The following is a 72,089-nucleotide window of genomic DNA, read 5'->3' on the forward strand; positions in this document are numbered from 1 at the left end:
GAATGGAAGCTTGCACTATGAGCACCAGTGTTATAATTTTTTAAAGCTACCCTGTAGAATTTGTCACAGTGTGACAGATTTTCATGATGGAGTGGGCAATAAATAGTATCAATAGGGAAAGATAAGGAACATCAGAAGTCACAAAACAGTTGCCTGAGTTTTGGATATTATCTTCCACTTGTAGAGCATTTTATGTGCAAAATGCTCCTACATAAAAATCTTCATTTTGTTCATCCTTCAAGGAGTTGTGTATAGCATTTTGAGCATCTCAATTAAACTGAGCAAGTTCTAAAAACCGCAACTGAGAGGATGCTTGCAAGTCATGGGTCGTGCTGTTTAAACCAGGACTATTTTCAATTTTTACTTTCTGTTCTTTATTTTGAATCATCTTCCCATAAACTAGATGATGTAACAATAAGAAAATATTATGAGATTTTAGGTAAGCGAACATCACCATCTGTGTCAGAGTGTCTACAAGCTGCTGGATATTATTCAGTGTGCTGAGGTGCGGTAGACAGCATACTAAAGAGAATCTACAACATTCCTTGAATGATATCTGGCACATGACAACTGAAATGGATGAATGGGTGGGTGAATGGATTGATATTCTTGTTTTGGTTTGATGTTCAGATTTTCATCATGTGGCTTGCCTCTACATTATTTATTGTTTCCTAGGACATTAGGATGAACCTTTTAGATCAAGGAACTGCCTGAGATGCTGCTGAGAATTTCTTTTCTCTGTTGCCATCTGTTTATTAGTTAAGATCCTTTGCTCTCAAGCTCAGCTCAGCATTTACTGTATCATTACTGAATACAGACACAGAATCTTGCTTCTGTTTTTCTGAGAAACACATTTGATAACCTCTTAATACAATGACTCTAGTATACAGAAGAAAGAATAAAGTGCCAAGCTGGAGGAAGGGCAAGAATGGAAGTCTAATGCTCTTTGGAGAAGGTGGATAGAGAAATACAGGATGAAATCAGAAAGCTAGAAATGTAAGCAATGGGGAAGGAGAATTTGGAATACATCTGGGGAAGTACAAGATCACTAGCAGAAGCACAAAACATCGGGAAAGAGCTGTCAGCAAGAAATTTGGAGAAAGGGTGTTTGACACAGAAGTTAGTCAGAAACATGTACAAAAGTAAAGAAGTAAGGTGTGGGCAAGATCCATAGGATCAAATGCTGTCTTTTATCTGAGCATGAGTTGGGTGCAGTTTCCTGGTATTTAGTTTCTAACTAAATTGAGTATAGCTTTCTCATCTATTTAGAAAGCACATTAGAAAATTTAACTTTTCTATTTCCAGATGAAATGTGAAGTCCCCCTTAGAGTAAGTTAACTTCAATTCAGCCTTGCACTGGTATTATTTTTCTTAGAGGAAGTACAAATAGCACAAGCACATCTCGTAGAAGATTACAGTACATACATGTGTTAGACAACAGCAAGGTCTCTTATTTTATTTTTAAATTTTTTATTTAAATTTTTTATTTTTTCAAGTCTTTTCTTTTAAAGAGTTCTCCTATCACTTAGGAAAGGTTTTAAGTGAAATGATGTAAAGGTCTACACAGGAAATGTTTTGATTTCAATAAAATGAAAATGACTCTAAGACAATCTGCTATTTCTTTAAGAACCACTGAATATCCTACTGAGAGGCATCACCATGATACTGTACCTGAGATGGCTCCTACCTCTTCATTTTGGGACAGATTCTCCAATATTCTAATATTGTCTAATGTTTTTGAATGTGACGTGAAAGTTGACTAGAATTTCCTTTCATTCATTCTCCTTTATTCTTCTCTTGTGGGTCAAAACTCCATTCTTGTTGAAAGTAACTCCTGTTTAATTCAGTCAGAATTGTGTTTTTAATTAGTCTGCCTTTCTTCAATTTTGATATTGCAGCTTGGTGCTTTATTAGTCTGTATACTTTACAGAGGGTACTGTGAATGAGAAGTATGCAAATGGTGCTGTAAATGAAGCTATTTGCACATTTATTCCGTGCTCTCTATGGAATCACATGCTATAATGAAAAGATGGCTGGCTTTGGATTCAGAATTATCTAGAATTGAGTCTTTGCTGTAACTGATTTGAGGTAAATATTTTATCTGCTTTGAGCCTTTGTTTCTGATATGCATGAAGGCCAGGTATGCATGGGCTTTTAGAAACCACAGCGCTGCAGGCTGGGGATATAGCTCAGCAGCCCAAGTGCCTGCCTGGCAAGCGCAAGGTCCCGGGTTCGATTCCCGGTACCAAAAAAAAAAAAAAAAAAAAAAGAAGTCACAGTGCCTTATCTAAATCCCAACTCATACAACTATGAACCGTGCCACTTGGATCAAATAATCTGTGCCTCAATTCTCTGCTATAAACTGAACATTACAGTAGCGCTGTCCTTTACAGGAATTGTGAGTCTGAAATAAAATACCATATGTTAAAACACAGAACATTTCTTTTTATATTTTTTTATTTGTTTATTTATTTTTCAACATTTCCAGTACTGATGATGATCACCATTACCTGTGAAGCCAGAATATCTAATAGCTAATGTTTAAGAGTTTAGCCTGAGAAAGTGTGGTAGGTTATCCAAACCCCAAAGTTGAAATGCTCCCTTTTAAACTTCTCCCTCCTGGTGCCCAACACACACCCAGAATTCACCTTTCTCTCTCTCTTGTTCTCTATTTCATTTTTTTAAGCTGCAAAGCAACACAATTGATACAGTAGTGTGTTCTATTTCCACAGCAGAGTTCTATTATGAAATAGCATATGAACGTAGCCATTGCTTACTTTATTTTTTCTCACTATAAAAACATGTCTCCTGCGGTTAGTGTGTACATGCAGAAATCTGTGGCAGGAAGTTCTATTTTCAGTATATAGTCATATTTTTCTCTTTTCGCCCACATCCTCCATATACAAGCATACATCCCACAGTTTCAGTCACACCAGTTTTATCATTACCTTCCTGGATTTCCTAAACTGGTACTGGTTGTTCAGGAGGAACCCTCTTGACAGATACTCTAATCCTCCTGCTACTGAGAACTGTTCCCTTGGTAGCAGGAAAGTCCTCCTATGATCAAACTTCTCATTGTTCAGAAGCTGAAAATTTCACTCGTAGAGATATGATAAAAACCCAACCTTTCTGATCTGTTTGAGGGGACTGCAGAATTTTCCCAGATGGGAATGGAAGAGAGAAAGGCTCTTACTGGTCAAGTGGTGGCTGCCCATTTTTGCTTTGTGTAGCAGGGAAACCAGCAAGAGCTACTCAGCTTAAATGTTTACCATTATAATTCAAGGACAATACTCTAAACATTTATTACGGTTGCTGGAGACACTTCAGTAACACTGAAAATGAATATTATTGTGTTGCCCCCAAAACTATAAAAGCAATGTCTGTAGCACTACAATATTGAAAAACTTCTGGAAGTACAAAATTCAAACTGTCCTTTAACAAAACATGTAAAAATTGGATTTGTAAACTTTTTAATTGCCTTTAAAACAATGGTCTCAGAAAGTATTACAATATTTCCTCTCAGGAGTGTATCAGATAACTGAGGTGGAGTCTAGCACACGTCAAGGACTTGCAGTCAAATTGCTCATGTAATTCCACAAGAGTTTGTTGACTCTGCCAAAGTATGGCCTGCTTATTACACACATGACACATATAGTTACTGACTATGTAGGAAATAACAAGTCTCAAGGCTATAAATCTTTATGTGCTACTTACTTTAGCTGAGACCAGGGTTTTAGTTAATAGACTTAGCTAAGTTGATAATTGCAGCAGAAGGAGAATGTTATTAATTAAAAAATCACCATAACATAGACATTAATAATTTGTTAACTGTAGATTTTAGTGTTAGACAATTCAGTGATCAAGATTTCCATTGCTGTGTTATCTTGTACCATTACTCAGCTGGTCTGAGATTTCAATTTTTGCACTTATAAACAAAGAATTATAATACGTTTGCATGGGATTGTTGCAAAGTTTAAGTGATGTTATGAGGTAAATGCTTAGTAAATGTTCATTGCTGTTTGTATTAACTGTCGTCAAATTGAAAGCTGTGCAACCTCTGTTTCACTAAAATTGTAGGAAGAAACTATACCACAGAAAGTGTGTTTAAAAAAGTAAGCTAGGTCTCAATTCTGGTACTTCCAGAAATAGTTAGAATTTAGATTTCTCAACAGAAAAGGGAAATGTACATTTGATAAAGGAGGTTAAATTATGAATCTATTTTGGAAGTATCAGAATGAATATGCATGTGTTCTTGCTACATTTTATACTTGAGAGGACATATTTCTTAATGTAGTCCACTGAACAGATTTTAGAGACAGTTATCACCTCAGTAGAAATGAGCGACTCCAACAGACATAATGAGCCACCAAATATCCTATGGCAGTAAAGGGAGTGTCTTGGTTACTTTTCTCCCATTGCTGAGACATTCCTGACTCCCAGCATTAAGGAAGGGAAGGTTTATTTAGGTCACAGTTTGTGGAGGTTTCAGTCCATACTCAGCTGGATCCAAGGCAGACTAGCACATGGCAGAGGCCAACAGTTGATAGCATAGGAAGATAGCAAAAGCAACAAGATCACAAGAGGAGGAAGCGGGTAAGCAATCTCTTTCCCTCCCTTACGTTGTATGCAAACTACCCACCCCAGGGCAGTGTAGCACTCATACCCATAATTGCAGCATTGGTCCAGGGATCAATCATAAACTCTAGAAGTCTGCCCCAAGACTGCATGAGGCTTTGGGGGGACATGCAGACACAAACTATAACAAAGAGTCAGGGAGCCAAGAACGCTTGGAAGTGTGGTGCAAAAAACGTGCAAGATGAGCCTGGACTATTTTGTGATGGCCAGAATGCAGATAGAATATGATAGGCTGCTATTTTTACTTACGAGCGGTTGGGAGGCTGCCATTGGTCAACCATGGGACAAAGGGGTCACAGAAAAGTAAAATAAGCCTAAAAATAAAACACACCAAGTACATTAGGATTTATGAGATTCTAATGATAGCAAGATGGGAAAAGGAGTTACTTAATGATGATTTCATTTATAGCTTTAAATTGATATAATATCAGACCTTTCCCTGATTTTTCCAAGCATGCTTCACAGCAAAACAAAATGAGATTTTCGCTTTTTTTTTTTTTTTTTTTTGCAATTCTAATGAATGGATGGATTTCGGTATTTATCAACACTTCCTGATAAGAAAAAAGGGAAATAACCAGACATGTATACCTTCTGATAATGAGAAAAGGCATAAAATATCTTTGCCAAAAAATGAAAAAATTAATAAGTAAAACTTGTTTATGATGAATCTTCTAGATCCAATTTAAATTTAAAGGATATTTGTTTATCTGAGTATCCAAACTGACAATATCAATATGTACTACAACAACCATAGTTCACGTCCTGTCACCTTGTCTGAAATTCTGTATTGCTTGTGTTGTTTTTGTGTTATTTTGTAAATTTATGTGTGTTTGTTAATATGTTTTTGTTCTTTTATCTTTAAAATAAAAAAAGAAATAAATTTAAAGGAAATGCAGACAATAGAGCTGATGTTCAAAACACAACAGAATTTAATAAGCATAACCTAGAATACAGAAAGCTGTGTATATTAATTTGGTTTTTTTCACAAATAAATATGAAGGCAAGAGAGGGAGAAAGCAGCCATAAGGAGAGGAGGGAGTGAGGAGCAGGAGGCAGAAGGGGGAGATAGAGGGAGGAAGAGGCAGGAGAAGGAGACAGGATGGCTGCAGGGAGAGAGAAGCTACAGACTGAAGATGTGATAGTTCATCAGCGAAAACATCAAATGTCTTCCTTCTAGATAGTACAAGCTGTACCAGTTCTTTTTTTTTTGAAAAGTTCTCCAGTAGAAAATGAAAACAAACATAGAGGATCTACAATAAGAAACACAATTTTTCAGCTATGTGGTTGAAGCTTAAGGATGCTTACTTTCATGGTGCACATTTTTTTTAATTTTAAAGATAAAAGAACAAAAACATATTAACAAACACACAAAATCTGAAAGGTACAATAGATATTGTGAAAGGGGAAAAATGCTCAAAAGGAAAGAACAACTGGGATGAGGGAAAAGAGAAAAGAAAGAAAAAAGGGAAATCTATGCATACACACACACACACACACACACACACACACACACACACAGGATAGCTAAGATAGTTGTACTACTGATTTCTACTGCTTTAGTGATGTGCATTTTTAAAGAACTTTGTGTGTTGTTTTTTAATCTCAAGCAGCAGGAGAGGTGGATGGCATTTTTTGTTTTACTGGGGAGGAAATAGGGTGTGGGTGGTGATGATAACAGACTTATAAAGCTCAGCCCAAACACAGTGAAATGGGATTCAGAGTGGACTACCTGACTCTATTTCCCATGTATGCTGCTTCCTATGATAGTGAACTATGTTGATCAGAAACTCATAAAGAAAGGTCAGATTCCTACTCTCACTGCATGGTGAGCTGAATTCTTCACGCCAACTTAGAAATCTGGGCATGGAAAAGAACCATGGAGGGTTCTATCCATGCATTTTTCTATCCCCAAAGCAGATGGCATTGATTCCCCATTTGTAGCCATTATAGTCATGGTAGACCATGATATTGACTTTTCTGAAAATCACAAATGCAAACAGGATTAGAAAAATATGTATACAGCCACAAAATGTGGACATATTCTTCCCTAAGGTCAATTTCATCATGAATAAATTGGAATTACCATTTCTCCAAGAGGCTTATATTTGAAAGCTTATGTTTTTACAAATATCTGACCTACTCATAGCAGAATTAATATTGTATTTGAGCACAGTTCTCCAACGAATCATCCTACCCTTTGTTAATTTAACATCTGCTTAGTCTTTACTTTCGAAGAATTTTGAAATGTATTTATTAAATTCGTCAGTACTTTCTATATGGCAGATAAAACAGCTTGTGATTTTATTGTCCTAAGGCAATGTTGATTGTTATGAAGATGTCTTTATGTCAAGTTCCTTTCATCCTAGATAGAGATAGCTTTATCCTATATCTAAAGGTTTTATCTACACTTATTTTTGTTCTTTGTCCGTATCTCTATGGTGCCATTAGGAAATGCAATATGATTACAGTGTTTGCCCCATTTTGATGTGCTACACAAAGAAATATCTTACTTTCTTTTTAGCGTGTACTTAACAGTAACATTGTCAATTGTTGAATGTCTCAGCTTGAGCAGGAAAATATAGTTCATAGTGCAATAAAAGCAACATTCTTAATTTAAATCTGGGGTCCCTAGGGCTATGTGTTATTGTTCTCAATTCTGGATAAAACTTTAAATGCTAGATATTTTTAAGAGCGTTGCTCCTCTGCTATATATCCAAAGATTTGATCTCTAGAACAAAGCAATCCCACATCATGGCTCAAATAAGATAATTCATGCTGGGAAAAGTTTCATGATGAATAACTTGTAATCTCAAGCATTTGGTGTGTCCTTAGAAAAGCCTCTGTAAATCAACCTGTGGTTTGAACTGTGGCTCTTGCAGAATTGTAAAAAATGCCATCGGGCTGTCAAAGAAAATGATGCTCAAAAGACAGAGCAAAACAAGCCAGACATAAGCGTTACTTAATTTTAAGTAACAGTTGACTAAAAGGGTTAAGTACTTAATAGCATGGAAGTTTGACTTCAATTAAAAATGTGATTATCTGCATAACTTGACACCTCTTAAAAGTAAATGTCTTTTTTCACAGAGATGATATATCCCATTACTGTACCATATAGACAAGGTGACATCAGAGCAATTCCAGCTTCTGGGAGGATTTCTCTAATAATTCTGGTAACCTGGGTCACTTGGAAGATTAAGCTGTTATAACAGTACCTACATTTCGGAGCTCACAAAAATTTGGTGTTAAAAAGCATTCCCAGAATTCTTTGTATTACCAGTTTTCACTTGTGCGGCAAAGCAGGTCTTTTATTTAAATTCCTTATACCAGAATTTCTCTTAGGGAGAGAACTGTTTGTGATTAGGGATCTCTGTGACCAGTCTTTGTAATGGTGAAAACAAAAGCACCAAAATCAAGGCAGGGAAGAGGGCAGAAATGTAAGAGATGATTGAAAACAACTCTGCACAGAGGACTTCTCATGGTCTGTGTTTGTCCTGTCTTGCTTCTCCAATTTAAGGGGTTCCTCAGTCTTTCAGGATCTCAACACATCTGAAGAGTTAGATAGCTGTTTATAGAACTCCTTTTCACTCAGGTTTGGTCTATTTTCTTCAGTATAAGTTCCAGAAGTGCATTGTTAGGAACAATATAAGAGCAGCTAAGTTATGTATTTAGTCATTCTGGCAGTAGGTGCGTGACGTTTGTATATCTCATTATTACTGCTGACTTTACTTGGTCAGGCGGTGTTTAGTAGATTTCCTATAAGGTAACTACTTTTTCCATTTATAACTGATAAGTGTATGGGGATATAATTTGCAATTATTCAGAAATCGCTTTTCACAGCACATTTCTTCTCACCAACCGTAGCACCACTTATGATTCTGGGCTCTTCTTCTTAGGTATATTCTGAAGTTAGATTGAAGTATGTTTCTGATAGATTAGATGAAGGCTGTGAGTGACGGGGATTGAAGATCACCTCACGATTTGTGTTTTGAAAAATCAGAAGTCTTGACCTATCCAAAAGTGAGCTAAGAAAACAAAATAAAGCAGGCTGAAGGGTGCAGCTTATGAATAGCATCTGGCTCCATTAGCTTTAAGAAAACTGCTAGATATGCAAGTGGAGATATAAGAGATGCATTGGCTAAATGATCCCAGAGTTTAGAAAGAGAAATAAGATAAAGCTATAAATTTGGAAGCACATGTATGTAGATGACATTTAAACTATTGAGACTGCATAAAAGGAGTAAAAGTACTCCTATCAAAGGAGTACAAATAAAAGTACTCCTATCAAAGGAGTACAAATAAAAAGACAGAAAATCTAAGGACAGAGCCAAGGAGTAGCTCAAAGTTAAAAGATCAAGAACTCTGGAAAATCCGAAAGTCAAAATAAGAAATGGTCGCAAGAATTTCAGAGTCTCGGAGAAAGAAAGCTTGATAAGAGCATTGGAATTCAAGAAAAAGAGGCTGGAAGGTTTAAGTCAAATCTCATAGACAGGTAACCTTATCTGATCTTCTAGCCCTGTGAGGATATGTGAATTCATTGCTAGAGTTTCCTTCTGAACTAACCATTTGAATTCAATACCAGTGGGATGAACATAAATTGTTTGTGTTCGTAATCCTGCCCGAAGGCAGGGTTATATGTATGTGTCAAAGTCAGCTGTGGTAAAATCCTCAAGTGACAGAAAAATGTTGATTTCCTAGAACTTAGATTTTATTTTCGTTTTCATCAGATGAGCCAAAAATATAATTTACTCAAAAATCAGACAATATACCCTATTGGTGTCCTGGGGTAAAGGGAAAGAGTCCCTGTTAATTTGATATCATTTCAATTTCCCAGAGCTAATGGAGAGTGAAAGCAGAGGTCAAGGCATATTGTTCTATATGATATACGATTGCTGTGAAGTTTCAGAATGCTCTAGAAATGATGATGTATTTCTGTTGAAATTAACATTTGTTGTCATTATTTTAGCATTCGACTGATAATTCTTATGGGGGAAAGGGATGACGTATTTGTATAATTTATGTTAGTTAATAATCCAACTTTTACTCAACTTCGATAACTATATCATTTTAAACTCAATTTTTGTTTTATTGTTTCAATTCATTTACAAGAACTATTTATGCGCTAGTTTAAGGAAGATGAAATAATACATTTTAGAATAAGGCAAGTTTCTAGATTAGATATACAATGCCCAAAATCTTCAGTGTTCGGTGACCAATACTCTCCCGACAGGCAGTGGGATCAGTTAACATTATCTTGAGGAAATCACAATGTAAGAAAACATAAAATTATTCCTTTTTTTTTTTTTTTTTTTGGTTTTTCTCCGGTACCAGGAACCGAACTCACGACCTTGTGCTTGCCGGGCAAGCGCTTTAAAATTATTCCTTTTTGTTCAACAAACACCTTCAATCTTAAAATTTTCCCTAATTACCCAAAGGAAACTTCAGGATTAGACGTTATTAGTTTCTAATATTATGAAGCTTAAAATAAGCACATTTTTACAAAATAAAAAAATATTTTCTTAGTATATTAAATCTATTTTAATATGTATTTTAATATGCCCTGTACTGTGTAGGCTTAGCATAAAATTATTTCCTACCAACATACTCACATATACTTCCTTCTTTTCATAACTTAAATTTGTTAAATTAGCATATTAGACGGTTTGGTGAAAAAGATGGGAATCTTACTTGAAATATTCATTCAATCTTACTTTATCCAGACTCCTGTTTTTGCAGATTACTGGATTGATTCCATCAGCTATAGATCCTTGGAATGAATTTGGGCTTAAAGGATTAAGTAGGGCAGAGATTCCTCCTAAACAGAGGTCACATTGGGATAGATGTGGAAAGGGGATGATAGGTTAGTATCTTCATTGTGGAATTAAGGCCAATAAAGGAATTTAAAACACTACTGTAATTCTCTAAAATTCTATTTTCCAGTGTTCTGAATCGACTATGGGGTAAATAAATATTTCCTGATGAATGAATGAATGCACACATACATATATACAGTGACACAAAATCTAAGGAATGCTAAAAGAGGACTGCATAAAATTCTAAGGCCCGGCCATAAGGTAAATATATAAGCACATTATCAAATCAGAAAGGGTATAACAGGTTGTCACAAGAACTGCAGGACTATCTATGATTTGTTTCATTGGTCTGTATCATTATGTCACACATGCTTAGGGGTAGAAGGCCAATGTACTTACTTTATATTATTTGTTTTCTATACTATTTTCACCTTGGCATGTATATTCATTATAATACTGAGATTTTGAAAGATGCTTATTATATGATTATGATATTATCAGCTATATTAGTCTTGTAAGTAGTTCAGCTGAAAAACATTAAAATATAATTATGTTTGTGAATTCAAAAATATATTCCTTTAAATAATTCCAACTTTTGTATGTATTTTAATGTTGTCATTAAGAAATAATTTCAGATAGACATAAAAGTTGTGCAACTTGTACAAAAAAAATACATACACCTGTCATCCAGATCACTCAGATATTATATCATTATTTTTTTATACTTCTCTTGTCCCTGGATATAAAGTGCCTTTACCTCTATATCAATCCTAACCACACTAGAATCACCAAAATCAAAAAATTAACATTGACAGAATTCTAGTATCAGAGATCTCGTTTAAATTTTGCCAACTGTCCCATCAGTGTCCTACAACTTACATTTTTTTGGTCTGGGATCAAATTCAGATCACACTCAGAATTTACTAGTCATATATTTATACTATAGTCTGCTTCAACTAAACTCCAATCAAGATTCAACACTTTCATGAACTTGACATTTTTGTATTTATGAACCAGTTATATGGTTGGACTTCCCTCAGTTTGGGTTAGTAAGCTTTCCTCCGTGATTACATTTACATTATAAACTTTTAGCAGGAACACAAAGAAGAGATGTTTTATCCTTCTTATCACACCATAGCATGAGGTACAGGATATCAGTTTGCCCATTAATATATGCCAGATGTCTTTGATTGGCTCTCACCTACTATACTTCCTTTAGTAAGAAGGTAAGACAATCTGAAAGACAATCAGGTTTGTTATGTCTGCTTATATTACATTTTGGCTATCCCTTTTTTTCTACATTAAAATACTATATGGAAACCACCATTATACAAGATTTTACAGCTGAGGGAATCACTGAAGATTCTGCCAGTGAGCCATGATCTAGGGATACAGTCTTTATTTGACCAGATACCCGTGAATCCCTACTTTAACTGTGGTAGTGTCAACTAGGACCTTGTATCCAATGACACTCAGTGAAACTGGTATTCCCCTTTCTCCAGTGTATGGTTGCCTGAGTAACAAGTCAGAGGTCCTTTTGGGGTGAACGGCTCCTGCATATCCTCGCCATGGTTTTGTAGGGTATTTCTTCATGGGAGGCAGCCTATCTTCAGCAGGCTGGCCTGGAGTCTGAGGATTCGCTAGATCTAGAGGTTAAACAGGGGGTTTTGACTTTCTGTTAGGCAGCTGACCTCAGTTTTATGCCCAATTATTCTTGGTTTCTTTTCATTTTAAATATCAGACGGTTTTCTTTTTGATTGCTTTCTCTAACATGCCTCTAAGAACTACATGTTCCATTAACTCCTTCCACACATATCTGCAGGACTGCTCTTTTTGCTGCCAGTCTGATCTTGCTACTAATATTATAAGTATGTGTACCTTGTTTCTGATGGTAAAGTGCAGCCTCTGGGCCTCTGTGTCCCACAAACTATCATCCCCATCAGCATTAGAGAGCCCAGTTTATAACAGCATTCCAGATATGGAACAGCCTTGCTGTGTGTCTAAATGCTGTTCCATGCTGGCTCCCTTTCCTGCAGAATGTTCCTTCTTACTTTTGTAAATTGAGTGGAGTGTATTCTAGAATCCTCATGAGAAATATAGTTAGCTGGTGTTCTTTATTTTTGTTTGGTTTTTTAAAATTTTGATCTACCATTTTAAGTAGATGTGTTTTATTTTATTTTTGTCTTTTTCAAGACAGAGTCTCACTATGCAGTTCAGGCTGGCCTTGAGCTCACTTTGTAGCCCAGGCTGACCTCAAACTTGCAATGATCCTCCTGCCTCAGCCTCCCGAGTGCTGGGATTACAGGTGTCCGCCACCACACCCAGCAGTAGATGTGTTTTAATAGGTTCACTTTCTGTGGCTTTGGTCTTTATCTTCACGGTATACTCTGCAATTCTGGTATTTATGCTTCTTCTTTTCTTTCAGGATTCTAAAAGCAATTCAAGAAGAATATTCAGATCTTCATTAGGAGATTCTGCCAGGGTGCTAAGTTTGGTATCACAACAGCACCCCCATATTACCAAATATATCCTGACCTTCTTGGTCGAACACATTCAGAATCTATTCCTATATGTAATCTCTTAGCTTCTGAAAGTGTACCGGCCAGACTCCAAAGCTTATATGGTGAAGAGACTACCCTAGGTGTGAGGACAGTAGCCAGGAGGGAAGCTGAGCATTGTGAGGAGGGTGAATATATGCAATAAGGAAAATGTCTCATTTGAGGCTTGTGTGCAGTTTTTTAGCAAGAGTAAGAATCTGTCCTTCAATAAAGGAGAGTGGGCCACTGCCTCAGACCCAGAAGTATCAGAGTAACCAGGGATTCAAGTTTAATTCTACCTACATATATATTTCTATATTAGCTTTCTTGTCACTGAGGCAAAATAGCTGCACCCACAGCTTACAGGAGGAAAGGCTTAAATTAGCTTACAGTTTCAGGAGATTCAGTGCATGGCTGGCAGGTTCTAGAGCACAAAGAAATCTCATGGCACAAGGCATAGTGGAGCAGGGCTATTTAATTCATGCAAACCCAGAAGCAATGCAAAGGAGCAGTGCCAAAAAAGAATGGGCCTGGGACCATCTACGTCCGAGACCACACTCTCATGACCTATCCAGACACACCTAGGAGTGTGCTTTACTAAACTGCTATGTGTTTCCTAATTCAGTGGTGTTGACGTATCAGATTAATAGCCACAGTGCCCATCCAAGTATTACACTGTCAACTACCTGATGCGAGCTTATCATTTACACTTTAAGGGAATCACTAGTACCTTGCTGCATGATTTCAGAGCCATAGCTCATATATCCTCTTCTTTACACCTCCCATATCAAGGAGATGGTCTCCAGATAATGCATTTCTTTCCTACCATTATCCAATCCTTTGTGAAGAGAGGTGAAATATTAAAAATCACACTGATACTACGCACATGCATTGTCTCATCAATAGCTACCTATGCCTTATGAAGGAGTTCCCATGACCACCTCGTCTTTACAGTCTGCTACCTAACATCAGTCCTGGTACCAACTGCATTGGTTTAAGTCCTTAGAAGCAAAGCCCGAGACAAGGATTCCTGAGTAATGGATTTGCTGAAAGCGTGCTCTTAAGAAAAGTTGTGTGAAGATGGAGCAAGAAAGAAAAATACTAAGCAGTTGTGTGGCTTCACCTGGAGAGAATCTTCAGGCTGATCCCACAGCGAGCCACACAGTACTAATTGCTCCATCAAGCTGATTCTGTGAAGGAACATTTTATGTCCCTGTGTAAGTCCATCATTGTCTTTTGGCTGCCCTTGGGGACATGGGAATAACTTCCTTGGAAAGGTGACTTGTGCTTTCCTGATGACAGTTCTATAAACAGGGGCAATGGCTAGCAATGAATAATTAAAGCAAGTGGGATATGAGCACCCTATTTCAGTAAAGGGGATCTAGGAAGTACATGCATAGACTACACTGTTTACAAGGATATGCCTCAGAAGGAGCACTAGAAAAAAGTAGGCTAATATCACTCCCAGGATTCCTTTCCCTGCCAGTGCATGCCACTAGCTGGTCCAGGCTTCACATGGATGAGGAGGGCTCCTGTTGATGCATACAAAAAGGCTGGCATCCCAGGGCACAGAGAGGAAAAGATGAGATGGTTCTAGGGGACAAAGGAAAAGATTCTGCTATCCCAGAGGACATTACAGTCAGTAAACATTCGAATATGGGCTTTACCCTAGCAATCAAATTCTTGAAAATTAAAAATACAATTTATAGCAAAGCGTGGTGGCTTAGACCTATAATCCTATCTTGGACAATTTAAGGACTTAGTAAGAGCCTGTCTTAAACTAAACTAAATAAAATAAAATGTTTGTGATTAGTTCAGGGGGGAGGTCCTGGGTACAATCCCCAGTAAAACACACACACACACACACACACACACACACACACACACAATCACTTTTCAGTCTTCAGATAGCCAAGAGGATCAGTAAATGTGGGAACTGAGCTTTCATATACATTGTTGGGGGAGAGTAATCTTAAAAGATTTTGCAATCTATTACAGATGTTTCAAAATTAGATAACTGCCTAGCTCAGATATTATGCAAACATAAATTATATTACAAACATTTTACAGAATCTTAAAACTATGTATTCAGATGTAGCCTAAGAAAAATCGCATACAAGTTGACAAGAATTTACCTCTATGAGGGATCATATTATTGTCTGTAATAGGAAAATAATCCACAGTACATGTTTAAAGAAGCAGAGCAGCTTTTAGTAGTCTACACAGAATTACTCAAATTTATTAGTTGTTTAAGTGCTAATTTTTCTTAAAACACTAGTTCACAAACACAGATGATATATGGTTTTCACAAACTGATTGCAAATTTGGATACTTAGATATTAGAGGGAGACATAAGTGGTACTGCCATAAAATAAATTGAAACACAATTTTTGAGACCTCTCATGGTCTAATTTGAATATTTGATCAATTGTCTCTCATTTCATGATTTCAAAAGAAACCCCTCTCTACAAGGGCTCCGTCTGTAAGAGTGTGTTTATCAGGATGTATGTGCACGGTACACTCTAATCTCAGAAGCCTACAAAATATCACAAGGGCAGTGATATTTGTATTTTGCTCAGAACACTTTGTCCAGCTTTGCTCAGAAAGCAGTTACACCTCTGTTCTGAGCCACCTGACCTCCTTGATCTTGTTATTTGTCTAGTGGACCTTATTTGACCACATGACCTACAATCAGAACTACTTTTAACCAGTGATATCCCAGGCAGCACCATATGAAAGACTTCAGATCCCCTTAGATGCCAGTCATGCAATTCTGCATCTGTTTAACAAATAGCTATGCTCAAGGCACTGTTAAAATATTATAAAAACTTAGAGTCAAGACCAAAAGTTATGAAGCAATCTTTTTGTGCAATGCTGGATTTGCCTTTTGATTGACTTTTTATGGAAATTATGCATTATCAGCACTGTCCTATGCACTATACTTATTAAAACTGAGGCAAGACAGGAGCTATGAGTGATAATACAGAGCAGCTATCACTACACTTGAAATAATAATGGAAATCATTGGGTTTTTTTCACTTCAGAGTATGAGAGAACCCAAAATGGCCATTTTAAAAGAGTTTTTATTTTATGTTTTATTTTTTATTTTTTGTCTTTTTGAGACAGGGTCTCACTGTGCAGTTTAGTCTGACCTTGAGCTCGCTTTTTAGCCCCGCTGGTCTTGAACTCGCAGCGATCCTCCTGCCTCAGCATTCCAAGTGCTGTGATTACAGGCATGCTCCAGCCACCATGCTCAGCTTGCTAAAGATTTGAAGAAAAGGTTCTAGGTTGGAAAAAGCATAGGATAATTCTTATTAAAAATATTTAACTGATATTATTTTTAAAGTGTACATATGAACAGCATCTCATAGCTATCACTGAGCATTCATAAATTTTATCTCATATTTATGCACACAAACTTTCCTTTGTGTTGCATTCCTCAAAAATGAGATGTAGGAAGATCATTGCATCTGCACATGGGTGAGCCCACTAATACAGTGTCAGGTATTCCTCCCACCCACACCAAGGAAAACTCGGTACAAAGATATTGCTCTTTTCAAGTCAGCACAATTCCTGATGAAAAGAAGACTCCATGGTTAAATTGTTTAGTGGGAAGTAATGACATTACTAGATGATTTTGTGTGGGGGTCTGTGAGGCAGCGGTGATCCTACTCTAGACCTTTTCACTGAGTTGCATCCCCAGCCTCTTCAATTTCTTTTTAAAACAAAGCCTCACTGAATTACTGTATTGCCCAAGCTGGGCTCAAACGTGCAATCATTCTGCCTCAGCCCTGCAGAGTTCTGGGATTATAAGTACGCAGCTGCATACTCACCTACTTAAAGTGAAAGCAACAGTTGAAATTGTATCCACAGAACTCACCTTTGTGAAAGAATTGCATAGCCCTCTATCTCATGGAACATAACAGACACATGAACCAAAATCTAATGCTATCTCATCTCCACCAGGGGTAGCAGGCTGAATTTAATGCAAAGAATTTTACTACCTCATAAGCATGTTCACCTTGCCAAGAGTTTACTACTAGAGATTTTCCATATGGTGACTACAGCTGTGTTTCAGATTTATGTTTCTCTTTCTGGACAATTACCTATCCAAATTTCTTTTAATTGAATGACCTGTCAATGCCTGAATATTGCATTCATTCTTCTAGAGGAGTAGAGCACATCCTCACAGACTCATTTTTTTTCTATTTTAATAATTCTTATAATATAAAAGGATTTTATGCAAACATTTGCCTGAAGATGTGCTTGATTAGGCTATTTTAAAATTCTTACTTTGCAGTAATCTTTTTTTTTTTCCAGTTTTGCTACTTCTCCTTATTAGACAACTCTTTTAAGTGACATCTTTTAAAACCTTTAAATATAACATAATAAGCCAGGACGTTTTGATACAAATCTTTAATAATTTTCTTCTGTGTGTCTAGTTCAGGCTACAGAGACTCAAGATTAGTTTTATGATTAATGTCACAGATCATACTATTAGGAGCATAGGACATTTCTGCCTATTTTGTGAGATCCTTTCCCCTTATCTACCGTTTTAGACATCTGGCAAAGATGGATGACTGACTGACAATTAAAGCTGTGAAAAGAAAAAGTCATTGATGAAAGCAGCACTCCTTCCTCAAGATCCAAGGGTGAATAAAAGACATCTAGGTGACAACTTTTATCAGATGGATTTCCAGAAGTTTTTCTAGTTACAGGAAAAGCTCTCAGGCAAAAAGGACTGTTTAGTCCTTTACGTTTAAATTTCAGAAGAACAATCATGAGACAATTTTTGCCTTTTGTAAAACATCAGGAAGAGATTCAACCCCCCTCTGGTTACACGGAAGGACTAACCTTGATAAGGTAGAAAATAATGGTAAGTGATTAGAATTTCAGTGTTTTGTTTTTTGGCCCTCAAACTATAAATTGTAGTCTTCTAGTCTGTGTAGAAATGCCAGCATTTACATTTGTATGAAAGTTAAGGAATAACCCAGTGATCTGTGGTGATTCTGACATAATATGAAAGACTTAAAAACTTGAGATTAAATTTAAAGGTATCAACTTGTGGCGTGTTGGATCTTACATAAAACATCCCCAGTAGGGCTGTTTTCCTGACAGTCCCTTTTTGATAATTCACATTGTAAATTCCTTTCATTATTTCTGCTTCTGCACTCTGTTTTTGCATATTTGTACCAGATTTATGAGCCTCAATGCCTGTTCCATTCATAACGATTTTTAAAGAACATTGTATCATCTTTATTTTTACTAAAGGGGTTATCTACATAATTATGTCTAGAAACTTCAAATGTTTGCATACTGGATCATTGGACAAATAAATCATAAGCTGAGCTATCCGTTTCACTAAGGTCTTGTGCCAAAAGATAATTTAGGTCAGTGGGATTCTCAATTATAAAGTAAATGAAGTAGCCTGTTGTGAGTATCCACAAAGGAAGGATGGAACTTAGAAGTGGATTTCATAAGAACAATAAATTATACAAAGAAGAATGCCTTGCGTAGGCAGAAACAAGAGTAAAGAAACAAAGGTAGACTGGAGATGCAAAGGGCTGGTGGATGGTTAAATAAACAAGAACATACTTAAAGGGATCCCCCAAAATGGCAATGGAATAATGATCAATATAGTAATAAAGCACAAACTGAAGAGCAGTGAAATTATGTTTTGGTTCTTTGATTCAGTTTGAGTTTCAGTGAGGCCCAGTGGCATATTACTATCTTTTCTTAGGTGATTTGATCTTGTCTTCCATTTTGATTGCTGTAACCATGATCCCTAGTTTACTATGCTTAATTTAAGAAATAGTGTTCTTCATAATCACAAAGACCTAACTAAAACACCCTGAGAGCTGCTCCTGGATGCTAACTTTTAGGTCTCCATGGATTTTCTCTGTTCTGTATTAAATATTTCCTGTTAATCTAATCATCAAAGACAGTTAGATATTCACTGAAATGGGTCCTCCTGGGTACTGTTTGAAAATATCATTGAGAAAATTGTTACAAACTCATTAAAACATGACATTTCATGTAACACACCACAGACCTTTCTGTTCCCTGAAGACCAAATTCTTATTTGTAATTGTACTACAAAAATAAAAGACATTTACAGTAGCAAAAGAAAAAAATTATTTTGAAGGTATGGGATAGGGAATAATAATATAAATTACAAACTAGAGCAAAAAAGTCCACTGTAAAAATCAATCAATAATCAAGCATCTTCCCTCAGATTTCTGGCCTAGATGGAGTAATGGAGTATCTCCTCATCTCAAAAAATAAAGAAGAATACATGAAGTAGTAATTTTCTAACATGTAACCTCAGGCTCCACAAAACAGTGATAACTGGTGATGTGCCCAGGCTACCACAGTTTTCAAATTATAAGATGGGGGGGGGAATAGAGACAGAATGTGGGGTCCTCTTGAGTCAAGGAGACATAGTTCAGAGTTCAGCAAAGCTCACAGTCCTAGTGTTGCCCTCAGGGTCCAAAACCTTGTGCCTAAAGAGGAGAGGGGGTATCTCAAATCACCCTGGACTAGCTTCTTGCCTTTCACTATAGAAATAATTCCAGGGCCAAACAGTGACAGAAATAGATTTATTAGGCAGAATAAAGAGTACACACTCAGAGAGAAAAGAGTACAGGCATTTGAGCTTGAGGCACACTATGGTTTGTGGCATGGGATATTTATTTGGTCTTAGGTGATAAGTTTTCTGGCACAGAAAGAAATAAGACAGAATAAAACACCTTTACTGCAGGCATGGAGAAGGCCACAGTAGGAAAGGGGAATGTGGAACTTCTGTAGGCCCGGCTAGAAGAACAATGCTTATATAGGGCAAGGCTGGAGGCAGGGTTTAGGGGGTAGACCCCTTGACCTGGCAGATCAGCATTGGGTGGGAGCATGGGAAAATGAAACAGGAAGGACACTACAAAAGGGGAGTAGGAAGTGGTAATTTGACATGGAGGAAGAAGGGTGGGGCTTAGCACGTGGCCTCTAGTGGCCAGTGCCATATTGGCTTGGGGCCATACCAGTCAGAGCCATGGCACGTGGCCTCCAGTGGGCTGCACCAGAGACACTCAAAAGGAATTATAATGAGGGGAGAAACCTGTCATTAGGGTTTCCTCACGATGAATAATCTGGGATGTTAAATGTTTAAATTCTTCATCATTTACCCAGGGTCTGTTTCCTAGAGTGTGGGTTGTTCATGAGTGAGCTAAAGAAAAAATTGTGTTTAAGAAGCCAGGTTAAAATACATACCTCTCTTTTGTGTTTGAAGTTGGAAGATATGGAATCCAATTAACAATTCTTTCTTTGAGAGTGAGATTTTGGAATTTAAGGATTTATGGATTTATGGCGTGAAAAGAAAAACACAGTCCAATTTTATGAGCTTATTTTATCTTAGGGATTTAAGAGGAGAAGCCTGGATGGGAAAAACAATCCCGGGGTAAAAAAGGTATTACAACTTTGTGTAACTTTGATTGTGTCATGATGCTGCAGTTTTCTTAAAATTCCAATTTTTTTATTTCTCTTCAAGAGTGGTGAAAGACCCAGCCATAAGAAGAACAGGAACAATTCTCTGGGTCTTTACAGTACTGATTTTACCACCAGCCAGAGTAAAATATCTCCTGAATTCCCGAGCATTGGATAGAGTATTTTGAAGCATATTACCTCAGCTGTGAAGCAAAATTAGCCCTGCAATTAATTTCTGTTTCTTTAATGTTGCTTTTAAAAGAGCTTAAAAGAAAGACTTGAAATAATGAAATCGACTCCTTGCAATTTAACCAGATCTTAGACCAAAACTAGAGTATCTATATTGACAAAAATTACCTAAGACAAAATGTAAAGATCACAATGTTTGTTACTAAGTTATAAATTTGAAGGCAAGCAAGAAGTAAGAAAATATGGCAGAAAAGGAGATTCAATCAGTGGAGCAAATGATGAAGAAATTGTACAATCAGTAGACATATTAAAAAAGTTATTAAAATTTTATTCTACACATTCAGAAGTGTAAAAGAAATGCTGAGTTTGTTAAAGGGAGATGTAGAGTTTATTGAAACCATCTAACTACTTGGGAGGCTGAAGCAGGAGGATTACTTAAGTTCAAGGCCAACCTGGACACCTTAGCAAGATCCTGTCTCAAAATAAAAAATCACAAGGGTTGGGGATGTAACTCAGTGGCAGAGCACTGCCTACTCTACTTGGGGTCCCAGGTTTAATCCCCAGTATAAATAAATAAATAAATAAATAAGTAAGTAAGTAAATTTTAAATCAAATAGGAATGAAAGCTACAGCGAAGTGAAAAATCCACTGAAAATAATGAAGACTAAACAGTAGAAATTACCTCTGAGACTGATATATGAATCCTCCATCCAATAAAAGCAGATTATTCATTCTTTTCAAGTACATATAGAGCACTTACCAAAATGAACCGTGTTATCATTGAGACAGACATAAGAGCCTGACTCTCTCTTTTTTCTGGTGCAGACTGGAGGGGCAATATGGCTTGGCTTGGGACTGTCGGGACCCATTTCTCCTCCTCACATCCCCGCCAGAGGTTTGGGACAACTTGCTTCAGTGTCCCCCGTGTCTGCGAAGCTGCCATTCTCCATTCCAACACCTGTGCGGCCAGTTAGTGCAGTGCCCGCCCCTCCCCCACTCCACCACTCAGTACTGCTGTGGTTTTTTTTTTTTTTTTTTTTTTTTTTTTTTTTTGGTTTTTCTGCGGTACTGGGAACCGAACTCACGACCTTGCGCTTGCCAGGCAGGCGCTTTTGCCGCTGAGCTAAATCCCCAGCCCCTAGTACTGCTGTGTTTTTGAAGAAGAAAGGAGGCACCCTGATGTGGCTAAGATCAGGAAGGGTGGGTTCCCCAACCTTCACGGAAAACTTTCTAGAAGATCCCCTGGTTTTAGCTCTGCCCTTTACTGACATAGGTCTGCAGCTGCCACCTAAGCAGCACTTTCCAGACTCTCTGGGGGTTAGTCAGGGAGGGCTCCCTCCTCTGCACTGACCCACCTGTCCTGCAGTCCGGGCCTGATAAAATACAGCTGAGCTTTGGTGTGCTTGTGAGCTCCATAAGTTCTATAAATGTACGCAGGATTCTCATTCTGAATAATGTGGACAGCGTGGTCATTTCAAAAGAAGAAATAAATGCTAAGAACTGTTCACCCAGCCTTGTTTGGTGGCATCAGGACCACTAGCAGAGCTGTACTTTGCTGACTCACAATTTCCATCTGAATCCAGGGGGGAAAAGCCTGAAACTGATTGCCAACATTATGATAACATTAATTGCCAACATTATGATACATTAATATAAGTCACAATCAATCTGGGAGGATTTAAATCAGATCTAGCATGTTCTATAGCTAGAAAACTCAATAACTAGAAACTATTTGGAAAATGCCCAACTATTTGGAAACTAAAACTCATAGCAGGAAAAAAAGACAAATACCAGGTATTTTGAAATAAATGAATATTAAAATAAGACCATCAGAATTTGTATGATTCAGGTAAAGTAATGTATAGAGAAAAACTAATAAGACTGAATGCTTCTGTAAAAAAGGGAAGATTTGAAATGACCCAAGTGTCTGTCTCAAGAAATCAGAAACTGTATAGTAAATTAAACTCAGAGTAAGTAGTAGAAAGGAAATTTAAACATAAATCAATGTGCTAAAAATAGAGAAGGAACAGGTTAAAAATAATGAAATTCAAAAGAGTATTTATGAGGTCAGTAAAATTTATAATTTTCTAGTCACAAAAATTGAGAAGAACAAGAACAAACAAAAGTTTTCAAATACCAGAAATGAAAGGTATGATAATCACCGCAGTTCTTACACATATTATAATAGCAGCAGAATATTACATGGGACTTTATGTCAATTGAATTGAAACTCAGATGAAACAAAAAAATCCTTGAGACAGACAAACTCCCACAGCTCAATTAATTACATATATTTGAAATTAATTTTGTAAAGATATATACAGCATGAAAATTCCAAATGTGGACTCACCATAGGGAATTCTACCAAACAATAAAAATAAACAAGCAAAAAACGTAAGGGTAACTTCACACTGAACTGAAGAAATGTATTTATGACTGATTTTGTGAACTCAATATTATGGTGAGATCAACATTTGATAAATATAAGAAAAGAGTGAATGCAAATACAAAAAGTATAAATAAAATGTTAGAAAATTAAATCCAATGATATACTAAAAAGATAACAGTTTATGACCAAGTGATGTTTATTCTAGGAATGCAGGGTTGACTTAATAGTCAAAAATGATCATGGTAACTTACTTTATAATTAAATACATGTACAAAATAAAACAATAGCAATAATAAAATATTTTAAAGTGCTTACAAAGCACATAAAACATTTGATAACATTCAATATGGATTCATGATAACTCAACTCATGAATAACCAAACAAATTAAAATAAGTACAAAATATTTGAACAGACACCTCATTGTAGACATATGCCATATACAGAGGGCCAATAAACATCATCTATGTCTTTAATCATTAGGGATGTGCAATTTAAAACCACAATGAGATGTTATGATCACATATCTCCACTAGAATGATAAATTTTATAAATACTAACTACGTCAAAGTTTACCCAGGCTGTAGGACAAGTGGAACTCACATAATCCAATAGAGGGGATGTCAAATAGTATGGCCACTTTCAAAATCAGTTTTGAAATTTTAAGAAAATTAAACAAACACCTACCACCAGACCTAGAAATTCCATTTTCAAGGTAAATAGCAAGAAAAATTAAGGTACATATCCATGCAAACAGTTGTGCATAAATATTTATAGGATCTGCTTTTTAAATATTTTAATTCCCAAAAGGACACAAACGTCCATTAATAGCTCAATGGGTAAACTTGATGCGGTATAATCATATCACAAAATCCTTCTCAGTAAAAAGTGTCCTATCAGCCAATGAGAAATCATGGATTAATCTTAAAATAATTATGGTGAGTGAAAAAAGACATATAAAAGAGTATATTTGCTCTTTTATTTTTGTAGAATATCCTTTGTAATGCACATAGGAGTAGAATGCAGATCAGCAGTTGACTGAGGTGGGAACCATGGGCACAGAGTGGGAGAAATTATAAAAGGATACTGGGAAGTTGGAGGTGAGGGACAGAATCATTGTCCCGGCTGTAGTGTTGGTTTCAGGAATATAGACATAGCTCAAAACTTCTCACATTGTACACTCTATTCACATCAGTGTTTGCCTGCCAATTATACTTTAATGAAGCTGTGAAAAATAATCAACCATATCTGGAAACAAAATGTTAAACATACATAACACTCAGGCTTCACTAATAAATTTTACTGTGGGTATTTAATAGAATATCATTTCCTGTGCAAGGTCTGGCTATATGGCTTTTCTCCTAAGCCTTACTCACTCATGTGTTTAGCCATACATTGAAGTATTCAATATTAACCATATCTATAGTCACTGAAGACATATTTGTTGAGTGAGTGAACTATTGAATATTTAACTGGACAGAAAACAGTATGTATTCATTATGTGTCTTTATTTCTGGTAACTATAAATTGGCTTTTGAATGCAAAGGACTCTAAAGAAAGCTGCTATTTCTCCCCAACTGGCTAGTTGTCTAGAATAAATACTACCTCACTCCCCAGTATTCCCTTAACAGAATTTTGGATTCTTACGCCATAACATATTTTCTTGTTTGTCAAGTCTTGGGCACATCTCTATGGCTTATGTTTAACAAGAAAGGAATTCTATTCCAACAATTTCGTGTTACTGGATGATCTTGCATAACTGGTACAGGTTTGTGTCTCAGCTGCTAGAGAAAAGCAAATAACCTCTTGGGTTTCTCATGATGAATAATTTATGTCTCATCTTCATATAACCCCTAGAGAACCAAAGGAATTTTATAAACTGGCTTTTTTCCTTTCCAAAGTATTTCCCTTGTGGTTCTGATTCAGGAAACATGGCTTTTAGAAGTTTTAGTCTGCCTAGAGATCTTATGAGTGGTTTTTGAGAAAAATGTGGGATATATTTGAGGCAATAGGGTAGAAAGAAATAGTTGTAATTTCGATCCAGAGGCACTACTCTCATAAGAAGGCTGTGGTGAGTATCTCATTTCAATCAACACTTATTGGACAACTACCGTGTATGCACAGTGCTGTGTATGATGGAGATATAGGAATACGTCGAGATCTCATTGTCCTTAAAGACTGACAAGTCAAAGAATGAATGATAAAATAAGGCTGCACCAAAGAACTGAACCAGTCTAGGTTTTGGAGTGAGAAGATCTGAGTTCAGTTCCCAGCTCAATGAACCACCTGTATGTCCTTTAATAGCAGAAGAGCATTTCAGGGAAAGTGACCCTCAGGTCTCCTCCTGAACCATGGAAGGGTTATACTGCTCTCACCTTTGCAGGAAAAGAAAATAAGTACAGGGTTAAAGCTCAACCAACAGGGTATCGTCACTTGGAAATGAAGAAAAACTGACCTCCGGTCTCTAAAGAATCCATAGATGCTAATACTGTATCTACCCACAGGCATATCTGTAGGTCAGAACAGTGGCAGCCTAACCCTGGAGATTGTTGTCTTTGTTTTTGGAAAACGGTAGTTAGGAAGAAAAGAGCAGAAGAAAAGAAGACTAACTCTCCCTATCTTATAGAACTTAGGAAATAATACTAATAAATCATAGCATTATGATTGAACTGTTGATTCATTATACAGCTCGAATTGAAACATATTTCTTACAAAATCAGTGAAATCCCAACATATACATTTGAATCTATACTTTTTTGGGATCTCATTCACAAAGTTGATAACCACAGACAGAACAAATATCTTTGACACACACTCTCTGTGCTCGTTTTTCCCGGAAAACAGGAAGTTCTACGACACCAGCAATTCTGTCTATGTGCTTGACTGTTCACATTGATTTTTGCTAAGCTAGCTGATACTGAGTAGAAACTCACTGTTTAAAATTAAGAAGGTAAGCAATAATATATAGTGAAATATTTTTCAAGTAAGAATATATAATGAAATATTTTCAGAGTGCAACAACTATGTAAAAACTACTAAATTGGAGAGGCTAAATCCAAGACAACTTCACAATTATATATTTTTGCTGTTTTTAAGGCAGAATAAAATTTAAATAGGCTTCAAAAGAGAGGAAAGAAGACGAATTTCATCCATGGATTTTGAATGGGTGCAAAAGCAAGGGGAAGAGGTGTGATTCATTCATGGAAATGTAAAATAAAAGAGACCTGATTTCTCTAAACATTTATTCACAGAAATATCAAATTCCAAAACCGTGCCTCAGTACCTGAAAGCCTCCAACCTCTGTGCATTACTGAAACCTGGAGGGAAAATTTTATTTACTTTCATATTAAATCATATTTCTTAAAGGAAATCCTAAACCAAATTTAAAAGACAAACTACTTTAAAAAGTGTATTGTTAATCACATTTCCTTGCACTATGCAGTAACTCAGCTTTCCAGGCCAATTGATTTTTGCTACTTTTAGATTTTGTTGCTTTTTCTCACATCTACCTCTATTTGCATTTAAACATTGTACCTACAGAAGTAACTTCTTATCAGTTTTAGACATTATCAATTTGATATTACTCACAAATTACATTCTAGCTGAGGAAATGCTGATTTTGGCCCATTTCTCACCTCTACCCTAAATTTCCCTTTCTCATTTTTCCAATCTGGTTACTTCTCTGCTTTTGTTAGTACGTAAGAATTCAGTGGCTCTATTACTATGACTGGGTCTTTTGGTGAGCCAAAAGCTATTTAAAAATTCCCTTTTTCATTAGTCACTTTCTCCTTGCCCCAGAAAATACCAAATATCTGTCAAGCACAACTTCAAGGATGAAATTCTTTATTTGGTTCAGGGTTTCAGGGGATTCATTTGATGTTCAGCTGGCTCCAAGACAGAAACATCATGGCAGAAGACTATGGCAGAGTGAAGCTACTTAGTTCATGGTGGCTCAGAAGCAGGGCAAAGAATCAGCAGCAGAGAGTAAGGGGCCAGGGGCTGCATATAGTACCAAGCCCACATTTGCATAACCTACCAAAAGTGTTTCTGAGTATTCCCCTAGCTGGTTTCCCAGACAGCCAGGTTGGCACATTTAAGTTTAATAATCATATGTCAATTCTTGTCAATTTAATATCCAAGCACATCTCTTTAAACCATGGTTCATCTCCAAGTAAACACAATAACAATAATAGCACCTAAACTGTGAGAAGTCTTCTATATAAAACTGAGAGTGAATAATCTCTTCTGCAAAGTCACCACAGTTGCATCATTGTTCAGAAGTTCAAGTCAAATTCTCTTCTGAAACTGAAGGGAAACTCTTAGCTGTAAAACTGTAAAAGTAAAGAACAAGTCACACAATCCCAATATTCAATGGTGTAGGGTAAACATTACCACCTCAAATGGTTGGAATGGGAAGAAAAAAGAATCAGACCAAACGAAGACTAAAATCCAGCACAGAGAACACAAAATCCTGTAACTCCAACTCTGGCATCTGGGTAGATGATGGTAAGATGTGAGTTCCAATGGGCTTGGGTGGCTCTACTCCTATGGTCTCACTGTTTGTAGCCCAGAGGGCCTCCCACTTGGATGGGGTCCACTCACTGCCTTAGGGTATTCTCAACAGATGTTCCACGTTTTTGACTTGTCCACCTTTGAGGGGACTCCACTACACCTTTGGTAAAATCAGCAAGGAGGAACAGCCAAGTCCCCTTGGACCACGGGAGCAGTAGCTTGTGAGTGCCTAGATGGGAAACCAACTCTCTAGGAGGCTCTTCTAAATTAGAGGACCCACAGAGACTCTTCTCCAATGAAAGGTTGAGATTTTTTCATACTTGGGTGTGCAATGGATGGCATCTTCAGTAAGTTTAATTGTGTATCTTCCTGAGACTCTGCATCTTTCTTTTCATTCCTGTGGAAAGTACATAGTGTCCTTTTAATGACTAATCTCATCAGCAACCTTACTTTCTTTGGCCCCAAATTTATACCTAGTTCCCTTCTAGGCATAACTTATTTTTTTCAAATATTTATTACTTGTACTTTGCCCCTGAATCTTAATGGAAATCTAGCTAAAAGCAGCCAACAGTACCTATGCCACACCCTGAATGTTGAGTTGCCTTGATATTTTCTCTACCAGATGGATCAGTCCACTGCCTTAATCTCAATCTTCTACAAAGTGTCAGAACATAAGTAAAACACATATTTTTTTTTTTTGGCCAGAATGTAATATCCATGGACTCTAGCCCAAGAAGTTCTTATTCCCACTTAAAACCTCCTGGATGTGACCTTCATTGTCCATATTTTTATCATTATTCTAGTTTTCTGAGCTCTAATCAGAATTACATTTCAGGTTCTTTTATACTATTCTATGGCTTCTTTAGCTCACATTTCCAGACATTTCCAAACTCCTCCTGCAAACCAGTTCCAAAGCCTTCTAAGCCACATGGTCAGGTACAGATACAGCAACAACTCCACTTATAAAGTGGAGTTATAAAGTTATAAAGTTATAAAGTACACATTTTCTGTATTAGTTGTTTTCCTCTGACACATTGAAAGAAGAAGTGGTTTATTTATCTCATAGTTTCAGAGGATTCAGTCCATGTTCAGCTGGCTCCAAATCAGAAATATGACAACAGGAAAGCATGGCAGAGCAAAGCTATTCAGCTTATTGCAGCTGGGAAGCAGAGTGGGGAAACAGTGTGAGATTAAAAAGGACTGTGGGCCATATATAATTCTTAAGGTCATTCCTCCATGATCCACTAGTCACACTCAGCTATGGGCTTTAATAACCTCCGAGGAAGCTCCGAAGCCAATCAAATAGACACAATTAAACTTAATCACCATCAGTATAGTTTTCATTTGCTTTCTCTTGAAGGTCTTTTGCCATATGTTGCAGCACGCTTTTCTAGTGTTTGCCAAAAGTTTCCCTTCCTTCCAAGCCTTAATCAGTGGTTTGTATGGAGACTGCTTCTCAGCGACATCCCCTTGCCTAGTCTAAAGTGAACTGAAGATTCTCTGGGTCCTGTTTAACAGACAGTATTTTATTTTTTTATTTTTTATTTTTTATTTTTTATTTTTTGTTTTTTCTCCGGTACCGGGAACTGAACTCACGACCTTGCGCTTGCCAGGCAGGCACTTTTGCCGCTGAGCTAAATCCCCGGCCCCTACAGACAGTATTTTAGAAGTTTTCTCTGTTATTCTTCTGTGGTAGTGCCCTGGGTTCCAGAATTTTGCATCCTTTCAGGGGGAGTAATAAAGTTCTAGGTCTGTAAAAGGTATGTGAGAGATAGAAGAGATTCTAGAAACTATTTAATCCAATTCTTTCACCTTACTGATGTGAAAAAGGCTTATGAAACCAAAGTGTTGCTCATGATCTCCAGAGGTAGTGACAGAAGAAGATTCATGACCATCTTGTCTCCACACCTAAAGATTTTCCAACACTTTTAGAACAGTGATAATGCATTGTACAACAGAGGAAGGAAACAACTTCTGTCTCATCCAGAGCATGGAGATTCTAGTCTTTTCTATAGAACTTATTCCTTTTCTTCTGTACCATAGTTCCCACTCAGTTTTTCAGGGATGATCAGATGGAGGTTATTTTTTAAAGAAGGTAAACAAAAACACCCCTCCAATATTTCTACAGTGAGAGAATTTCTGTGATACTGTGATATACTTTCCTCTTGAGTGGGTTGGCTGTACATTTTAGGAAGCAATCTGTTAATGTATCTGAACCAAACAAGCCCACACACTGACAATTTGAAACTTTCATTGACTTTATTCTTTGCATAAGCATTTGAGTTTTATATGATGAAAAGCAAAGAAAAAAATGCAACTTTCTGAGTCACCAGCTATTGATACTCATGACATGAGCCATTCAAGTGTGACTCCTAAATAAACATCAGTGCAGCCATGATTAACATAGCTAGAACTGCTGCAAACAGCTGTGCAACTATTACACCCACCAATTATAGTGTAGCTGCAGATGTTCCGCACTCAGAACTAGAGATCTACAAGGTGGCTGCTGCATGGAGTTGGTTACATTAAACCTGTCAGTTTTAGCATGGCTTAGGCATGTTTACACATGGTATTAGTGAGCGGTCACATATTTACAGTGGTGTTGGCCAAGCCAACTGCAGCCATAGCTCACAAAGCCTAGAGACAAGGAGAAAGAAAAACATTTCCCACTTTTTAAATAAAACATACGTTTCACTGAGGTTCACAAAGAGTTTCAGTAAGGACAGTAAAGCCTGAAAGCAGCCTCTCGATACCCTCGATGTGTTTCTTGCACAATTTCCCCTGCTTCAGAGGCAGCATGTACCAAGATGATGACTCAAAACATTCTACACCTCCTTCTGCACACTGGACTGACACTTGTGAGCTCCAAATAAGTTGTGCAGTCTACGGTGAGTATCATGAGCTATTAGCTAAATATTTCCATAAGGTAGAGCACAAGTTGCTGGATAGAAATAGCATGAAATGTGCTACAGTGTAGATTTCTGTTCTTTTAGAGGTTGCCTAAGATATCTAAGTGTGATAAATTTCTTCTCCCCTCAGTGAGGGACTTGGAATTCTTTATCTAATGATGCTGAGATTGATGTATGATGGCTTGGAAGGAGATAAACCATAACCCTGAAGTAAATTAAGATAGCTCATGATGACTTCCTCCTTGCAAGGTTAAGATGCTAAGGAGCAAATGAAGTGATTTTTTTATGTTTCAGTTATCTATTGCAACAGTAAGACCACTGTGCACAAATTCCCAGGACTAACCACTGCTCCTGCTTTGCCATGTTTATTTCACAAGGAAGGACTGGAACTCACAATGCTTACTGTCATTTCCGTCCTTACTATCCTCCAATTCAGTGTGAACAGGTTTTACTTTGCTGTTATGACAAATTACCACAGATTTCATGGCTTAAATTAGATGTATTTAGTAGACATTCTTTATATATGAATTTTATATTCCATAATTTATATAAATATAATTTTACAGCTTTGGAGAATATCAACTCTTCTTCTTTGTGGAGATGCTAAACAGATTATCCCTTTTCTTACCATTTCCAGCTCCTAAAAGGACTTGGGTGTTCTGGTTCCCTTCCTCATCCCCAAACCTGTGTGGCCAATTATTAAGACCAGTTATTCTCTTTACTATATACTATATACTTTAATTTGCCACTACCTTTTCTCTGAGGTGCAAATATCCAACAACTTTCAGGATAACCCTGACAGAATGTCTCATCAACACTTTCAAATCAGTATGCCCAAACTGAACCCATGATCCAACTTAAGAAAAGTCCTTTCCTTCCTTAAAATTTCCTTTCATTGCTGATGGTATATCCTCTTCCCCTACTCACTCAGGATTAAGGATTTAAAACCTTTGGGGGTTTCCTTTTTCTCCATTTTACATACAAATTGTGACATCTTCTCTGTCGATTTCTATAATTTTTTCGAACTCTGTCGCTTTACCTAAAGTTCAACTGTTAGAATTATAGTTTGGATTCTCATTGCATTTAACCAGTTTTAAAAGAGCTCAAATTCGTTTCTGGTCTTCCTTTTTACCCCTGCTTCTATACTGAGGTTTAGTGAGAACTCTGAGCATGTCAGTGAGTCATTCTCCTCTTCAGAGGGCTGCAGTGATGAACCCTCAGCCTAATTGGCAGAGCTCTTCACAATGATCATGACCTACTTTCCACTTAGATCCACCTTTATTACCACTCATTTGAACATGTGTATTCCTATTTCATCCTCTACATGACAATATTCAGTAGGCCTTTTAATCTCATTTGAGGCCCAGAGAGATTAAAGACCTGTTTCAAGGTGACCTAGTATTTACACAACAGAATTGAGACAGACCTTTTGATCGCAAGGTCATTGCTTTTTGCATGACTAGTGTGGTTGCTTTAACTTCTACTGCCCCTCTAACTTGCAGACCAAGATGGACCTTAATTTCCACCTCACTTTCTGTAAGTTCTCAGTTTCATCTTGTTCATGCTATTCATTATTCCTAGACTCTTTTATCTTTAAGCCATTCCTACATGTTAAAGTAAAATTCATCCATAAGGCCAATTTAGTAAGATGCAATTTCCATGGAGGCTTTTGCTATTTGCTCTTAGTTTGAAACTTTCTTAGGCCTGTCTTGTTCTATTGTTTTAAAAACATTTATTGAGACTTGTCTTAAAATTCTTTGATCTCTTGATTGAAAACTCTGTTCTTTTAGTTGGGATCTAATGTAGACGTTAGTAACCTTGACTCTGGAATGAGACATCCTGAGTTTAAATCCTGATTTTGGCTCTTATGGCTTGTGTGACCTTCAGCAACATAATCAATATTTTTGTGTCCCATCTGTAAAATAAGGTGACTAAGCAGAAACTCTTTTTTTGACTGTTGTGAGGATCAAGCATTTTAATATTAATGCAACAATCAAAATGTTACACCTGGCTCAAAACAAACATTCAAAAATTTTAGTTTTATGGTTATAGCTATACCTTTTCTAGTTATTTATGAGAGCCCTCTTCAACACATACAGCCACATCTTTTATATAACTACTGAAAGATAAGAACACATATACCTGTCCTCATTCATGTCCAAATTCATGAAGTATGAATTTGATGCTTTAGAATCTGTTTCAATCTCTTTTGAAAATAGAGGCTAACAGTGTACCCAGAATATAATATTTAAAAAGGAGATATAATTGCTTAATTAGATCTTTTTCTTTTTCCTGATTTCTCTACAACTGCACGCCAACATTCTCTGCTCCACTGATTTCTGATTAGTGTTCTGCTTACTGTCACACGGCAATTAATCTGCTGACTTTTATGGCACTGATAGAGTTAAAAGCACCTATCTTTTTTGCATACTACAGAAACAGAGGAAGGATCACCATTATGAAATAAAAACTAATCCAAGTTCAAACTTAACATTACATAATAACACTGACTAGAATCTGGTAAAATTTGTTATGAAGAAATTCAAAGCATTACAATATTTGTTTCATTACTTAATTAAATATACAAAGGCTGAGAAGATTTGACTCAGCACATATTTAGTAAAAATTATATCCATAAAATGTAAACATTAATTGGTACATGTACCATGGGTAGGTAAACTCAATACTTGCTCCTAGTCGCTTTTCCTTGGCTATGTGCAGCCAGCCGCCCATCCAGTGAATGATGTCAGTTCGGGAAGGGATATTTGGGAAAGCATTTTGTTTACTTGTAAAAGAGCTGTTGACAGTGGCATCCACTCCTTTTTCTTTTGCATTTCTGAGGGTCTCAATGGTTATAATGCTTGGATTTGCAGCAATAATCTGTGAGCATGAGGAAATAAAACGTAAGAGAATAAAGAACTGGAATTAATATTGTGAAGATGTTGCACCAAACCTACCAGCTGTCTATCTCTAGATTTCTAGTTATATAAATGGGAAGAAAAGTCTCTTATTTTAATGCAACATTTATTTGGATTTTTCTATTACTTTCTGGTGAGAACATCCTTAAACAGTATAACTTAAATTTTAAATAATATAGTTATCAGCTGCTAAATATTAAATACAACCTTAGGTTGTATTGCTGGAAGTAGAATAAATAAATGCTTGAAATAAATTTTGTAATAACCACCACATATTACCATCTGCAGCACTGAAAAAAGTGAAAAGTAGGTTTCCATATCAAAAGAGATAAGAGTAGAAAGTCGAGGACTTCTGTTTGACCTAACAATTTATTTTTTGTATATTTTTAGAATAAGATTTGAATGTTATGATTAAAGAAAACAACCTGTTATAATATGTATACTTAAAAATTCTAAGAACCTCACATCCCCCAACATACAGGTGGAAGCATCACATTTGAAGTCATGCGGGCTGGCTTTAAATGCTGATGTCATCATTTCCTACCTATGTGACTCAGGGCAAGTTATCTGTTTGCTCTGAGACTCAGTTTTTGTGTTTGTGAAATGGAAGTAATAACTGCAATGAACGCATTCTATTGCTATGGAAATGAGGGTGGCCTGACTGTTCACTGCTTAGGAAAAAATGTATTTTTGACTGTTGGGTATGGGGGTGATGCTCATCACTTGCTCACCTCTTAAACAATTCCATCACATTATCTTCCTCTCCCCTCACATCCTTATGTTCCTCCCACCTTCAGCTATTTAGAAGGCCCCACTTCCTACCTTGCTGACAAGGTAAAGCAAGCTGAAGATTTCTTCAGCACATCTGCCCACCTTCCGGCATCCATTTGCAGATGCTGTACCATCTGAATATTAATGTAAAGGAACCATCCACTGCGGCCTGAAGCCAAGCCTCTCACTTTTACACTTGATGCCCTTTTTCTTTGCTCCCTCTGGGACAATGCACTGGCAATCCTTCCTTCTCTCCTGCCACCTCAAATTTCCATTCTTTTCTGCGTAGGGATCCAACCTTTCGGTGACCTGGGCCACCCTTGAGGAAAAAGAAACTGTCTTGTGCTACTTGTAAAATATTTAATATAGCTAAGTAAATAGGTAACAAAAGTTATTTTTAATAAGTTGTCTTATTAATTTTTCATGTAATACAACCCCAAGTTTAATAATTCAATAGGAAAACTCCTATTTGTGCCTAAAGACAGTAAACTCCGCTCTTCAGAGGAACACAGACATGTAGGTAGAATGAAATACTGGTGTCAGTAATCGTTGCATTTTGCCTGCCTAGTTGCACAGCACGTGTAACCTCTGACACAAGTTGATTTCATCTCCATTGTTCCTTGAGGAACGAAGCTAAGTTAGCAAAGCATGTGCCCTCCCCGCTGCAGGTTCTCTGCTCCCCTACAAAGTCTGCACTCAAGCAGCACACCATCGAGTCGCTGAAAACATGGCTGAAGTCACCTAACAGTGTTAAAAGCAACAGTTAATGGATCTATATTCCTTGCTGTCCAGCCCTGCTGGCTTTCAGGTTGGACGTGCTTGCTGTACTGGATCATTCTCAGAAACACACCTGCATACTGTTTTCTCCTGCACTAAAACACACATTTTGTGATACTTTTTTTCAATGCTAGCTACCTTCCCAGTGAATCACATCATCTTGAAGCTATTAATTGCACTCCTGATCTTTAAATTCTCTCTTCCTGGTCTCCCTTGAATCTACTCCAAGCAAGAATTCATCACACTCCACCAAAACCAAATGGGTGATGGTCACCAATGACTTTCACATCGCCAAATTCATGATTAGCTGTGGCTGCTTACACCCTATAGCCTGTCCGCAACATCTGGGCCTTGAGCTTAGAGTATCCTCACTCCTACCTGCGTTTTCTTTATTGATGGGCAGATCATGCTTCTGTCCTTTCCCTCTGAAGTCTTCCATACCTTTCCTCCTCGCTCCTCATGCCCTGGACTCCTGGACAGGAATGAGGGAGAGCTCAGCCCTCTCTTTTTTCTCTCTGTGTTTTCACCCCTTTAGTTGTATTTCTCATGGTTTAAAAACAACATTTACATGTGACTCAAAAATTTCACTTTTTTACCCAGTTTTCTAGCTCCATGCTCATATCCAATGGGCAACTAATGCTTACTCTTATTAAGTAATCAAAATAAGAACACTAGTGTGTCCAAAACTAGACTCCTGGTCTTTTCCCCCAATGCTGTCCCACACAGGACCCCTCACACCATCTCAACTGATAGTAGCTCCTCCATACCTGCATTTGCTTAGGTGAAAACTTTTGATTATTCTGTCCTTTCTCCCTCTCATGGCTCACATGCAATCTTCCAAGAAACCTGAATATATTATTGCACATCTCCTGAGTTATTATTAGCATTTTGTCTTGGTTACGTTTTTCTCATTGCTGGGACAAATATCTGACATCCAAAATGAAAGAAGGAAAGGTTTATTTAGCTCAAAGTTTGTGGAGGTTTCAGTCCATACTCAGCTGGCTCCAAGGCAGAGTGGCACAAACAGGGCAACTGTTCAAGGCAGTGGAAAACAGCAAAAGCAGTAAGAGCACAAGGGGGAAGTGGTGACAAGCAGCCTCTTTCCCTCCCTTACATTGTATGTGACCTATCTGCCCCAGGGCGGGTATAGTTCTTACATCCATAATTTCAACATTGGACCATGAATCAATCATAAACTCTAGAAGCCCACTCCATGACTGCATGAGGCCTTGGGGGGACATCCAGACACAAACCATAACATATTTAAACCAAATTTATTCTGGATAACAGCACAAGTCCTATCAGATCTCCTATTCTCACCCACCTCCAGCTTATTTCTTGCCCAGCATTCAAAATGATTTATTTTATTTAAAACTTCAAGTAAAACCACATCACAGCTATATTCAAAATCTTGCAAAACTTTCTTTCACTCCAAGCAAAAGTCATTGAAATGGCCCCTTCCTTGCTTCTAATTTTCCTTTTTTTATAGCATTTTTTTTTTAGCGTATAACAATCCAGAATTTGTCTTTATATTACCTATGTGTTCTGTTTGCTGCTTTCTTCTAAAATCTAAAATAAGATCCTTCCTGGCAGGGATCTTTATCTGTTTGAATAACTGATATGTCCCAAAGAGCAATGGTAACACGCAGTACAGTTTCAAGAAATATCTGAAAATGAGCAGTGAATGTTACTGCTGCTGGTTGACCCAGATAGGTAATATACTTTAAGAATTTTGCCTTTTTTCATACATTAATATGAGACATTGCAACTGTTATAGGCAGCTGAGTTAGATAGAAATAATATAGGCAGTCAGACAGGGACAGACCCTCGAAGGAGCCAACAGGAAAGACAAGATACCTTGTGAATGGAGATGTATTTGCTGTGGACCAGACCTCAAGATAAAGGACAAACAAATGCACCCACATACCTCCGAGGTGTGAACATCAGGGATTGATAGTCTAAATAGGTAGCAATCACCTTCAAAAAGCCAGGAAGAGTCACTAGTCCACCCCCCTGCAGGGAAAGTCCCTGTTCTATATTCGTACCTGCTTGCTACGTGACTTCCTTCCCCATTTGATCCCAGTTTACTCAATTTTACCTGAACAGTTATACTTGTAATCTTATTGGCTAACCATAGATTTGTCCCACCTCATGTCCACCTTGTAATTTCCCATTTTCCTCCTATCTTGGATCTGCCTCACCTTGTGGTTTTGCCCTATAAAGTCCCTGGGAAGGGCAAGGTCGTCGGCAACCTACTCAGGCACCCTTCTGTCCCTCTCTTGGACAGAAGCTTTCTTTCCCTCAATAAATATATTCTGCTCTCAGCCTCCATTGTTCCTAAAATTCGTTCTTCAGTTTTAGAGAACACAAACTCATCCCAGATATTGTTCAGGTTGAGAGTTTTTATTTTCCTGTATCACAGCTACTATATTTCAGAAACATTTTTTTCTGCTGTGATTTTTATAATAATCAACTAGTGGAAAAATCTAAATTATGAAAATATTTAAAAGAATCATATTCCTATCATATAATTATTGCAATAGGCAATAGAACTTAAAACTCCACTCTACTGAAACAGAAGGTAGAGGATAATTAGATGCTGGAGTCTGCTAATATAAAAGTCCTAGACGGTGGCAAGAGTTGTTCAGTAAGACAAGGCCATTTCTGTTTGCCAGTTTTCATTTATCTAAATTAGGTTCCTACCTTCTCCAAGAAATTGGAAAAAAGAGCCACAGACTCCGATGATTTTGTTTCTGACATCCCAGAGAACAGCATTCCTAGGTTGAAGCAGATTTACATCCTAGAAGTAATTTGTAATTGCAAGTTTTTCAAATCTAGCACTATAAGAAAAGGAAAGTCAGGGGCAGATAGTAGGGCAATCTAAGGTTTAGTTACTCTTTCAGGAATGTTAACTCTGTCTGGCTCAGGCATGGCAGAAGAACAAAACTAGAGATGATTCTGAGTTTTGCGAAGTATAAATCTTTCCAAGTTTCACATCTGTTGAAAAAGATCTACTTATCATACTTGCTTATAATGTTTTACCTGTGAAGACTGAAACTTTTCCCGAATCATTTGCATGTCTTATTTTTGAAAAATAACCTATCCTAAATCTTAAAAACAAAAATATAGACTTCACCAATCATTGTGATCATCATGATAAAGACAGAAATTCCTGTGGTGAAGAATTCACTTGGTCTTGGGCATATCATTTGGAATTATAGAAAATGAAAATACATGCAAAGGCAAGAGATAACAGCATACTCAGGGCTTGAGGATATCCCAAGGCTACCTCAGGGTGCAGCAGGGGCATGCTTTGTAATGCAAATTGCAGAGATTAGTTGGAAACTACTGTAATGTCAGGAGACATTTCAATCATTTCTCTGTCATTTTTGGACCAACGGATCTTAAATTGCTCCTATTACCCTAGCTATTTGTAGTACCATTTGAAAATCCTAAGATAGGCGAATAATTGTCCATTTAGTGATTTGATTGCTTTCTTTAGAGGACATTGAAAACATTCTAAAAATTATTATACCACTTTTGGCTTCCTTTTCCCAAGTTCCAACTCTTTAGCACAGATTACAAAACCTTTCATGGACTGACCTCCACCTTCCTTGTAATCAGTACTTGTTCCTTTTCTCAATGCCACTCCCCATTTCAGATGCAAAACCTTTCCTTCTAATTTACAGCCCACCTCTGGCTTCATTGTCTTTGTATCCAGCACAGAGTTCCTCATACCCTGCGCCCCATCCCACCCTTCTCTGCGTTGGGAACTTGCATCTTTCCCTGCATGTAACAGACTCTTAAAAATAGACTCAAAAACAAAACAACACAAAAACAATAAAAATGATACAGGATTTCAAAACAAAATCATAGGATTTAACTGATAGGTTTTTCCAGTGCAGGGAGAAGTAAAGCAGAATAAAATGCCTTTATTGTGGGTGCAGAGAAGACTACAGTAGGAAAGGGAGACATGGAACTTCTGAGGACCTTTTGTGGAGTTCTGAGGAACTTCTGTGGGGTTAAAAGTTAAATAGTTCCAGGCTGGAGGCAGGGTTTAGGATGCGGACCGCCTGACATGGCAGACCAGGATTGGGGAAGGGCGTAGGAAAAGGAACAGACTATTACAAAAAAGGAAATAGGAAGTCCTAATTTGACTCAGAGGAAGAAGGGTGGGGCTTAGCACATGGCCTCTAGTGGCCAGTGCCATATTGGCTTGGGGCCATACTGGCTCAGCACCATCGCTCATGACCTCTCATGCCATATTGGCTGGATGCCACAGTGACTCGGCAAGAATTACAGTGAGGGTGAGAAGCCCATCATTAATAATGGCGATAATATTGTACATTGTTAACTTTGAGGAAGTGGCTCAGATTACCAGATGTAAGAGTGGAAGATCGATCAGTTTTGGTTTTGTCTATGTTGTTGCTACTTTGTTATTGTTTTTCTTTTATTCTCTTAAAAAAAGGGTCTCAAGTTAGCAGACTGAATTACTCTGTCCCCTGCACTCCTTATTAGCTTCTGTTTATTTGTTTTTTGTTTTGGGTTTTTGTTTTTGGTACTGGGACTTGAACTCAGTACCTTGTGTTTGCTAGGCTGGTGCTTGTGCCACTGAGCTATATCCCCAGGCCCTAACTTTTGTGTAATTGCTAGAGCTACAGCCATGTTTACTTGTCTGTATGTGACAGTAGACTAAGAACTCATGGTGGACAATGATGGTATGTATTACTGTGTCCCCAATACACATGTGCTAGATACACTTATCTGATCATTATTTCTGAATGCAGCATTATTTGAGCATCTACTCCTAGTGATATAGGAAAATAAACTCTCAACCTGAACAATATCTGGGATGAGTTCATGTTCTCTAAAATCAAAGAATGAATTTTAGGAACAACGGAGGTTAAGAGCAGAATATATTTATTTATTTATTTATTTATTTTTGTTGTTGTTTTTTTCCAGTACTGGGAATCGAACTCATGACGTCATGCTTGCCAGGCAGGCACTGTGCCGCTGAGCTAAATCCCCAGCCCCAAGAGCAGAATATATTTATTGAGAGAAAGAAAGCTTCTGTTCGAGAGAGGGACAGAAGGGGGGCCTGAGTGTGTTGCCCAGGACTCTGTCCTTTCTAGGGACTTTGATAGAGCAAAACCACAAGGTGAGTCAGGTCCAAGATAAGGGAAAAAATGGACAAAACTATGGTCAGTCAATAAGAATTGTTCAGGTAAAATTGATTAAATTGGGATCAAATGGGGAAGTGAGACACATGGCAAGTGGGTTTGAATACAGAACAAGAGCTTTTCCTGTAAGGGGTTGTGTCAGTGACTCTTCAAGGTGAGCATTACCTATTTAGAATATCAATCCCTGATGTCCATCCCTAGGGAGGTATGTGTATGCATTTTGTATAATTGTGGGCCAATGCTGGCCCACATGTATCATACCTTTTCTCTCATGTTGGCTCCTTCAAGGGCCTGACCCTGTCTGACAGCCTATAACATTTCTATCTAACTCAGCTGCCTATAACTCTAGGACCATGGAGGCAAGCATATATAATTTTCAGGGATTGTATAATTTGCTTGCAAAAGCAAAATAAAGAAGGTATATGAACACGCATAAAAAAATTGCAACATAGGAAACTGGAAGAAACTTGCCATAGAAGAGCAGTTCCACCAAGAGTCTGAAGAATAGGGATGTTATCGGCCAGCAAGATCCAGCTCAGAGTAGGCAAGAGCAACTGCAGCAATCGGGAGTCTGGCACCAGTCACAGGGTGTGTGGTCTTATTGCGCTCCTTAATTTCTGTCCCTCACTTTCCTTCTGTGTAAATTGGGTATGAAAGCACCATCTCAAAGGAGATGACATCAGTAAAGCACCATAAACAGCCCCTGTCACATAAAAATACTACATGAGTGTGTGCTGTGGAGGGGCTCAGGAGATGCTACCCCATAGTACTCTGCCTTGGTATCCTGGTTTCTTCAAACCAAGGGCCCTTGGAGAACAGCAAATATAAGGAGCGGTTTTTCTGAACATCCTTTAGCTATAGAAAGATAGATTCTTCAAAGACACTCCGTTGTCATGAATCCCTTCCTGTGGGATCTCCTTAATGGGAATATAAATTTGCATCACAGGAAAGAGAACTGGAGATCAGTGCCACGTGTGGACAGACTTATTCACTTATTTTGCTGAGGGTTCATTTGTCTTTCCAACATTTATTCTCCCCTCAATTGCTACACTATCTCCCCTATGAAGAAGCCATGTGAGCGGCCAGGTCACACTGTTTGTTTTTTTTTTTTTTTTTTTCAATATTTTTTAACCACTTGAATAACATCTACGCTTGTTAATGTGTCTCCTGTCAGTTTATTTCATAGACTCAATCATCAAACACTCAGTGGGTTGAAGGAAAATTTTTTCCACGGCTTAAGCAATAATGTAGAATTTAGTAATTCTAAGAATCGAATGATGGTCATTGTCCCTAGGGTGCTCCTGGCAATTTCAAACGCAGTATAAGTTTAGATTGGAGTGGTAAGAAGGAGACAGACTCTATTAGCGACTTTGGTCCTAAATATGAAAACAAAAAGTCACTAAAAAGTTTTAAAGATTTACCCAGTAAAAGTATCATATTGAGTAAGTACTGGCTTTTCAAACACATTTTTGTTGAAGAAATGAACAACAATGCTGCAGAAAAAATCCTGAAGTTATAAGCAAATGAACTCTTTCCTAGAGGCTATGTGAAGGATTCAACAGTGAAATGTGTGCTAATACATGGTATATAGGAGCTCTTTTGGGAAATTTCAAGACAGGCTTAGTGTGGAGTGATTTTGGCCATTTCATTTCAATCTGTTGTGTAAAATTGGAATAATAAGGCCAGATTTCAGGGTCATGCAAAGTATGTGCAAATACTGTATATTCTTAGACTGTCTATTGTTTGTGTTCTTGTTACCTATTGTCCCAGGAAGCTGTCATGAGCAGTACATTTTTGAAAAGTTCCCTGAAGGAACTTTTCATGCCAGAGGAAGGAAATAAGGGAATTAATATTGGAGCTGGGACTTGGAGGATAGGTAGAATTTTGATCAGGGAAGAATAAAGAATAAAGGAAATAATCTTCCAGATAAAAAGAGTATATAGCAGGGTGGAAAGAGAATAGACAATGGACTTAGATACAGTCTGAATCAGGACTCCACCCGACAGTGCCTGTGAGACTTTACAACAAGTTGTTAATCTTGGTGCCTTAGTTTTTCTCATCCTAAAATGGTGGCACTAGTGATTGTACCATATCTCAGTGAGAGGTTTTCTGTTACTAACTGAAAGTAGAATTAATGCTGAGAAATATCTCATAACATCAGCAGAATTAAAGGGTTAGAAATCTGTCTTTGAGTGAGAGTCAGAATCTCACATACCATTATATTACTACAAACTTACCATATATTCTTCACTGTAAGTCTGTTTTCAAATGTATGATTATCTCATTTTCCTTAATGATTATATATGATATTTTCTATGAAACACTAAGTATATGGATTGGAACTAAAAAAAAATTGTACCTCTTAAAATACTAGTTGCACATTACCAGGAAAACTTAGAAAGTTAGGAACAGAGTCATATGACAATGATGCTTTACTTTTTGTGGGATGGAGAACAATGAAATAAAGCATTAGAAGAAACTGGTGACTTGTCCTGTCAAACAATAGAATCAGTGAAGAAAAACAGAAAAAAAAAAAAAAAGCCCCACTAAACTCCATTTGGGTGTATTAAAGCTGGAAATAACCTACCATGATTGAGAGGTGTAACATCTCACATAAAAGCTATTTATTCAGATTGAGAATGTCTGATAATTTCACTCAGACCTTACTGTTACAGTGATGTCATTCCAATTAGTTATCTCTGAAGAGGAAATCTTACCAGACAATATGATTAGATCCAATCAGTACAGGTATCAAACACTTGGCACATATTAGAAATGACATTTCCACTTATTTTATAGCATAAATGTTTGTCTTCTGGCATTTCTCACATAGGAGCATTGAAAGGAAGTCTTTGAAACAGCATTTCTAGATGGAAGGTTAATGATCAAATTTGAACTAGACATAGGTTACCTAGTATAAGAAAACCATGGTGAGCAATTACTTCGCGATATCTCAAACAGTGACTTACACCTTTCTGCAGAATCTCTTCCAAATACTCATTTTTCTTTTTGAATGAGGCACAAAGTAGTGAATAAAAGTCTGTAGCTCCTGAAACAATCTTGAGTAGGATGTAATTATTGCCACCAAAATGAAAATATCCTCTTCTACAAAAGAAAGTTCAGTCAAAAATTATAAGAACCTACTTTATGGTTCAAGTTTTAGGGATAATTTACTGAACTGGACGTAAGGATTATTGTGATTTGTTGTTTAATTGTAATTTCTGCCACTAACATATGACAAATGACAGGATAAAGAAAATAAAAGGCTCAACAGGGGCGCAAGAGGGTGTGAAATTAAAGGAACATCTTTGATCACCTTTGGCTTTCTGCATACTTTCCCAGTGTATGTTGATGGCCTATATCTAGGATCTTTCATGTTCTGACTGAGGGTTTCTGTATCATCCCCAGCCTATCCAAGCTCAGGCTGGATACCTGACCTTTCTGGAAATTCTGAGCAACTATTCTGAGATGTATTCTCCATTGCATCTCAAAGGTTTCCAGTGGGATTACAAATAGCATGAACAAGCTCATTAATACACCTTGTGTCATCTTTTCCTTCTGTTTCACCTACTTTTCTAGCATTTCTCCTGAGATCATTTCCTAAATAAATTTCTTGCCCTAAAATCCTGGTGCAAGAAAAACGTAAAACTTGAGCTAAAGCTCCCTGGCAACAAGAAGAAAAATGCATTATTCTATGCTGAAGGAACAGCATGACTAGGATCACAGAGGTAGGAGATCACATAATGCAGTTGACAAACTGTTTGTCAGAGACTACATCTGAGAGTGTTAAGGGACAGAGGCCAGAGTGGCAAGTGTGAAGAGTTCCTGAACAGTTTAAAAATTACATGAAGAAGTTTGACTTCATATTAAAAGATTCAGCAAGAGGATGGTGTCTGAGCTGGAGAGTTGCACTAGAAATTGAGAGGAGGTGGATTTGGGAGCTAGAAATGCCAGGGATTAGATGTGATACAGTGAAGTTATACTCAGATAAATAGATTGATGGGAACATTGTATGTACATGGGGCTGGGGCACTTTTCAAATTGTACTTTTGATGTAAAATATCTCTCATATCCACTGCAAGATGGAGGATGGCTTAGAAGATCTTTGCAGTAGAGCCCAACTGCAAGTGCTACTTAACATTCACATACAGGGCATATGAGGATGAGAATCTTGGGGAAGGTAAGAAGGTGAGTTAAATATCATATGTGATGAATCCAAGATCCAAGATCCTTGGGGAAATTGCAGCAGCTGAAATGATCTAGTGCCTTAGAGAAACATTTCCAGTGAAGAAAAAGAGTTTGGAATAATCAGCAGAAGTATTAAAGACCTAGGGTGATGATATCAGGGAGAATATGCAGAATAAAAAGAGGACCGAGAAGAGAACTCGGTGGAAAGAATTGACAGTTAAGACATTTAAGAACACAAACTCTTCAAATCAAAAAATGAAAGAAAAAGAAAAGAAGCATGCAAACCATAGCAAGAAAGAATAAATGAGGAGCATACAAGAGTTGAGAAAATAGAAAATGATCAGTAATATCAAATACTCCAGAAAGATAAGAAAGACTGAGAAATATGTGTTGGATTTAGCAATTGTCTAGGCAAGAACATTTGACAACCACTGGGTTCTGAATGCTGAATAGTAAGATGCAAATAAGAAAGTGAATGCAACTTGTAGTAATACCAGTTTCAGGAAGCCTGGCTTAGATAACAAGAGATATAATATCCAGCACTTTTTTTTCCTTTTGTATTTTAAAAATTAAAAACTGACAAAACAACAATGAAGACAAAATAAAAGCAACACAAAAACAACAAAAACGATACATGACCTCAAAGCAAAACCATAGAAACTTACAATGGTTGCTATATTACATATTGTTATCTCCAGTGAAGTTGCTCAGTCCACTAGACAGAAGAATGTAAGACTGATCAAACAATCAAAGACAGTGACAAGTAAAAACAAAATAAAAACAAAATAAAACATTGGAAATCATGAAAATGGTAGGAGTTCAGTAATGGTTCTTATACTGCATATTGTTGTTTTCAGATCAGACATTCTGATTATCAAATTCAAGCATGCAAAATTGGTAAAGAAAAAAGGAAATTTTAAGCATTCACTGTTCCTCTCAAACTGCAGACATCAGCAATATACCTATTCCAGCTAGCCTTATATATACATATAAATTTTGTTTTTCATTTAAAAAAACAAAATAACAAAAACAAATGCGAGAACAAAACAGCATAGAGAGCAATAAAAATACAAAATTTCAAAACATGGTGGTAGGATATTAACAATGATTATTATACTACATATTGCCTTCTTCAAAATGGTTGTACATATAACCAGATTTTGGCATGCAAAATTGATCAAACAATTACACATTAACATTTCCTTTCAATAAACCAACAAACATCCAGTATTTACAGAGCACATAAGACCCGAGGTACTTTCTAATGCTTCATAAAAGAGCCTAAGTGGGGGATCTAGCTCAGTGGCACAAGCACCAGCCTGGCATAAAAGTTAGCCTAGGCTCTGACACAGGTATTGCAAAGGAAGACCCTGCAGTTAGGCAGAGTTGTTAAATGACATCAATTATAACTAAATAGTGAGTGTAGATCTGGTGTGTAATGTCAAGCAGACTGGCTACCAAGCCTATCTATGAAAGAGGAGAGAGAGAGTGATAGAAGGGATTTGGGGCCAAAAGTGATTTATGGAGAGATGGAATAGATTTTTTCTAAAAGAAAGAACACTTTAGAAGGGGAACCTGTGGAATGATGAAGTCCAGATCATAGCTTCAGTAGTGAATCATGGGTAGATGTGTCATAGGGAGACATCCATCCTCACAGGAGAAAAGAGCAGGCTGGATGCTGGTGTCTGTTAGTTGGGTAGAAGAAAACTAGAAGATTTTTCATTTGATGACTTCCAGTTTCCAAAGAGAAAAAGATAATGAGTGAAGATGTTAGGTGTTAGAATTCAGTAGAGATATCTAATAAAGTTCCTGTAGTAAACGATAGGTTTCCTGGCACAGATAAAAATAGAACAAAAATAAAAATGCCTTTACTGTGGGCACAGAGAAGACCACAGCAGGAAAGAAGGATGCGGAGTTTCTGAAGGCCTGGCCTAGGGGCAAAGGTTAAATAGAGCCAGGCTGGAGGTGGGTTTAGGGGGTGGACTGCCTGATGTGGCAGACTGGGATTGGGTAGGAGCACAGGAAAAGGAAGCAGAATATTACAAAAAGGGAAGTAGGAAGTCATAGTTTGGCTCAGAGGAAGAAGGGTGGGGCTTAGCACAGGGTCAGCACTATAGCACTAGTGGCCAGCACTATATTGATTGGCTCAGGGCCATAGCACATGCCCTCCAGTGGGCGGTGCCATATTGGCTCTGTGGGAATTACAGTAAGGTGAGAAACCCATCAGCAAACAGGAAAGAAACAAAACTACTGGAGCAGAGGAATAAGTGACAGATTGAAGCCTCATGGGAAACTGGAATCTCAAATGTTAGTGACACTCCTCTAATGAAGACACTGTTTTTGTACTATGTTTAACAGCCTGATACTGAGAAAGGAGAAAGATGGCAATGAGTATTATTATTGTTTTTTTGGTTTTTTTTTTTGTAGGGGAAGTTAAAATGTCAAATAAATGAAGAGCCTGAGGATATTGACAAATAGAATTCTGTAGACAAATAGATACTGTCTAAATAGAATTCCTGGTATATAACAAGGGAGATCCTGCCAGAAGGAAAAGAGTAGAGAGGATGTGAATATAGGTGTGTACCAGAGGTCCTAAGGAAGCCACATAACAAAAGACCTTGGAGTAGTTTTGTAAAAGAACAGGAGGCTCTGAGTAGTTTAGAAAAAGAACAGGAAGCTGTGCTTGAAAATGTGGGTGCCTGAATTTATGGTTTAAAAAGTAGAATAGTAAACCTGGCCTGGTGGCACACACCTGTAATCTCAACACTCAGGAGGCTGAGGCAGGAGGACTGCTGCAAGTTCAACACCAGCCTGGGCCACACAGTGAGTTCATGGTCAGCGTGAACTACATAGCAAGACCCTGTCTCAAAAAGACAAAAAAAAAAAAAAAAAAAAAAAAGGTAGAATAGTATATACTTAAAGTTTTTCAAGTCCCAAGGAGTAGTTATAAAAGTAAGGCACAGGCCTGAAGAAAAATCGAAAGCTATTACAGAAAAAAAGAAGCTAATGGCTATCTGGCCTAGTGGCTCATGCTTATAATCCCAGCTCTAAGGTCCACTTAGGAATTTAGTGAGCCTTTCTCCAAATAAAAAATTTTAAAAAGGACTGTGGTGTAGCACAGTGAAGGCCCTGTGTTCAATCCCCAGTACCAAACGCACACACACGAAGAATCCCAATGCTCAGACTGTTAAATATCACTAGCTGAACATTGGCACTGGAATCTATCAAGACAGTGAAAATAAAAGGCAAAAAAAAAAAAGGCTATAAACCAGGAGCAATTAAATGGAAACAAAAAAAAACAAAAGACGGGGGAATCGATTGATTATGATAAGGAGATATTTATATAGAGTAACAAAGTGGCTTTATCACAAAAGAAAAGTTTGTGTTTTTTGTTTTTACTAGGTCCAGAGAAAAATAATTCCATTCCTATAATCCTATAATAATGGATAGCCTTATACTTTCCAGCCATGACCACGTTCCTGGCTCTGCTAGTTATCCTGCCATGAACAACGTCTTAGTTACTTTCTTCATGGCTGAGACAAAATACTTGACACCCAGTGTTAAAGGAAGAAAGGATTAGTGGAACTCACAGTGCGTCAAGGTTTCAGCCCAGAGCCGGTGGGCACCAAGGCAGAGTGGCATAGCTGAGAGGCACCACACAGAAGGCAAGAAGGCACTGAGCCACTTGCAGCAACTGTACTTTTCCCCTTTATCTCATGTAGGCTACAAGCATTTTGGGTGGTGCTACCTACACCCAAGGTGGGCCTCTTGTTTTCAGTAAGTTATGGATTTCTCCCCTCACTGTAATTCCTGCTAAGTTGCTATGGCACTGCCCACTGGAGGTCATGTGCTATGGTTCTTGTATGGAGCTGAGCCAATATGGCACTGGCCACTAGAGGCCATGTGCTAAGCCCCACCCTTCTTCCTCTGAGTCAAATTATGACTTCCTACTTCCCTTTTTGTCATATCCTGTTTCCTTTTCCCATGCTCCTGCCCAATCCCAGTCTGCCACATCAGGTGGTCCACCCCCCTATACTTTGCCTCTTGCCTGGCCCTGCTTAACCTTTGCCCCTAGGCCAGGCCTTCAGAATATCCACGTCCCTCTTTCCTACGATGGTCTTCTCTGTGCCCACAGTAAAGGCCTTTTTATTTTTGTTCTATTCTTACCTGTGCCAAAAACATCCTATCAGTAAATCCATTCATCCACACCAAGTACTATGCTGATTCTAACTGGTAGACTATTTTAGTACCACAGAGCCTTCCCCAGTATCATGCACCCTATATATAGCCAGCTCTGAAAATCCCCATGGATGAGTGCATGAGGCTTTGGGAGAACATTGAGATACAAGCCATGGCAAGCAATTAAAGACCTTGGTGAAATATAGAAAGCAAGTGGTTCAGTAACTGAACATCTAGCATAAGGATGTAATTCCAGGGACAAGACTTCCTGAGGTGAACTTTACAATTGGCTTTTGCATGGGAACCTCTGCACAGCCAGGTGCTACCAGTGTGTAGTGGAGCATACAGTAAAGTTGGAAAGAGAAATCAAAATGTGGTTACTGAGGAAACTGGACATCAAGCTGCTCAGCAGGCTACCAGCCAAGAGGAGGAAGCCTCACAGAAAAGGGGGATCTGAAAATTTGCCCAGGGGTTATTGTCATTCTTCCATGAAATAAGTATGTGTTGTAAAATAGATTTGCCTATTCAAATGTCTCTTTAGTGGAGATGTGATTTCCAGCCAACCTAGATAAATGGCTCCAGTCCCTTCTGTTACTCTCTGCCCCTGTAACCTATAGTATTGCCTTGATAGAACTCATCTCCACTATGACGTTATGATTCATATTGACTGCAACTATGCATTAGAATGAGAGTCCCATCAGGGAGGGAATTGCATCTGGTTAGTCTCTGCTGTATCTCGGGTACCTAGAATGGTACTCTGCCCATGCAAAGAGTGTGATGAGTACTTTTTGAATGCAATATTTGGTTTACATAAGAATATTATTGTGCAGCAATCACAGTAAACGTTCTACAAAGCAGAAAGCAGATACTTGAGAAGTCTCATAATTTGTCCAAGGTTGCACATTAGGACATACAGGGTTAGAATCTAGGTCTTTAGATGTCAACGACAAGCTATGCTCATTAATTTATGTCTATGCAAAAGAGTTAGACTAGATTTGTGATGTAGGACATAGTTATGAATTTAAAACATGAGAAACCCTTTTCTCAAATGGAAATTTTCCTTGAGTTCAAAAAGGTCTTCTGCAGTTCTGTTTTAGGTTCAATTCTGTTTTAGTTTAAGGTAAGAAGTATTTCTTAATTACTGACAGCTCAGCTCATTCCTTTCTAGAACTATGTTGGACCAGAACCTACAGTAGTATCCTTGTATGTATTAATTCCCCCAATAAAACAGAAAGATTAATTTAAATTGTTTCCAGTACTGACAGGTAAGTGAGTATGGGATAATTTTATGTGGTTTTAGAATCAGAACTACTTGCAAATGAGATTTGGAATAAAAAATAGGAAGAGATAGAGTAGAGTCTGATACTATGATGTTACCCCTACTGTTCATATTATTTTTGAGATAGTAGTCTCAGATCTCATAGCTAGAAGACCCCAAAAGCTGTTGCTTGTCCCTCTAAACTTCATATTTTAAACAGTAAAAAAATGGAATTTGTACAGTGAAAACACAGAATTATTTTATCACTGTTTCAGAATTTTCAAGCTTAAATACTTTCTTACCATCTCAATTCTTTTTTTTTTTTCCTCTTTGGTCTTTTTGAGACAGGGTATCACTGTGCAGTTCAGGCTGGCCTTGAACTCACTTATATAACTCAGGATGGTCTCAAACTCACAATGATCCCTTTGCCTCAGCCTCCTGAGTGCTGGGACTACAGGCGTGCACCACCATGCCCAGCACTATCACCTCAATTCTTAACTACCATGATTACTTTTGTTGTCAGAATCACAGAGGCGGAGAATGACAATCTCAATGTCATCATCTGCACTTTACTTCCATTACTGGTTCCATAAAATATAACATTTACTGAGCACATCAAGCAGCGGTGTGATTCAAAAAGTAAGAAATGGAAAATTACCAATTTTGTCCCATTTCTTCACTTTGAAGATGAAGACCATGAGAAGAACTCTGCCACTGGAACCCAGTCACACGCTTGTTTAGAGAAGATGTGGGTCTTGACCAGCACTACCTGGGTTTCCAGTCAGTTGTCTTCTTACTAAATCATGCTGCATTTTTAGCGTCTTACCTTCTGATGTCAGAAAGGAAGAGATGGGCATCCACACTGGGCAGGGTTTGGAGTACCAAACTCCTATTCAGTGTCTTGAGACAGTCTCTTATTGATTAGTAATAAAGTAAGACCAGATGCATGCACAAATATCAAGCACACACAACTTCAAGGCCAAGGTCACTGATGATGTTCCTGTTCTATAGTAACCCTGTTTTTTAGGATGGAAGTATAAGCCTTTGAAGCTTCAATATCTCCTGTGATAGAATCTCAGCATCACTCTATGTAAATCCAGAGACAAGCAGAGGACTGCTCACTGGTCTTACTCATGTTCTGAGTTTATTTTTGCTCTGCTAAATTCTTGTTTTGCCTTCTTGCCTCTCCTCGCTTTAGCAATAGCCGTGGCCCCACATATTGTGAGCTCCTCTTTTCCTCTACCCTCTTCTCAGCCTCATCATAGCAGGTGTTTTTTGAGCCTCTCAAATCATACATGACATCTTCCTCACCACAAGTTGTTATTCTATGGCCTGAACATCATGCTACCTACTCAGAAGAAAATTTGCGTGATTTTCTTCACCAATTGAAGTAGCTGAGGTTAGTTCTAAATAAATTTGTGCTCCTTTTCTTTATATTAACAGTAATTTTTCAAGACCTTATTTACTTTTTTGCTTTTAGCTTTTCCCTTTCCATTTTGGACTCCTCTACACATGGAAGTTCTTTCCTCTTATGGGATATTTATTTTGCCAACAGATTAGAGTCTTAATTTAAAAGGACAAAACCAAGTGAGTGAGGTAGAGGGGGTGATGGGGTACTATTTAATTGACAAGTTTAAGCTCCTCTATGATTCTGAGTTCATAATAGATAGATAAGTTTATGGGGTATATTTGTTATTATGTATTATTCTTAAATGTCAATTTTTCAACCACAGTAATTTATCCACTTTATCAGGAAGGATTCTAATATAAGTTTTAGCATGCCCATGGTCAGTTTAATAAAAGCATGAAATTGAATTTCTTACTGGGATTGAATCTTCTCCTTAAAGTAAATTCACTTTCAAAGTTGTCAATACACTAGAGAATTTTTAAACTTTCTGCAGCTCCAATGATTTTCAAGGTTTATCCCACTGAAATGTAACAAACTTTTCTTAACTGTAACCCCATGGCCGTATGGAATAATGGATCCTCTTCAGCTGTGTTATTACTGTATAAACCGAAGCAACCCATTTAACCTATTATGATCACAGTTTCTTCATCAATAAAATTTGAGAGTTAGATGAAATTAACTCTTAGCTCTGTTCAAATTACTTGAGTATAATTATTATAATCACTTTATTCTTTTAGAGAGGGCTTTGGATGCTAGTAATTATAACTGTAAGGTTTTACATTTGCAAATCTGAAACTATTACACAGTAAGCACTTTACCCTTAACAAAAATCTTCAGACATGACTTAATGTTTTCGGTAGTTACATAAAGCAAAAAATAGCACGTTGAAAATTTCAAGTAGAAAACAAAGTTTCTGAAGTGTTGGTTGCCTTGCCAGCACTCAAAGAAAAAAGACAGTAAATGGCAAACTGGGATTCAAAGTCATGTTGGCTGGTGCATGCAGTTGCCCCTCCTAAACCTCAGGATTTGCTTCCCAACCTAAGAAGTATGCTCTAAAGATACAACATACCTCCACAATCCAGAGCGAAAGAAAAACAAAGGAACAAATTACTGCAGTGTACTGCAGTATATGTACAATATCATATACATGTGCTACAGGTGCAGTGGAGGTATAGAGGAGGTAAGCTACTCTATCTAGGACATTGGTGGCGAAGCTATGGCTCGTGTGTCACAGTGGGCCATTTGTTATCTGGCACTCTAAAAGGTCTACCTTCCCTGCTATAGGAGTTGACCAGGGCAGCACAGACAGAAAGGCGTTTGGACAGGTATTCGAGAGAAAGACAAAACAGACAAGATCATTCTAGGCTCAGAAACAAGCAGACTTTAGAGGTACAGAGCCATATTTTGGGGAGATAGGTGTATTATCAAGTCTGGAGGGCTAGAATACATGGCACATGGCACAAGTTTGGAGAGATCTTCCAGGACTTGATGCTTTAGAAAGTACTTATGTCATGTTACACATTTGAGCTTATTGAGTAAAACCTCAATTAAGGCTTTGCACAGAATAGTGGCAATTACAGGTTTACAATTCAGAAAGAGCCCATTGATAGAAGGACAAAGTAATGGTTGTAATGGTTCAAATACTAGATGTATAGAGACTATTTAGAAAACTGTCATAATAGCTTAACAATATGCCACTCAAAAATCGGCACACAAATGTTTATAGCAGCTTTATTTACAATCTCCAAAATCAAAACTAACCAATATGTCTTTAAAAGTTTGAGTGAATAAAAAACCATTAGTACAGGTACTAGAACATTATTCACAAATGAGCTATGAAGCCACAAAAACTGAGGAATCTTAAATGTGTATTGCTAAATAAAAGAAACCAGGCCAAGAAGTGTACATACTGTACGATTCTAACTAAATAAAATTCTGGGAGGAATAAATAGCTGAACCACATTAGATTTTTACTGATGAAACTATTCTGTATGTAGCACGTTAATCAAACAAGTTAATAATAATGGAAACTTTATGCATGGGGAGAGTGGTTATAGGTATCTGCACAATATGGAAAAATATAGAGGAGAAGAAATAAATCAATTTGAAAGTAATTTATAAGACAGAAAGAGTGAAGCAGAAGGAGAAGGAAGATTTTTATCAGTAAAAGCAGGATTTTTTTGTTTATATCAATTTTAACTATGTATAAGAATAAATATAGGTGCATAAGTGAATTAGTCATATTCCTGAGAGAGATACAGTGGAAATTTCATTTTTTTTGTGGCAATTCATTCTAAATTCTATATAATAGATCTTATTCCTATAAAAACTCCTTATATACCATCTTTTTATTTCAATCTATTGTCTCATATTGCTGTTTTATGAGGAAATGTTCATATGTGTAAAGAAAATACTGTCTTTAAGACAATGTCCAGAGTACACTTGATCTGGAATAACCTGGGAAATTCAGAGGTACATGTCCCATTACATACTTTAGAAGCTGAATTTCAGTGTTGGGTCTAGGCATGTAAATTTTAAGGCTACATAATAGATATTCTTATTCCATGATGTTTTATTACTCTCAAAATGTGTTTTACATGCTGTGTATATAATGGAACAAGATGAAAGAAAGTGCCTCCTCACATGGCAAATACTGTAGGTGATATACACCCAGACAGATACAAAAGATAATTTTAGGCTGTGGAAAGCATTTACGATGATGTGTGTGAAGTTTCTTTGGGCAGGGTGGTCAGGGAAATTGCTCTCCTAGGGGATGCCATTTAGCTAAGCCGTAAAAAACTGTAAGTAGATAGTCAGACACCAGTGGGAGGAGTACATTCTGTGGGCAGAAGTGGTGGGCAAAAGGTCTCAGGAAGTACAAAGGTCTTCAGACATGAAAACTTTTCATAATCAGGGAACCAAAAGAAATCACGTTATCCACAGCATGATAAACAAGGCGAGAAGGTTGGCAACAGGCTGATCTGGTCACTTGTGGCTGCATAACAAAGCACTCCAGAAAAAATGGGGTAAAACAACCACACCACAGATTTGGTGGACTTCAGGCCACAAAATAGAAAGGACGGCTTGTCTCTGGTACAACACGTCTGGGTACAACTTGAAATCATCTTGGAATGTCTTCATCCTCTTGTCCGGTTCTTACACGGGGGCGATTTAGACTTCTCTTGTACTGTTATCAGAGCATATATGTGTGCTTTTCCATGTAGATCTAGCTTTCCACAGTGTCTAAGCTGATTTCAGGGGAGGCTTCAGGAGTGAATATATAGAAACTAAGCATTTCAGAAAGTCTAAGCAGAAGTCGTGCAGACTTTGATGACTCAGCTTTTGAGAACACATAGCATCGCTTCATCCATATTCTAGGGGTTGAGGAAATCATCCAGATTTAAGAGGAAGTGTTATATCCCTGCATCTCAATGAGAGAAGTATAAAAAAATTCAGTACAGCTTTTTAAAAGGTTAAACACATCTAGGGGCCAGATGATGGAGGGTGTTTTAAGCCACTATAAAGAGTTTTATTTTAATCTAGCTGCAATAAGAAACCATTGCAGAATTTCGAGTAGGAGCATTATTATCTAAAGACAATTGATTTAGGAGACTTTGACTGTATTCTACTCCACAGAAAACACTTGGAAACAGATTCCCAAGAAAAACTTTAATAAAATTGTGCTAATGGCCATCAGTTAAAAGACAGGAAATTCTCATTACTTCCCAATTTTTTCAAAACAACTGCCACAGTAGGTGTTTTTGAACTTACATTATCTTCTTACAGAATTTTACAAGTTAGGAAGGATCTTAATGGTATGTAGTAAACTCCCCTAGTTACATGATGAGGAAAATGTGATTCTAAGAGGTTAATGACTTTATAAATGTTACACAGCAAATCAATGGGAAATTCTAGTCTGGGTAATGAATGAAAAATTTGAGCAGAGAAAACAGAACAATACTTAAATATCATGCTGTAGGCACATACTAAGCAATCACTTCTTACTGGTTTCCCACTTAAAGTATATTTTCAAGTACAACAGTTGACTTAGTCCTCATTAATTTATAAAATGGCAAGAGTGGACATTATGATCCTCATTTTGTAGGTTATAAAAGCTTAAACCTGGATTAGAAATGTAGATCACTTTCATTCTATTTTAAGAATTTTTACTCAAATGGAGTTAAGGAAGATAGCTTTATTAAAAAAATAAAAATAAACAGCTATACAACATATATAGACCATATATATATTTTTCAATACCAAACATAGCATTGTAAAGCAAAGCTGTTTTTGAAGGATTGTAGTTTTTCCAAATATCCACCATTGGTCTTTTGTATATAATTGATGGAGAAAATTGTCTAATTGTTCCTTCAGTCTGACTTGTCATTTAGGTTATGGTCAATTAGTAATATAATAATTTCTGCAGCTCAAAGTAGAAGAGATAAAGGAAGAACTATAATTACTGCAGATCATACGAATAGCAGGATTTGATATTGCGTTATATATAGCAGGTGGTTTTATGCTGATAATAGTTGTAATAAAGATAATAGCACCTAAAATGTGGGATACTCCTGCAAGATTTAGTGAGAAAATTGTTATCATAAAGATTTTTTCATGGAAAATTGCCTCAGTATGACATACACTTATGAGAGGAAGGATACCTTTTGATATCCTTATTCCAGTATGCAATAAAAAGTTAGAAAAATGACATCCACATGGAGAAGTTCAGATGTCTTTGTTCAGTGCTACTGCTTCACCTTTGGCTTCGACTCAGATAGCCTGCATCTGCTCTGGTTTTTATATAGAATCTTCTCTGTCCTAGATTCTGAGCAGACTTCAGAAATGAATGAAGCAAGGTTTTGTAAAGCAAATCTGGCAGGGCCACTAGTATTGTGTATCAAAAATAAATTATGGTTACTGATTCCTTGCCTATCAGCGTCTGTCCAAATCTGATGTCTTGAGAATTTTCTTTCTCTACTCTAAGCTACTTTATCTTGGGCTTCTTAGCTGAAGATCAAAACAAGGGAAATAGTGAAATATTCTGAGACTTGAAAGTTAGTGTGTTTCTTATTTTGCCTATTTTTTGTAAATAAAATCATGAAAAGTCATTCATAATTTTTAATTTGATATACACTGGCTGAGAGATAAAGTATTTAAAAAAAATCTCTGATGCCCTGAGGCTTTTGCTTCCAGTTTGAGAGGCAAGATAAACATTCAAGGTATAGGTAACAAAAAATCCAGTGAGTTTAAACTTAAGAACAAAAATATGTGCTACAAAGTATGGGTACTGTATTGAGTTTAGAAAAATCAACATAAGACAACACTTTTGAAAGCAATTTAGATTTATGTGATTTAGACTATAGACACAAAGCCATCCTTATTCAAAGTAATAAGAAAAATCTGAATATAAAATAAGAGTGATGCTAAGCCAGAAATGATAAGCAGATCACACTGACAGAGGAGCATGGAAAGGGCTGGTTTTAGAACTGGTTAAAGTTTGATCCTAACCAGTGATGGAGAACCAGATCAAATGGGAAAAAGCTGGGGAAGAACTTTTGAAGTCAGGGTAATTGTTTAAAATTAGATCTAAACAAATAGTCAATTGAAAACTTTAATCAAGAAAATAGGGTCCAGATAGCGAATCATCACCTCGTTTTAACAAAATACAACAGGGAATATATATGCTTTTTTGCCTTTTGATAAAATAACTGTGTCTTGGTTACTTTTCTCTCATTGCTGAGACAAAATACCCAATGCCCAAAATTAAGGAAGGAAAGGTTTATTGAGCTCACAGTCTGTGGAGGTTTCAGTCCATACTCAGCTGGCTTCAAGGCAGAGTGGCACATGCAGAGGGAAACAGTTCATGGCAGCAAAGCAACAAGAGCACAAGGGGAGGAGCAGCGGCAAGCAGCCTCTTTCCCTCCTTGTAATGCATGCAAGCTACCCTCCCTGGAGCGGGTGTAGCACTCACACCCATGAATCAATCATGAACTCTAGAATCCCACCACACGACTGCATGAGGCTTTAGGGGGACATCCAGACACAAACCATAGCAGACTGTTTTCTACTTTTTGAACCTGGGTTCAGGCATGTGGTTTGCACTGGCCAATGGAGCACCACAAAATTTGATATAAACAGAAGTCTACGTAGTTCTTGTAAATTTTGTCTTACCTTCTCTTGCTGTTGGGAGTACATAGGCTATGAGAAGAGCAAGCCAAAGTCAGACTACTGGCATTCTAAACACTTCAGAAATACTTGCCAATTGTCCAGACATATAAATAAGGCCATTCCAGAATTTCTAGACCCAAGCAAAGTGGCAGGTGACAGCAGAGATGAGCTAAGATGCCAAAGACCAGAATGACTACCTAATTTGCCCTCAGAAATGTGAAAAAATATACCGTGGGGTTTTGTTTGTTTGTTTTCAAATCATGGTGAGGTATGTAAAAGCTAACTGAAAATTGAAATGGTAAGCAATTTAAGATTTCACCCAGACACTGAAAAATAAATGGTATAAACAACTATCAGTGGAATTATTGATCAAATCTTATCTATTCCCAAGATGATGTAGTGTAACACTCTTCCATGGTTTCATGGCATATGTCATTCTATGATGGTATTCCTCATCATTCTTCAGTATCCACCAATAAGCTATAAGCTGTGAGGGGCAGAGATCACTTATACTTTGACCCTTGTATTCCAGTATTTTCAATAAATCTTTGTAGGATGAGGTGAATTATGGGATTGCCATGACAAAGATAGAAAAGACATATGTGTATGTTTCTGAAAGCATTCATGAATACCCTCAGATTCTTTCCCCAGGGCTGTTGAGGGAAACATGCATCCAATCATATAATAATCTATTTATACCTGCTATTGTCTTTCCAGCTATAGTTTTGACTTTTCCACCAAGATGTATCCAGTGTGCTATTGTTGGTTAGCTACCTTATGCTGTTGGGAGAAATTCTCCCCCAAGTTTGACTCTCCTGGGCACTTCCAGGTTGCCATGACACCATGTGTACAATCTGGATATTAATTCTGATGCAATGTATTCATGTTAGAATGAATATTACTGTTCTTATTTAACTATATCTTGCATTTCTGCCTTTTTTTCCATAACTACAGAGTTTTCAAAATACCATGAGAATGGCAACATGTTGAGCTTAATTTTCTTGTCAATTATAATTAGAATCATTTAAAAACAAACAGGAAAACATCTCTTTCCATTCAATAGCAACATAATACCAAAGAGATATCTGTCTGATTTAATTTTACTCAAATGAAATTTTTACTTTTTTTTCCATTATGAACTCATCTTTTGGCTCTCAATAATAGTTTCCCAAGGAAACACTTGTAAGCAGTCTTAAGTCTAGAGGTCCAGTGAAAGAGCATGCATCAGTGATAGTTACAATTACTATCAAAGGACCTGACAAGGGAGTAGCTTCATCTGTCACTCTCTAACCTATTCCTATCAAAGGGTGTGCATATTATGTGACTAGTACTGAGGGTTTTATCTACACATTTTTAAGGGGAAAGAAAAATTTTTAGTTAGTCACAAATAATGAACTCAGAGTTCGAAAACACATTTTCTCTGTTTGGGAGCCCAGAATGTAATCTGTTCTTTGTGATCTCAGGTTTCTGATTACATTGAACTGATTTTGATTGGGTCCCAGCTGTAATTGCCCTGCTTCCGTCTGCTCCTACCAGGTGAAGCTGAACTTCAGCAGTTTTCCAAAAAACAAATCTACATCATCATCTTTTCTGCTGCAGGGCAGGCCACTCCCTGCAGACAACATGGGCTTCTCTTTCTCATCTGTATGTGGAGTTTCTGTAAAGGCAGTGGTGATGCAGGATCCTATCCAAATGTCTTATGGGTTTTCTTTAATAGCAATAGTACATTTGATTTATAGCTACTTCAGCAAACTGCTGTACTCATTATTGCTGTAAGTTGAGGCACTTAGATCCTTTTGCTTTTCACATGCTCTATGTTATTGCAACTTTTATGGGACTCTAGTGATATATCATTGACAAAATCAGAACAGTGTTAAATTTTTCAGTCCATAATTATCCAAACTAGATATAGAAGATGGTATGTCTCAAAGCTGCCAAGGTACTCAGACTGCACTAATAAAATTCTTATGAATTAATTTAAACAAAAGTTAGGCAACTGTTGCTCTAACAAATTTGATGGCAAATGCAGATTGTCTAAAACATTTCATGTACAGACACTGGGAGTAAAATGCACCAAAGACTTGAAATATCTTGAATGGTTGGCTACAGAAATATTGATCTAGTACTTAGAAAAATATGTGTATTGAGAAGAAGAATAGCCTCATTAATTAGAGAACATGTATATTTGCATTTTATTAACTGAAAGGGTCAAAGCTAAGCCACTATCATACTCAGAGAAGAATTAATACACATACCAAGTGATTTATAGGTAAGTCTTGGGAAAACATGACTGACTTAGATACTTTTCTCTCCTTTCTGACACAAAATACCTGATGCCCAAAATTGAGGAAGGAAAGGTTTATTTAACTCACAGTTTGTGGAGGTTTCAGTCCATAATTGGCTGGCTCCAAAGCAGGGTGGCATGGCACAGGTTCAACAGTTCAAGAAGGCAGAAGACAGCAAAAACAACAAGAGCAAAAGGGTGAAGCAAGCCTCTTTTCCTCCCTTATATTGTGTGCAGGCCATCTGTCGCACACACACCATTTCTGCACCCTCCTCTTGCACAGTCAGGATGTTTACGAAGGGAAGCTCCTGGCCCCCTGCTGAGTCACTTAGTTAAACTTCTCAGCTTCTCAAGTTGACACATAAATCAACCATCACAATATCCTGGAGAATAAACAGCTACCTCAGGACATGTACTTTATGCCTTAGGGTGTAGAACTGCTGAGTTACTTAGTTAAGCTTCTCAAGTTGACACAGTGTATTAACCATTACAACTATTTTTAATCATCTCACCTTGCCTCAATTTGTAAGTAAAATAAAAATCTATTGAATAAATAGCCTCATTCAGGTAGCTGAATCATGTGCTCATCTCGTGATACATGTGATAATTTTCCATCATGTGTTCAGAAAAAAGAACTTCCATTCCAACCAATATGCCTCTGAATTAAAAATATTTCTTGAAGTTGCATTGGTAAAGACTCCAATTTCAGTACTTAAATACTGATCATTTAACAACATCATATCTAGTTCTTACTATATTACTGAATGGCACTACACTTTATAGTGAATCTTACCCCAAGAGCTAGACAAGACATATTGTTACTTTGGGAGCTGAGTACAGAATTGTATTGTGAAACAGTTCTCTTTTATTAGTAGTACATGTTTGTGATACATAATAATTACATTCACCTTGGGATGTCTTCACAGATACATGTAGGATCTTCATAGTTTTCAGTTCTCCTTTCCTTGACCTCATCCTTCTCTCTCTTCTCTTCTTTATCCCTTCTCATCTCCACAAAGTCTACCTCTCTGTTTCCTACCATCTTCTTTGAGTTATTTATATTCTGAATTTCTCATCTAAGCAAGACCATGTCATATTTTATCTTCTGTGTCTGATTTATTGCACTTATTATAATTATGGGTCTGAAAACCCATCCATTTTCCTACAAATGACCCCCATTTACCTTTATTTTTGGCTGAGTAATACTCTATGTGGTATGTATAACAGATTTCTGTGAAATAGTATTCTTTCAGACCGCAATTTGGTGGGACTGTTTGATTCTAATGGTGGAACAGTCTGGGATATCTATAATGGTTTTGGTATTTGACATGCTGGTATGGTAGTTGACATAAAATATACATGTGCTGGGAAGGCAAGCACAGCCAGAAAAGAAGGTGAAGTTGGTGGTACATGAGTTTGACATGAGGCAGCAGAATGTAGGAGAAAATCTCGTGATATTTGACTGAGAATTTTTTCCGACACAATGCGTATTAGACCCACACCAAAGCTACCCCTTTTCTTGTGTTCTTCACTCCAGGGCTTTTGACCTCAAATTTTATCAAAAAGTTGTATACACATAAATGGCATGTGATTATAATTGGGAAGTCAAGGTAAGGATAAAAAGATGCTTTGAGATTACTGTATTTTTGAATTTTATAATATAATGGTAAAGGAAGGTTGTAGAGACACAGTGGAATTTAGCCACAGTAGCATTATTGTTATTATTGAAAATATTTAACAATCATGGTAATAAGGTAACAATAAAAAGGAAGGATAGCAATCAACAACTGGTACCTTCATGAATATAGTCACTAACTATTAAATCAGACTTTGAGATCATTGAGAAAGAACTGCAAAATCCAGTACGCAGTGTAGTCTGAAGTATGAATACTTGAATCCAGAGCATACTGCTTGAGTTTAGAAAATGCCAAGGAATTGGAAACAGGGGTCTCAGGGACAACAGGCTGATGAATAAAGGAATTCTAATGGTACATGGGTTTATCTGGTTGATGAGCTGAGTTTTTGGCCCTAAATAGTTTCTTGGCAGAGTAGGAAACATATGAAGTTCGGAATCAGGTAGAAATTTTTGTATGTCATTTCCAAAATTATTCTTTGATAGATTGCTTACTGTTAAAAGTCTTCTTCCTAAAACTCCCATTGTGTGTTTTTAGCAAGGAAAATTATAGCAACTGTCCAGCATTCAGTGAATCTCCAATAATGTGGGTAGTATCGGTATTGAGATGCACAAAAACCTCCCAGAGAGACACCTAGTCTTAAGGCAGAGGCTTTTCTGCAAGAAAAGTGATACTTATCTATGAAGTCAATGAATATTTGTAATTGTACATTGTTTTCTGGGATGAATGGCATAAGCATGGGTATAATTCTGGGTTGACCATAATCTTTTCTGAGTACATCTTAAATTCCTCCTGTCTCCAATTCCAATTAATCTTCTGGGAATAAGGCTGCTGAGACAAGCAGACAGCTGGTTGAGAGGAGCTTCTGTCTCTGGGACAGGCTACAGAAGAGAGTGACCAACAAACCCTAGCTTGTCTGGGACCACCCTGAGTTCATCGTTAACAATGCTCTGTCTCAGGAACCTGTTCATCCCTTGGAAAATCATGACAGTGGGTTACCCAGTGGGTTTTCCAGGCAGACCTTTTCTCCTGTGTGTCTGGGTGAAGCTTTGAGGACATACATCGGTCTCCAAAGAAGAAAATTTCCTGGTTGTACAACTGGCATGTGACTGGGAGAAAATCTACTCTCAAAGGGGCACAAATATTCTAAGAAAATTAAAGTCAGGGGCTTAGATAGAAAGAAGGCTGGCTAAAGTTTAGTCAAGCTGAGGGGAGCATCAGCTTGTCATGTGACCTAACCATTGTGCCTTAAGGTCCTTCAAGATAAACTTTTGCTCCAGGAATCTCTTTCAGCTTTTCCCCTAGGGCTTGTTTGCTTTACTCCTTCCAGGAAGGCTTCCTAGACTCACAGTATAAAATGCTCCAATATCTGTCTCACTACTGTCACAGTACCTATCACATACGTAATGAGTTGCTCAATGGTTATCATCTTGTTGGGCTTTCTGCTGTCACAGTGTGAATCTGGGAAGATCCTGGATATTGTTGTATCGCTAGGTCTTGGCAGAGTGCCTGGCCTTTAGTAACTAAGGCACAAATGTTCCTTCAATAAACAGATGAGCGAGGGAGTTAGGGAAAAATTAATGACAAAAAAAAGAGGAAAATCTTAAGGCTATAGTTTCAAGTAGACTATTAAAATAATTTTAACCTGAAATTAATTTTTTCCACAAACCTGTCCTCTCAGCATGTGTCCTGCCATCATGCATGATGGAAGGCTGTCCCAGGGTAGGAGTGACAGCTTTGCAATTTATCTAAAAGTTCATCAAAGAAAAGGGCTTTTCCTTCCCTCATCAGAGTAAAGAGAGGAATGGATAAATGTGGACAAGTCTCCTTCAGTTATGTCCCTGAACAGATTGTCTTCAATGATAAATGAACAATAAAGCCATTGGCATGCTGCAGGGAATCACTTATCCACCCCTTCAGAAAAGTTTAGTTCTTCATGAAAATTGTGTTGAGTGAAAAGATAACATAAATTTGGATATTTGCATATAAAGAACACTTTGGGAAAGCAAAACACTTCCACAGCTGAAATCAGAACATCAATCCCCATTGTTTGTCTTATTTGACACACATTTATGAAAGAACATTACTATTAGGATGATAAAAGTCATATAAAATGTTAGTCTGACCCACAATAACATCGGATAGAAGGTTTCATCCTATAGAAGGTTTTAAACAGAGTCCTATTGTTGAAAGATGTTTCAAATAACACGATTCAGTTTCCCTGAAGAGCCTAATTTTCCAAATGCTCCACTGTTTCTATAGAGCACTTAAGCATGTCTTCAAACATTACTGCTATGCCTCTAGCTCATGGAATGGAACCCTACACTTTTCTTGTTCTGTTCTCCTCCTTTCCACACCTACAGCACTCAGGAATTCACGGAGTCAGCTGAGAGAATCAACACCTCTTCACAACAAGGGAATGTTTTCAGTCTTTAGGAACCCTGTGAAATTTAATAAAATAAACACAGCTCATTAAAGAAAGCTATGAGAAAAATCACTGCACAAAAAATGACATCTGGCACTTTAATTGTTGTCAGATGTCAGCTGAAGCAAGGGAGTTTTATATTTCAGCATTAAAAATAGTAATAATAGAAGTATTTCTTACTACAGAAAAAATTCTTTTCATAAATCTGCCTTATTTCTTCTTCCCTTTGTGGTAACATGAAAGGAGCCCAATATTGCTCTTTATTAAGATGATCAATAGCCGTATCTATGAAACATAAGAGAAATGCCTCTGTCTTTTATCTTCAATCCTGGATACTGTTGAATAGCCTCAGAGATGACTGAATGCATCTTGATTTTACTTAACATTGTATTTGCACAAGTATTGTGAAGTGCTGAGCATATAGGTAGGAGATGTCAGGTCTCTAGTAATAATATACTCAACTGACTTTGGCTTTAGAACTATGGACATTCACTACCTCATGTCATAATCACTGTAGTGTTCATAGACTTAGTACACTGGTTCTGAATCTACAATATGCTTTGTAAGTTCATTGGTTTTATATTCATGGTCTCAAGATGGTGGTCACAGCACCAACTACTGCAAGTCTGTAAAACAAGTGCCCAACGTAGGAATAATTGTATCATTTTACCCAATTGTATTGACCATGGAAAAAATAAAATTTTCATCTTACAGAAGTCTCCTGTATACTAGCTGTCCTTGCATTCACCAGGTTTTCCACACATACCCATAGATTGCATACTCTCTGCAGAGATGGAGAAGGGTCACGTTTGGCTTGTATTAGCCATCTCTATTTATTTATTGGGACTGGAGAGGGATCACCTTCCTTGATCACACTGAAACAAACTGGAACTCTATTGTGAAGAAAGGATGAGCTATAAGAGCTGATAGATAAACAGGTAAGATAAGTGTTAGGTGTATCAGAAATGATACACGTGGAGATAAAATGTAAGCCCACTTACAAATTTATAGTCATGTTATTAATGATTTGAGTCAACTAAACAATAAGCAGAATCAATAGTGTTTATTAGGCTTGTATATGTAAGCAACTAAATTACATAAAACCATGTTGTCCAGATTTTATCAGACATAAAAACATCCCCATGTGATTTTAATGAGAATCATAACAACCATCGTTTGAAGTGACAGTAATAAAGGCAGGAAATACATGGATTCTGGCACTGTAGAGTAGATCACATATACATATTTCCTCTGCTCTGTTCTGAAACCCCAGAGAAAACAGGTTTAAAAACAAGAAATTTGAAAAGTATTTAGTATACGAAAGACGTCCACAACGTTTGGAACAATGGAAAGCAGATGGGGAAAAAAACAAAACAGAAGAGGTGGAACACCAAATGCTTGCAGGTCATGTATTGAAAGTCATAAAGATACAAGAAGTCTTATAGTATAGGAGCAGGGAAAAGTTTAAAAACAAGAAATATTGTATTTGTGTTGAATACAGAATGAGGCCTAAAATGTGAAAAATTAAAGGCAAGTTACATAATCAATGATTAGATGCCTCAATGTTTCCCTGACAGGGCAAGCAACTGTTCCTCCCTCAGCTTGAAAGAAGTATGCAAAATTATTCTCTGGTTAAGCAGAGAGGCTCTGGGAACACTGGGCAAAAATGAATAGCAAGTGAAGCAATATATTTCTAGAAACAAGTGAATAAATTGAAAATCTAAATAATGAACAAAGATATGCCTATTTTCCCTTATTGTGACTGCCAAGGAAATGTGGCTCTCTGTGTCAATGTCTTTTATTGCTACCCCACCTGAGAGAGGAGGTGGGACATTGCTCCTTGGGGAAGCAGGTCAGTGCAGGAGAACATACCAAGAAAGGCTAACAACAAGAGCTTCATAACCACTCACCCTACAGTGCAGTACATTCTTTGACCAAGTTCACTCCAGCGCACACCAAGCTCCATTTCAGCTTTTCAGTATTTCACATTTAACTCTTATTCCTATTTATGAGGAGGAGCCAGTGATTGCCAGACATTGAAAGAAATACAGGAATGAGATCAAAACAAACATACAAACAAGCAGAAATGAACTCAGAGAAAACAATTTCGTTACTATATAACACAAGTAAAAAATGTACTACTGGAAAGATTAACAACAATATCAAGGAAGTGTAACTTGAAGTTGAAAGAAAATAATTATCAAATTGTGGAAAAGCTCAAGAGCTTCTCCAAAAAAGTGTAAAACTCAGTTAACAGAAATTTCAGAAAAAGAAAAGAATGCCCAATATAAGATAATAAGGGAAAAATAATGTTCAAAATATCACTGTCCTGAAAGCCAGCTATTACAAGATTTACTTTTCCATCAAATATCTACCATATTGCATCAAAAGGGGGCTAGATATTTTCTGAAACAATAAATATAAAATACCTGGAGATAAGTAATATCCTAAAAGCTTCTGGAGACAACATCATCACCACTACCAGAATAACAAAAACAAATACCATGTGCAGGACCTCAAAATAAATTTCTAACAGATTTCTCAGCTACACATCAGAAGAATGAAGCACCACATTTAAAAATCTGGTGGAAGATAATGTCAAACTGACACTCTCCATGAGCAAACCAGTGAGAGAAAGAACATGCAGCCCGCTAAGTCTTAAAGACAAGTACCTCTAATGTAACTGTTACCTGAAAGAGTTTGGCCCATATCATGCATTGAAATAGATATTAGTCCTATTAATATCTAGGTTTCTATTAATTACCTAACATTTGATTATAGTTAGAGGAATTATTTTAAAGATCTATTGGAGAGTTTAGGGAAAGAAAAAAAAGGGAGAAAAGAGGTTAATGTATTTAGAAACAATATAGGTAGTGTTTATATATATAGGCACATATATATATAACCTAAGTTCATTCCTATATATATATAGGCACTTTTGCAGGGAACATAGAAGAAACTAATATGGAAAATGAGAAAAACGATTTCATTTTAGATTCATTTTATATGTACTTAATTAAAAGCAATCTGTAAACTGACACTCCTTGTCGTATTTTGCAATTTATCTCACTTTTCTAAAGTGTACTTTGGTAAGACTAGCCCACAGCCCACCGGATGAACATAGAGATTTACAACTGAGCAGATAGTGAAAGACTGAAGTAAAACAAGTGGGTAACAATTTTTTTTCGAACACTAACATGTGAAACCCGTCACTTTTACCATGAAAGAGAGAAGAGTGAACTTTTATTTTATTTGACAAATTCAACCTAAATTCATTCCTTTTCTAATCTTTTGAATAAATTCTTATTTCTCAGGTATAAATTTAGTTTTTTGACTAAAAAATGGAATATATAAAGTCCAGCACTAACAGCTACATATTTCTTTAGAGAAGAGCCACATTTTTAATTATCAAGATTAATATCAAGATCTTTGATTCATTTTGATTTTAGTGTACTGCATGGTGATAGGCATGGGTGTAGTATTAGTTGTCAGCATGTGGAAAGCCATTTTTCCTAGCACCATTTATTAAAGAGGCTATCTTTCTTCCAGTGAAGGTATTTGGCCTCTTTGTCAAAGATAACATTGCTGAATGTGTTTGGAGTTGCTTCTGCATCTTCTAATCTGTCCCATTCATAGTTTGGTCTATTTTTTTTTTTTTTTTGCCAAGCCCAACCCTTTTTTATCATAGTAGCTTTGTAGTATAATTTCAAGTCAGAGATTGTGATGCCTCTGGCCTTGCCTTTGCTGCTCAGAATTTTTTTTGCTATTCCAGATTTATTCTGGTTCCAAATAAATTTTAGGATTGTTGTCTCTAGTTCTGTGAGGTATGCTATTAGAATTTTGATAGGAAGTGCATTAAATATGTGTACCACTTTTGGAAATATGGTCATTTTCATTATGTTGGTTCTTCATACCAAGAATGAAGGGTACCTTTCCATTTTCTGATATCTTCCTCAATTATAGATTTTTTTTTTTTACAAAAATCACATGATACTACATAGTTGATTCTGATCTTTGAGATGATAGATTATGAATATTGTCCTTGTCATTATTCAGAAAATACATGAAAATGCACAGAAACCAGCTCCTTGTTCTTTACATCAACAAACCTAACTTATTCTTTCTGTGTATTCATTCACCTGAGAAATGTTTTTTTAGTTGTACAGGGTTTCAATGCCGCCTGCTTAGTGCTGAGGACAAAGCCATGCACAAGAGAGATGTGGTCTTTGCTCTCAGGATGGCTATAGACTCCCAAAGAAGGAAATAGACCCCAGAAAATAACTGCCCAAGTGCAAGTGGGATTTGTGTTTATCAAAGTCAGTACATGATACTGCAAGTGTTTAATGAAAGAATCTAATCTAGTAAAAACTCCTAAAAAAAAACATTTATATCGAGATTTTAAGGAGTATCCTGGAGCAAAGAAACAGTCTGTTGTTCAGGATCCATAAATGTTCAGCAATGCAGTTATTTATTGGGATTTCCAAACATCATAGATCATCTATATTTTTTTCTCAAGTATGCTTGTGAGGTTCACTTAAAATATAAATGATACCTTCATCTTTTCTTACAGCCCTGCCTTTAGATATTTATGGAATAATTAGCAACCTGAATTGGTACAAGGCTAAGTAAACTCATAAGTATTATTAAATTATGAGTTTAATTAAATTCATAAATAATTTTACCTATGTTGTAAGGTTTGAAGTTAGGAAATGTAGGGATTTAATAGTTTAATATGTTCCCTGATTTTAAGGAGTTGGTATGCTTTCTAATTGAAGGTGTAATCTGGCAAGAATCATATACCACTGCTTAAATTGGACATAATAATTAATAAATTTTAATTTACTCATGTTTTTATGTTCATTATCAGAAAAAGTCAATATATTTTTTTACATGGAGAATACTTTGTCACAATGTTATTTTTCTCACTTTATTTCTCACTCGTTCAGATGAATTTATACTGTTTTAAAGAATAATTAATGACTGTGATTTATAATCAGTATTCAGATACATATTTGTCATGACGAAGTGAATTAGTCCATTTTAGTGAAAGGCAGAATAATGAAACTAATCCTGCTCATTGAAGTTGTAATACTGAATATGAAAGGATGAAATATAAAGTATTAATCCAACTGATTTGCTGCTCTTCAAATCTTTTGCAATGTTTTCCCATAAATAAGCAACTTTAAGAAGCGTTATGTCTATAGGCATAAACGAAGATTTATAAATGTGCAGTTTCACTTATTTCAAGGGAATAGATAACTCCATTACTTTAGAAACATCCATTGTAGGGACTGTACAGAATAATTCATTAAAGGGAAATGGTTGTAAGGTTTTCAAAAGCAGAAATCAAAATTTCTGTTTCCTTCTGGTTCTCCTTAGTACTTGAAAAATGGAATGCTTCAAAGATAAAGCCTCAGACAATGATGTATTGGAGAAATATTTAACAGTGGGCTCATAATCTAAACTATAATCATTACTTCATCCCCCTCCTCTTTTCCTTTTTTTTTCTTTTCTCCTTCTGTTCTTATTTTCCTCTTCCTTCTTCAAATAATAATAGAGTGGTGGTAATTTTGTGAGATATTTTTAGATAGTTCTCAGTCTAAAATCTGTTCCATCATTTTAAAAGCCACACCTGTTCTGTCACTGCAAGAATTTGAAGGCAAGGGTGAGAGAAGAACAGAGAGAAAAGCCATCCTTAAGCATTAGAAGTGATTGTAGCAGGCAATTTTGTGTGGTACACTTTTAAAGAAGGCAAGCCATAATAGCTTGTAGCAATACATATATCTGAAATAGAGAGAAGAAAGTAAATGCTATCAGGTATAAGTTTTGCTTATACAAACTCAAGCTTGATGTAAAATAGTTATTGTTGTTTTTAAGGTACACTATATTGTGATGATTTTTACTACAAGTCCAGAAAAGTGAGGTAAAAATGACCGATGAGAATGAACTTACCATCTACAGTATAAGAAGTGCGGAGGTGTGTGAATCCAGAGCCAATTTCTTCAGAAGCTGACTGATGCCGTCAAGTTATCTGTTTCCTGCTCCATCAGGTGTAGAGTTGTTTTCTGTCTGCACACCTCCCCATAACCATCTTTCTAAGCAAAAAATTATTCAACAGCTGATATAGAAAAACAGAAGTTTCTCCCCTTATGTTTCTCAGGAAGGAGTTAATTATTCTCAGACGTTATAGACATTTATGTGCTTTCTTCATCTATGAGTTGATAAAGGACTGTAGGAGGCTCAAATAGGTGCTTACTTTTTAGCCTTAGACTCTTATCTCTTCTTTAACTTGTGAACTTTTTGAACAAAGCAGCATCAGTATGCCCTTAATATGAAAGTGTCAATGCATGCGGTCTTCCCTCAAGCAATTAAGATCTATGGGGTTAAACACTGACTCACTGCATTCTTTATAAAACTGGACAGTGCTTACAAATATTGATTTTCAATTGAACAGTAATCACTGATGCTAGTGTTTTAAAGAGTACAACTGCAATGATCTTTAGAACTAAAGTAGGTCTTTCATATGTGTTAGCTTGTTTTGACCGAGCTAGGGACAAAGAAAATATCATGTAGTGAAATAACAAAACTTTATGATTGTTTTGATATTTGGAGAGATAAACTCAATAATTATTCTAAAAATTTATGTTAACCACCAAAAAGACCCTGGTAGAGAAAACTCAAAAAAAGTAATTTAAAAGTGACTCCAGGGGCTGTGATTGAGGACTTGCCTAGTGTGTGGGAGGTCTGATTTCACCCTCTAGCACTGCAAAAGAAAAGAAGAGGAAAAGGAAGAGGAAGACAGAGAAAAAGGAAGAGAAAGAAAGAGAGGAGGAAGAGAAGGAGAAGGAGAAGGAGAAGGAGAAGGAGAAGGAGAAGGAGAAGGAGGAGGAGAAGGAGGAGGAGGAGGAACAGGAGGAGGAGCAGGAGAAGGAGGAGGCGGAGGAGGAAGAGGAGCAGGAGGAGGGGGAGAAGGAGGAGGAGGAGGAGAAGGAGGAGGAGGAGGAGAAGGAGAAGGAGAAGCAATGACTTCCATTACTGTTTATCCATTATTACTGGTTTTGTTTTTCATTCATTAAAAAGTCAAAATCCTAACTGTAGTTTCAATGATTTTACTAACTGTGAAGTATTTTATAGATGTTATTACTGTACTAAACAGTATAAAAATCACTCATTTTAAAAAAGTGTGCTCTTTTCCGCACAGAATGTTTTACTTCCATCCACCTCAACCAGACTTAAAGATTTTCTTACGTATTGCCATTACCTGCTTGATACCTTTAAACCCCACCTACTGAGCACCCTGTCTACTGCATACTTGATGAGGGGTAGAGGCAGAAAGAAGGTAGTAGTGTTCTGGATCCTGACCATATCTTTAACCCTGAAGGCTCCAGGTACTGATCGCTTTTTGATGAAAGCTTAGGGACTCACTGCTTCCTAAGTGCTTTCTGCAGGAATAAGAATCAAAATTGTTAAGCAAATAGGCTTTACTGTATAAGTGTAAAGTTGTGAACAGTGGCCATTCCTACGCTGGAACCGAAGGACATGGGACGCAGAAGATACGGCAATGTATCAATGCTGATTATTCCCTTTCCTATTTGTATAGTATTGAAGAACTTAATAGACTACTTAAGCTTCCATTCAATTTAATGTATAAAATGGGTATAATTACATTTGTCTTTCAAAGTTGACAATCGATATAGTGGAATACATGAGAGAATTTAGTACATTTACATGACGAATACACGAGGCATTTTAACGCATGGGATGTTATTATTCAATAAGCAAATTTCAACAGTCTTTTATTATTTCAGTCTGGATTTCTCAGTTTTCCTCTATTAAGTAGACATCAGAGAAAGACAGACTTGGTGATTAGAATCAAGGTTTGGCAGACTTGGAAGAAATGAGAGCTATCATGCAGTCTGTCAGATTTCAGATCTTTGAGCAAATAAACTGGAGTCCAATCTTGGGGGCAGTGTTATACTAAATTTTAAATGGACAAGTATTACATATAGATTATATTTTGTGCAAGGGATACCTTACAATAAGATAAGGTTATTGTCAAAATATTAATATTTAAAAATTATTACACTAACAGTAATTATATTTGTTATCCTAGAAATGATCATTGGGAAACCAATATGCAGAACTTAGCCCTTGAAACTTGCATTTCAAATGTCATTCCATGTGAATACAATCTTGGATGAGAATACTGACTTAACATTCCCCAGACACCAAACCCAAATGAAATGATAATGTTTACTTGTCCTCTTAACAGAGATCATTATAAATTTAAGTACAGGGGAAGTATATTGGACTCAAATTATTTAAATTTCATACTTCCCCAAAGAGCAGATTTTATTTCTCCCTAGGAAAGTGATCTACAGAAAGAGAAACTAGGGTGAACCATGTAATTTTTAGCAAATTTAAGAAGAAAATCCTTGACTCAGTT

This window comes from Chinchilla lanigera, unplaced genomic scaffold (assembly GCF_000276665.1).
Source record: "Chinchilla lanigera isolate Chin_1 unplaced genomic scaffold, ChiLan1.0 scaffold00050, whole genome shotgun sequence".
NCBI lineage: Eukaryota > Metazoa > Chordata > Mammalia > Rodentia > Chinchillidae > Chinchilla > Chinchilla lanigera.